Genomic DNA, 51210 nt, shown 5'->3' on the forward strand with positions numbered 1-51210 from the left:
AACATTGTTCTCTTAATTGAATTTTAAACCTAAATCAATGTTTTCATGTAGAAACAACCTGACGCTCATCGGTGGATAACTGTTGGTGAATAATCGGTGAATAACTGTTTTCCTTCTTTACAGTCCAGAGACTGTATTTCTTTAGTTTTCACTTCAATTGTTTACTACAAAACACACATCATAATAGATTTTTTGGTTATAATAGATGTGTGACATTTGACTTGGATTATGACTTATGATTTCATGACTGTAGGTTTAAAAATACTTCTTAAGACAATCTGTGTACCTTGATGGTGAACTCATTTTATCGAAATATAGAAAAGGGGAATGTTTAACTTCTTTCTACTGGTAGGGACATTCCAGAAAGTCTCTGCAGTTTCATGCCAAAAAAAAACTATTTCTGGGGTTTTCACTACTACCAAAACTCAGGATAGTGCATGTTTCACTCTGAGGACAAAACAAGGGTTAAGTATTCTCTGAAATAATTTTTTTTTATTTTTTTTATTGATCTCGCTGGTAGTTCAATTCAACATTCAATATTCCCTGAAGAACTGCACTTCATATTCATTCTTTTATGAGTGAAAAGCATGGAAAAAGGATAAAGTTATATCCTGAATGCACTTCTAACCAGTCTAACGTGGGACACACCCTCAAACTCCGCCTATGTAGTTTTTTTTCATTTAACTTTTTCATTTGTTATTTTCTTCTGGGAGTAATCCTGTGGGGGGATTTTTTTTTACGTGAGTGAGGTGTGTGCGTGGCGGTGGGGACTGCGAACCTGGAACCATGAGGAGAGGAATGGTGGTGGCGGTTGGGGAAAACCTGAGTGGGAGGAGAAGGAAACCTGAAACCTGGAGTGGAGCCATGAGCCCCGGGCTGGGCAGGAGGCGAGCGGGGGCGGAGCCCCGGCCGAGTGAGGGACGTGCACTGAGTAACGCTGTCAAGCGCGAGTGCGCTCTGTCCTGCTCAGTCCACAGTGGGATAACTGGTGCTGTGCTGTGGGCGTGGGTGCGTGTGTGTGTCTGTGTGTGGTCGTGGGTGCGTGCGTGTATTTGGCATCTCCAATTAGCCTACCTGCATAGTCTTTGGACTGTGGAAAGAAACCGGAGTACCCAGAGGAAACCCACACAGACATGGAGAGGACATGCAACTCCACAGAGAAAGGCCCAAGCCGAGATTCGATTACTTTTTATTACTTCATTCAAATACAAAACCAAGTTCATGAGACTAATAATTTTACACAGAACCAATGTAAAAATAAAGGTGTTTGTGGGGTAAAAAAATAAGCAAGAACATACAGGGGTGGACAAAATTAAGTGAAACTTCGACATCAACAACTGCCATGTTCTTTTTTTTTTGGCAAAAGCACCAACCCGTTTTTCACCTAATTATGGCGTGCTGTTTTTGACTGTTATACATTTGTTTCTTTTATATTATGCACTGTCAAAAAAGCTAAAATACTGAAAATTTAAAGGCAGGTTTTAAGGTTTTATAATAATTGTTGTTCAATAGCATAAATTGACCACAAAGTTTAAAAATCTAAATTCTGCTCAAAACTAAAACATTTAGTGAAATAAATTGGCTTGAAATTTTTAGTATTCTGTACTTTTTACAGTGTGGCTTGCCCTGCTGATGAATATGCTAATTCATCAATTAATCTTAATTGATTATTAATCATATTATTATCAAATATTCTGGAGTGGAGTGAGCACAGAACCACAATGAGGGACATTGGAAACATGACGTTTTAGAGGGTTAATTAACTAGGTTGTGTTGTATTTTTACTAATATTGATGTGTAAAACTATATTCATTTTATTCGTTTCAGTGAACCACAACAGTAGAATAATGGACAAATCTGAAAATATTGGGAGTAATATGGGGTTGTGTTTTAATTCATACACTCACTGGGTTGGACCCCATTTTGCCTTCAGAACTGCTTTAAGAATAACTGCATAGATTCAACAAGGTGCTAGAAACATTCCTCAGAGATTTTGGTCCATATTAACATGATAGCATCACGCAGTTGCTGCAGATTTGTCGGCTGCACATCCATGATGCAAATCTCCCGTTCCATCACATCCCGAAGGTGCTCTATTGGATTAAGATCTGGTGACTGTGGAGGCCATTTGAGTACAGTGAACTCACTGTCATGTTCAAGAAACCAGTTTGAGATGATTTGAGCTTTGTGACATGTCATCCTGCTGGAAGTAGCCATTAGAAGATGGGTACACTGTGGTCATAAAGGGATGGACATGGTCAGCAACAATACTCAGGTAGGCTGTGGCGCTTAAACGATGCTCAATTGGTACTAAGGGGCCAAGAAAATATCCCCCACACCATTACACCTCCACCACCAGCCTGAACCATTGATACAAGGCAGGATGGATCCATGCATTCATGTTGTTTACGCCAAATTCTGACACTACCATCTGAATGTTGCAGCAGAACTCATCAGACCAGGCAATGTTTTTCCAATATTCTATTGTCCAATTTTGGTGAGCCCGTGCCAGTTGTAGCCTCAGTTTCCTGTTCTTAGCTGACAGGAATAGCACCCGGTGTGGTCTTCTGCTGCTGTAGCCCATCTGCTTCAGGGTTCGACGTGTTGTGCATTCAGAGATGCTCTTCTGCATACCTCGGTTGTAACAAGTGGTTATTTGAGTTACTGTTGCCTTTCTATCAGCTCGAACCAGTCTGGTCATTCTCCACTGACCTCTGCCATCAACAAGACATTTTCGCCCAGAGAACTGCCGCTCACTAGATATTTTCTCTTTTTCGGACCATTCTCTGTAAATCCTAGAGATGGTTGTGTGTGAAAATCCCAGTAAATCAGCAGTTTATGAAATACTCAAACCAGCCCATCTGTCACCAACAACCATGCCACGTTCAAAGTCACTTAAGTCACCTTTCTTCCCCGTTCTGATGCTTGGTTTGAACTTCAGCAGATTGTCTTGACCATGTCTACATGCCTAAATGCATTGAGTTGCTGCCACGTGATTGGCTGATTAGATATTTGTGTTATCAAGCAGTTGAATAGGTGTACCTAATAAAGTATATATTTTTTATTGCTATTGCCTTATAGAAAAAGTAATTCATGTAAAATCAATTAAATTGTGTAAATCAATTATTTAATTATGGTTGATTATTCTAATAAATGTCGTATAATAACTGACATTCAATGAAAGGGAATGAGAGACCAATGGCAAGTGTGCAGGTGAGGCAACTGAAGGCTCAGATGTAAATCCTACAGCATGGACCTGACAGGGTGAATTTATTCTTCACTGCATCAGTAAAGTAAAATCTGAAGAGCACAGGAGACTGATGCAATCAATCTGAATAGAGCTCACGATACGCAAACATTTCAAGCTTGTACACTGCCTTATCCACCCAGGAATTAAAGAAATCAGATATAAAAGAATTTGATTAAACAAGAAGAATCTGCTTTATGTATAAACATTATATGAAATGATTTGTCCTATTAGCTAGATCAAAACAAAACCCAATTAATGAATTCATAATAATGATTATTATTATTATTATTATTATTATTATTATTATTATTATTAACAATAATAATAATAATAATCATAATAATAATAAATTGATTTCTTCCATAGTATTCTTTAGGTATGATGGAATTTGGTCCTTTGCAAAGTAAAATTCTTAGTTCAAAACTTTTGATCAATATCAATTTATATTAATAAACAAAAATTGTCTCCTGTACAGCATGAAAGATATAAGGTAAAAGCAATGCAGGTAAGTCACAATACAGTGTTGCTCAAGCACCAGATTTGTACCCCTTTTCCAGAACAAAATCAAGCAATGAAGTTTCAGGAAATCAAGCAGTAACTGTTACCTCTGCATGAATGTCTGCTCTCTTCTGACAGACTACTAAAACATCCCCCTTAGCACTTCCTCTGGTCTGTCCCAAATCAGTATTCATGCATACTGAGGCTGATTACATTAACCAAATGATCACTTATATTTGAGTGTATGTCTGCCTCCCATTTGTTTCTGGTAGGCCATCAACCACCTCACCTTCATCAATTCACATCTCCAGCAAGTCTACCCCAGAGTACCCAAATCAGCAACCAGGCATGCTGAGGCACATTAGAAACAACAAAAGGTCTTTTCAAGTACAACATCTCTACTTTGTTCATTTTTAAAACAAATACCTTCACTGGTTTTACATCACTTTCACAGAGATTTTCACTGGGCATATTTGCAGGGGTCCATCATTGTTATCTTTTCTCGAATGTGGAGAGAAGTATGGGAACACTCTCTCAGTAAATGTGTCTTTAAAAGTGTAAATGTGGGACATATCACTGGAGTCGAAGAAGGACACCATCCCCGTGTCATAGTCCAGCTGCACTCTGATGCTCTGGGGCTTCCTCTTCAGTGTGAGGGCAGCAGCTCCAAATGCACAGTACTCATCACCATCCCTCAGCACTAAGATCCAGAATCCTCTCTTTGGGCTGCATGTTATACTTCCCTTCCTACTGATGGACTCTTTCACCACTCCTATAGCCCACCTAGGTTTATTCCCCACCTTCACCTCCCAGCTGTGTGTCCCTGAGGTAAACCCCTCAGATCCCAGCACACACACATAGAGTTTAAACCTCTCTGGGTTGTCAGGATATTTCTGCTCTGTACCTGTGTGTCTCACAGCGGTCAGATCATCAGAGAGAGAGAGAGTGGCACGTACAGTATTGGGGTCCAGCACCACAGGAGCTGAAATATCAAGAAGAAAGATATTTAAAAGGCTGTGAGAAGAGGCACATTTCAAATACTCTATTCAGATTATGTCACATACATGGGAAACTGTATATCATTGTTTTGATTTTGAATACACGGTAGTCATAGTGATTTATGCTTTAAAAACAAAATCTGCTTGCATCATGAAATTAAATAAATGAACACATATCATAGCAAATTCAATGCAATACAATAAATCAGAGTAAAACTCAGATAATGCATTTCAGGAAAAAGGGTACAGCAAGAAGTACATAAAATATCACTTTTGGACCATCACCACTAGAATATGCTAATGTGTATAAATACCTGGGGTTTGCCCTGGGATGAATTTATGACCTACGTCCCTAGTGACTTTGGCTGGAAGAGCGTTAGGCTCAGTGATTAATAAATTGAAAGTGTGCAAAGATCTTGGCTATTCAACATATTCACAACTTTATGATGCCTGTGTCTCTCCTGTACTGAATTGTGCTGCTGGCATATGGGGCTTTAAAGAATCCAAACACGCCAATTCTATTCAGAACAGATCCATACGTTTTCTTGGGGTACATAAATTTGCTCCAGTTCTAGCTATTCAGGGTGAAATTACACAACACCCCACGGACAAAAGAACTTGATGCATTTTTTGAGGAAGTTGATTTACAATATATTTACAGAAATAACTTACGGTGTAATATTAACATGATTAAATATACGCTTTTATTAAACTTTGAAGAAAAGTGGTCTAATAATATATTGCTAAAACCAAAATTAAGGACATATATTCATGTTAAGCAAAACTATGGCCCTGAACCATACATTATGGCAGAAGCCAAAGGTCCCTGGTTGCCCAGTTACGAACCGGTATCCTTCCTCTGGCTATTGAGGTAGGCAGATCTAATGATGCAGTTGAAGAAAAAAGACTATGTCTGTTATGTGATCTGGGTGAAATTTAAAATGAATCCCATTTCATGCTGTACTGTATATGATGATCTAAGAGCACCAATTTTCCATGAAATGTCTAAACGAAATCCTGAAGTGTTTTGGGGGGGTAGAGATGATGAAAAATTGCTATTTAAGTTTGACGTTTTTAAAATGGCTAACTTTATATCAAACACCTGGAAAAGAAGGCAGGATGTATTGTTTGTTTAGTCTCTAATGAGGTGTTATTATTTATATAATGACTATGTATATGAAAAAGAAGATAAGAAGGTTTGGTAATGGAGTCTATACTGTTTTGTACAGGGCATATGTATCAGATATGTGTTTGTTGCATTTTAATAGGTTTATGATTTACTCTGGATCTGTTATATGCAAAATGTTGGTGTCATATAAGCCAATGCGGGCTGGGCATTGGTGTGATGCATGACACAATAATAAAATTCACTCATGCACGTAATTCAAACAGCTGATAGTTCCTGATATGAATTAGGCCTTATAGGGAGGGGCTTGAAGGGAGAGCTGAGGGGAGGGGTGGGAGGGGGTTGAATGTTATTTTTTATTTTAATCTAGTGTTATGTCCCCTGCCTCTGCTGGTCTGGGTGGTGCAGGAGGAGGTAGTTGCCTGATTGCCTAATTGCTTGATTGCCTCCACCTGCCGGTGGCCAACATAAGCCCTGCAGTATGAGGCAGGGGAGTTATTTCTTTGAGATCTTCTTTGGGGTTTCTTTTGTGCTGTTTGTGTTTGTAGTTTTTGTGAAGATCGTTTTGTTTGAACTTTGTGGGTTTTCCTTTGTTTTAGTTTGTTGGTTATTCTAATAAATGTCTGGGTTGGTGTTTTTATATTAGTTTCTGGATTGTTTTTTGGTACACTGGACTTGTTTGTTGCGGCCCTTCGAGCCGGTCGTAACACTAGTTATTTTCTCCAAACGTACAAACTGCAGTTTTAATTAGGTTTTAAGTAGTCTACTAATTCTGTGCTTGTTTTCTGATATTAAAATGAGAGCAGCGTAGTGCAGCCCCAGAATCTTCCTAAACTTGACAGGAACTGAGACTGGATGTTTATCTTTCACACCATACAGCTCGGTTTTTTGAGTTTTATCTCTTCATTAGATGTTCACAAATAATGTGATTTTAACTTTTGCCCCAGATACTCACTGTACTGCACCACCTCCAGCATCTTCTCCCAGACTCTGAACTTCAGGTTGCCCAGGTGTTTGGCCACATCTATCAGTGCCCCTGACAGCAGCTCTGGATCCTGCAGTGTGCACTGGGCTCTATAATGACAAGCAGGAGTCACTCAAGATTTAAATGGTAAATGGACTGCATTTATATAGCGCTTTTATCCAAGGCACTTTACAATTGATGCTTCTCATTCACCAATTCACTCACACGCCAACGGTGAAAGGCTGCCATGAAAGGTACCAATCAGCTTGTTGGGAGCAATTAGGGGATAGGTGCCTTGCTCAGGGACACGTCGACACACCCAGGGCGGGGGATCGAACTGGCAACCCTCTGACTGCCAGACAACCGCTCTTACCTCCTGAGCTATGTCGCCCCAGATTTAGGGTTTGAAGAGACTTAAACTGACATTAGAAAATAGGTCAGACTCTACATACCTTTCCTTGATGTTCTTGTAGCTCTGAAAAACACATAACAGCACAATTGTAATAAGATGTAGACATGTATAAACATACTCAGTAGAGAACATCATGAGAGACAGGGTATAATAAGTGAAAAACAAGAGCAATGCAAATAAAAGTTATTTCATTTAAACAGTAAGCACATATGAATGAAGGTACAGTAATGTACAGGTAACTGTCAAAATAAAGGAAACGCTTGAACAAATGAAGGATGCAAAGAATATTGAAAGCAGGAGCTTCCACACAGGTGTGACTCCTGAGATAATTAAGCAATGAACATCCCAGCATTCTCACGGTTGTGTATAAAAATGCTGGGCAGGTTTTGTTGATCATTAATTTGGCTACCATGTGGCTGGAAGATTTCTCAGCAACTCACAAATGAGTGAACATCTAGAGAGTGAACAGGCAGTTTCATCCCTCTGTCTTGAACTTTGTAGCAGTTGCCTGCATGTAGTGTACAGGGTCATTGCTATTATAGCGCACACAATGGTGAAAAACAACTATGTGGGGAAAATGAGGCCTCCTGTAAATTATACAGGACATGCCCTACTCTGCAGTGGTGGTGTTTTCTATTGACTTTCTGGTGACACCAATTTTACACAAAATTCAAAAATATAAAAAAGAATGTGATGACATTTTAAAATGAGCAGATGCATCTCTTTGAATACCTGTACCCTGAGTTTGACACACTCTCAGTACTCTACTGCTGCATTGATGCAGAATAAGGGAACACGGCCAAATATTGCAAAAAACCACAAACCAGCATACTGAATTACAAAAAATTAAGCTCCTACCTGTAAAAAGGAGGTGTCTTCTGTGTCCATTGCCTTCTCTATAGCTGTGATTTTGTCTGTAAGAGTGGAGATGTGTCCTGTGATGTTTTCTATCTTCTCCTTCATGATCCGACTCTTCTGCTGCTCTTCCTCCCCCTGAGCAGCTAGTCTGGCCTCCTCTTCCTCTCGCAGGAACTGGTGGAGCTTCTCAAACTCTGCCTTTATCTGCCTCTTTGTGTGCTGGGCCTGACTCTGCAATTAAAACACACTATTTTAAACTTGAATAGTGTAACTATGTTTCATTTCTTGGCAGCTAGTGTGTTCGGTATACCTGTCAAAAAGAACATAAACCAAAAACAATTCTTTTGTATTTTTGTGTACCTAAACAGTATTCGTAATTGCTTTCCTTACCTTGATGTGTTCAGCTGTTTTCTTACATTCTTGTTCAACCTCAGTAAACCTCTTCAGTTTTTCTTTAATAAGATTAAGTGCAGGCTTGAGTTCCTCCTGGAGTTAAATGAATCAGTTATCACTTCCAGAAAGACACAAATGGCACAGTAATATCCCTGCTGCAATATAAGTGAAAGTCAGTACAGCTTATTAAGAACATGGGAAAAGTAGTCAGGAAAATAGCCCTGCTACAAATTAAGTAAAGATTAGTGAAACATACTTATAACACAGCATAAAATGTTATGTGATGCATTTTCAAAAAAATTAAACCAGTCAAATTTTACAGCATATAGGATTAAAAAATAACTTTTACTGGGTTGTAATTTCATATTTTATAGTAGACTGTAAGAAATCTTAAAGCACTTGTAAAATTGATTTGACTTATTGGTACGAATAAGTTACGCATATGTATAGCTCTTGTCTCCACCAGTCATTGTGGATTTCTTTACTTCCTGGTTGTTGCTCAGTTCTCTCCCCAAGCAAATAATGGAGTATTTCACAGCAGCTTTATTAGGTCGTGACCTTTATTATATTAAAGGTCATGTGTGATATCTCTATTTGTCCTGTCAGTACTTCTAATTTGACACATCATTCCTACATATTTCTAAAATGGCTCTGTGTATTTCAGAGTTCATGTTTGGAGCCATATTCTCTCTAAAAGGCCCCCAAGCACAACTGTCAATCAAGATTAACCATGCTTGCATTTCATTCATAAAGCCCTACACTGAAAGTCTAATATACATGATGTTTTAATGGTTGTAAACACACTTTCAGATACAGTGCTGCTACTTCCTGCTTTTGACTGATTAGCAGGTTTGTTCCTGTTGCTGCCTTTGTGAGTGGAAGTGGAGGCCAGACTGACTGTATTTACAAAACCTCATACCACAGCCGTCCATCAGATCCGAATGTTATACACAGAGATATTTTACACATATTTGACTGTGTCTTGAAAATATAAAATACATTATATTCAAAATGGAATACCTTCAGCTCCAGTACAGCCTCTCCCACTGGACAGACGGGGTGGTTTCTGTGTTTTTTTGATGTCTGACAGACGAGACAGAGAGGCTCTTTGTCATGTTCACAGAAGAATAGAAGTTTCTCCCCATGAAGACTGCACCGAGCATCACTCTTGTGCGTAGTTTCTCTCTCAGTCTTCTGGTTTAAGTAGGACTCCACAATATTTCTTAAAGCCAAGTTTATAGGAGGATCATCCATAGAGGCCTTTCTCCTGCAGATGGGACACTCTCGAGAGCTCTTCTCTTCCCAGTACTGCTTCAGACACACTCCACAGAAGCTGTGGCTACATTTCAGGACAACAGGCTCTTTAAAAATATCACAACATACAGAGCAACACAGATCGTCCTCAGGAATCAAAGCTTTAGCCTCCATTTTACAGACTCCGTCTCTCAGTCTGATATTTTCACTTTCATTTTTTCTGAAACTACAACAGAACACACCTCATGTCGTTCAAAACTGGAACAAACTGGCTGATCAGGCTTGTTGTCTTCAGTCTTCTTGAACTCTCTCAAATACAGAGATGATAATGTGCCTGAACCGGCTACTCTGGGGGATTTACAAGGTGCAGCCAGTAGTGTCCCCCTGGATTAAATAAAAATGCCCAGGCAAATTTAATTTATACAGCACATTCATTCAGGGACATTTATTTTGCTTGTTTCAAGACATTGAAACAAGAATGCATAATCTGCACTCTCTAAAAGCCCTTACTGGACAAATAGACAACACATTCCCAATAAAAGCATGTTGAGGCTAAGGAGACATTAAAATGAAAAGGAATTAAATTAGATAATTGTACATTTTCAAGATATTTTTGCAATAATTATCATTAAATGAATACAGACTATTTAAAACCCCAACATTATAAAAAAGCAATAGATAAATATGAATAATTTAGTGCAAGATGATTGACAACAGGACTGTTCTGAGCTTCTAAAGCAAGCAAGATTTGGGGCAGGTCTCAGGCCATCTGGGAGTTTATTCCAGCAGCGTGGGGCATGATGTCTAAAACCAGCTTCCTCAATTTATTTTTTTTCAGCTTGGGGACACTACGCAGACCAGGCCCAGATGACCAGAGAGGCCTGAATGGTTCATAGCTTAAAAACACTTTTGCTTTACAGACAAGCAGAAGGATTTTAAAATCTATTCTGTGGTTCACCAATGTAGTGACCTAAGGACTGGTGTAATGTGTTCTGCTGTCGTAGTCTTCATCAGAAGAATGAAGCCAATCCACATGACATACTGGCCCTTTCAGGTACCTATATTATTTTTGGATGGAGGCACTGATGATTTGTTAATATTTATAATCTCACTTGTAAAGACAGCAAATTAATTACATTTTGCAGTAGGGGTGGGCTCGGGGGCGATTGATGCAGGGGGGTTTACTGGTCTGTCAACCGTGTAAAACAATATCTCATAAAAAACACGTTTTCAACGTACAAAAATGCCAAGTTACTCACACATACAAGACATACACGGTCTATAACTCATTCATTCAGACTGCCAAAATCCAGGCCTACCATTAAAAGTATTGATATCCAAATGATGCCAATTTACAGTGCTACAAACAATAGGCTATAGGCTATCTTGCCTCACCAAAATTAAATAAGATGTATTCCAAAGCAATGCTACCCAATATTTCCTCAATTCTTTCAAGTCACTTGGCCCTGTGTTTTGTAATCTTCCCATTTCACATTCCATGCACACTTTGTGTCAGATCAAAGTGTTGAATATTTCGAATTGCCTCATGGAACACATTGAAATTCATGTAGAAAACTGCTGGTCAGTAACTACAGAAAGCATATTTATCCGGACAACATATGGTTACACTTGATTCTGAACTGAATTTCAGTAAATGTACAAGTGATTGTATATTTTCTACGTACAATACATTCTGCATGTAATAGCCTATACATATTGTACATACATACATAGAGAACTTCTTCATCCCCATGGGGACATTTCCCTCGTAGCATGTTACATTCACATTTACGAACAGACATTTATACCAAGAAACATAATTCACGCAACAGAAAGGCTGGCCAGCGAAATACATACATACCAATACAAATTGGACATATAGATGCCTATTCAATCAATCTTGACTTTGAGAAAGCCATCCACACATATCATTTGGCCTGTCCATGTACTGCATGCTTATACACACAGGGCCAAATGACTTCAGGAAATATTGGGTAGCACTGCTTTGGAATACATCTTATTTAATTTCGGTGAGGCAAGATAGCCTATATTGTTTGTAGTACCGTAACTTGGCGTCATTTGGATATCAATACTTTTAATGGCAGGCCTGGATTTTGGCAGTCTGAATGAATGAGTTATAGACGGTGTAGGCTATGTCTTGTATGTGTGAGTAACTTGGCATTTTTGTACGTTGAAAACGTGTTTTTTATGAGATTTGATTATACAGTAGCATATATGACATTCATGAAAAATAAGCTGTCAAAATATATTTTCTGAAAGATGGCCAAAACAAGTTTGACCTCCCTATCATTGTTATAATGAGAAGAGAGGAGTAGGCTGCAATTAGCGTGAATTGACATGAAGCTAATGAGCTTAAAGCTAGGAAAATACACTGTCAGCTTCCCTTAATAAACATAATAATGTTATGACAGGAACTTCAGAAAAGCAAATAACATTACATAGGATCCATTAAAAATGTACAAAGATGGTAAACTAAACCGATAGCCCGTATGTGTTTGTGACCGGGAGTAAAATAGCCAACTTCACACGAGTGGGAAAAGTTACTCTACTTTACATAAATAAATAAGCTGCTGGACACCACTCAACCCCCACCGACACTGGACAAACATTACCCAATCAATTTGGGGTGTACAGGACATTGATAATCCCGTTAACTGGGAGGGATAACATGCATCAATCTGATCAGAGCGTATCATGTATTTAGCTTACCAGGGCAACACAAAAACAACCAAAGTTCACCATTCGGCATTCCGGCGTGGGATGTTGGCGTCCCGCAGCAGTTGATTCTCCCCCTGCTCTGTCACCTACTCGTACGAGGCACTTTCATCAGCTCGACACTGCCTACCACACAGGTGCCACCAATGACCCAATACGGAGGTACACTTATTGAATAATACCACCTATTCAATAATTCAATTAACGCTACTGGGATTCACGAGCGGGATGCTCCTGCAGATGGAATTACTATCCTTTATACATTGTTACCTCTGTGTGTCTGCCTCTCGTTTGGTTCTGGTAGGTCATAAACCAGCTCCCTTTGGTCAATTCAATGTGCAGCAGTTCTGCCCCAGATCAAGTCAATAACCTGACATGCTGAGGCAGATTAGAAATAACCTAAATCCCTTTGTGCAACATCTCTACTTTGTTCATTAAAAAAAAAACATGTTCACTGGGCCAGCGTCACTGTTACAGAAACTTTCACTTGGCATATATGGAGGGGTTCTTCATTCCTACCGTCTTTGTTTAAACCGGGAGAGAAGTATGGAAACACTCTCTCAGTAAATGTGTCTTTACAACAGTAAATGAGTGACATGCCACTGGGGTTGAAGAAGGACACCTCCCTCCCATCATAGTCCAGCTGCACTCTGATGCTCTGGGGCTTTTTCCTCAGTGTGAGGTCAGAAGCTCCAGATGCACTATAAGCATCACCATTCCTCAGCATTAAGACCCAGAATCACCCAGAATTAATGTAACATTAGGCCTGGGGTATATTTGTGATGTCTGCCCTATATCAATACATTACATACTTCTCCTGAAACAGGGAGTTTATTGAACAGCAAAAACGGATCAGTGTGTTACAAACAAAAGTACAGCGGCCAGTAGGGTGGGAGGGGAGAACATGCATTCATACTAAACAGTACCAGTCTGACCAAACAAACAGAACCATCACTAGGCAGCAGAACTTCAGAATGCTGCAATTAGAACACTGAGTGTCACAACATTCAATATTGGTCAGATTGCAGGGCAGAGCAGGTGACCTTTCAACTGCAGTGTGCTGCAGTCATTCACTTTCTTTGTTTACTGAAACATCATGCAACCCTTTTGAAATGTATCACATAATTAATTTTACATGGAAATGTTTGCCAGAACCCACAAAAATGTGTACACATACATGTATACAAACAAAGGCACACACTTAAATACAACAGCCCATAGGAGGTACAAAAGGGGAGTAGCAGGGAGACCCCATTAACTATAATATAATGCACAGTGGTGTCTAAGGGTGTGGGTGTGTGTGTGTGTGTGTGTGTGTGTGTGTGTATATTTACTGCGCATGCAAATCTGCATGTTCATGAGCATGCTTGTGTATGTGTACACGTATGGCATATTTTTAATGCATGCATGTGAGGGGTGCATACTTACATGTGCGTATGTGTCTGTATGTGTACCCATGTGAGCATACATGCGTATCTGAATGTGCATGTCCGTGCTTAAGTCAGTGTTGGAGCAGCATGTACCTTCTCTGTCACCATTTGAATCAAGAAACACGTCAGGCAAGAAATATATGCTACCCGCTCATGACCTTTGTCAGTAGTGAGGAAAACTTCATGAAGTCATAAGCCAAATGAAGTTATATCATCAAGAACATTCATGAAAAAGGGCTATACAATGACTGAAACCTTATATATACATATAATATTATCTTTAAGAGGAAATTCATGAGTCTGGATGTTTTAAAAATGCAGATAAATGCAGACTGAAATAATTGCTGTTATTCTACTTCTTTTTTTTAATTAACCACAGATATAAAAAGGAGTTCTTTTTGAAAATCTTTTTTATGGTCACTGGAATGAATGACGTGCTAAGCAAATTAATTAATAACAAATGGCTGGCGCCGCACTTACTGCATGAAGGAAAAATCATGATGTAAAAGTGGTAGACTGGCGCCATCTGCTGGATAAAGTGCAGTGGTCATTTTTCACTCTCCTCCGGGAAAGTGTAGCTGTTGTAGGTGGTACTGAAATCACAGGGTCCTGTGATTTACTATTTGAGGGTAATTCAACAATGCACTGGCTTGCGTTATTTCATTTTCTATGGTTGTGGACATAGGTCTGAACTCCCCCAGACGGAGTGTAGCACAGTGGGTAAGGAACTGGGCTTGTAACCGAAAGGTCGCAGGTTCGATTCCCGGGTAAGGACACTGCCGTTGTACCCTTGAGCAAGGTACTTAACCGAAATTGCTTCAGTATATATCCAGCTGTATTAATGGATACAATGTAAAAATGCTATGTAAAAGTTGTGTAAGTCGCTCTGGATAAGAGTGTCTGCTAAATGCCTGTAATGTAATGTAATGTCTGCAACCAAACAATTTGTACAATAAGAAACATTTATTCCAAATAAGAAACAGCTACATATCAATGGAGATGCATTTCATTAAAAAGTCCAGAGACTATCTGAACAGGCTGGCACGCAGCTATTTTAATGCTGGTGGACTGTAAACACTATAGGGACAGGGTTGTTAGATTTTACTGAATAGCCTACTAAACTTTGCAGAGTCTGCACAAGCCAGTTCAACTGAAGACAGCACTAAATCTAGGCTGCATGCTATCAATCTGGAGTTTCTGTAAACACACTTACACCATTACAGAGCAAGTAATTACATAATTACAGTCCCAAGGGTTGTGCTGTTTTGTAGTATGGACAGGCCATGATGAGATAAGGACCAACCACAAATTAAAGCTGTAAGTTTGTTTCACTACCACTTATCAGTCTCACAATGTGCCACTAGATGGTGATATTTAACAGCTGTTAATTAGGCAGACAAGCAGTGTTGACTGGGGTTGGTTCCAGAAAGCAGGTTCAGCAAGTTATCCGGATCTATTAAATCAAAATGTAAGAAAATCCTGAATTATCGGGTCCCAATACGAGGATCAGAGAAAGCCTGAGTCAGATGCTATGGTAACGTATGCTCTGAAACTAACCTGCCACCTGACAGGTTAACTTGAGCTAAACCCAACCTACCCCATATCATTTGGTGAGACAAATTCAGGAGACCAGTCACTTTGCAGGTGTCCGTGATAAACTGTACTAAATAAAAATAAAATCCCATAATATAATAGTGAAAAGACAAGCATTAATGCTGTCAATGAAAAAAAAACAGTTTGAAATCCTTATGGGATGGCCATTAAATATCGAGTTATCGTTATTCTACATGACTTTGACAATGTTTTGAAAAAGAAAATAAAATATAAATTTGACATTTTACCGAAACTGTTTCTACCGTTTTTTTTTTGTTTTGTTTTTTTTACGGTGTGGCGTGTCCTTTCTTGGACAACCCAGTGGATAAGGGATATGGGAATCATTTGCCAGGGTTTACATCTTGAAGGGATTAAACCACAATTAGATATATTAGCTCATTCAGAAGAACTGCATATTGTCATAAATGCTATAGTTTTTCAAGACAGTGTATCATTAACAGATTACACACTCACAACTCGCTCGGGTCATGGGAGTCTGTGCCAACCGCTACACTACTTCTGTGTGCTGAGAGCAACAAGCACCGATTAGGAAGGGGGAGGACATACTGTGGGTGGGGTCTAATGGAAGCCACGGTTATAGGCACTATGACTGTGGGGCAGGGCTGAGACATACATTTAGCTGAGAGAGACTCTTCCCATATTTCAGTGCTAATTTATACACTGAGCAAATCCTGGAGCTTTTCAGATCTTTCCAGTGAGGGTGTCTATGTCTATTACAGTGATGTCATCCCAGTGTATGTGTCTCTGACAGTGATGTCATCTAAGTAAAGTGATGTACTGAACATTTCAAGGCAAGTTTTTCTGAACTAATTGATGTTCACTAGCATAAATTGACCACAAAATTAAAAAAAAATCTAAATTATGCTCAAAACTAAAAAAATAGTGAAACAAATTGGCTTGAAATTATGATTATTCTGTACTTTTTAACAGTATGGGTTGCCCTGCTGATGAATAAGTTAAAGAATCAATTAATCATAATTGACCATTAATCATATTATTATCAAATATTCTGGAGTGGAGTGAGCAGAACCACAATAAGGGACATTGGAAACATGAGGTTTTAGAGGGTTAATTAACTAGGTTGTATTGTATTTTTACTAATATTGATATGTAAAACTACATTCATTTTATTCATGTTTCAGTGAACCACAACAGTAGAATAATTGACAAATTTGAAAATATTGGGAAAATATGGGATTGTGTTTGAATATATATTTTTTTATTGTTATTGCCTTGTAGAAAAAGTCATTCATGTAAAATCATTTAAATTGTGTAAATCAATTATTTAATTATGGGTGATTATTCTTATAACTGTCGTATAATAACTATCATTCAAGGAAAGGGAATGAGAAACCAATGGCAGGTGTGCAGGTGAGGCTACTGAAGGCTCAGATGTAAATCCTACAGCATGGAGCTGACAGGGTGAATTTATTCTTCACTGCATCTGTAAAGTAAAGTCTGAAAAGTGTACAGGAGACTGATGCAATCAATCTGAATAGAGCTCACGATATGTAAACTTTTCAAGCTTGTACACTGCCTTATCCACCCAGGATTTAAATAAATCAGATATAAAATAATTTGATTAAACCAGACGAATGCATCTGCATTTTTTACAATTGTTTTAAAATTAAATGTTTTAAAATTTTATTTTACATATGTTTTTATGATACCAGGACTGATTGTACACCAACTTGTTTTTTCAACTGCAATGGAAAATAAAAACGAATAAAAAGAGCACATTTGCTTTATGTATAAACATTAATTGAAATGATTTGTCCTATGAGCTAGATGAAAACAAAACCCAAATAATTAATTATATTATTATTATTATTATTATTATTATTATTATTAATAATAATAATAATAATAATAATAATAATAATAATAAAAATAATAATAATAAATTGATTTCTTCTATAGTATTTTTTAGGTATGATGGAATTTGATCCTTTGCAAAGTAAAATTATTAGTTCAAAAGTTTAGATCAATACCAATTAATATTAATAAACAAAAATTGTCTCCTGCACAGCATGAAAGATATGAGGTAAAAGCAATGCAGGTAAGTCACAATAAAGTGTGGTTCAAGCACCAGCTTTTTACCCCTTTTCCAGGACAAAATCTAGCAATGAAGTTGCAGGAAATCAAGCAGTAACTGTTACCTCTGCATGCATGTCTGCTCTCTTCTGACAGACTATTAAAACACCCCCCTTTGCACTTCCTCTGGTCTGTCCCAAATCAGTATTCCTGCATACTGAGGCTTATTACATTAACCAAATGATCACTGTTATCTGAGTGTATGTCTGCCTCACATTTATTTCTGGTAGGCCATCAACCACCTCACCTTGATCAATTCACATCTCCAGCAAGTCTACCCCAGAGTACCCAAATCAGCATCCAGGCATGCTGAGACACATTAGAAACAACAAAGGTTATGTCCAAGTACAACATCTCTACTTTGTTCTTTTTTAAAAACAAATACCTTCACTGGTTTGACATTACTTTTACAGAGATTTTCACTGGACATATCTGCAGGGGTCCTTCATCCTTATCTTCTTTCAAACCGGGACCAAAGTACGGAAACACTCTCTCAGTAAATGTGTCTTTAAAAGTGTAAATGAGTGACATGTCACTGGAGTCGAAGAAGGACATCTCCCCCCTGGCATAGTCCAGCTGCACTCTGATGCTCTGGGGCTTCCTCTTCATTGTGAGGCCAGCAGGTCCAGATGCATAGTACTCATTACCATGCCTCAGCCTTAAGACCCAGAATCCTTTCTTTGGGCTGTATGTTATTTTTCCCATCCTACTGATGGACTCTTTCACCACTCCTATAGCCCACCTAGGTTTATTCCCAACCTTCACCTCCCAGCTGTGTGTCCCTGAGGTAAACCCCTCAGATCCCAGCACATGCACACTGGGTTTAAACCTCTCTGGATTGTCAGGACATTTCTGCTCTGTACCTGTGTATCTCACAGTGGTCAGGTCATCAGAGAGAGAGACACAGGGGGCTGCAGTGTTGGGGTCCAGCACCACAGGAGCTGAAATATGAAAAAGAAAGATATTTAAAAGGCTGTGAGAAGAGGCACATTTCAAATACTCTATTCAGATTATGTCACATACATGGGAAACTGTATATCATTGTTTTGATTTCGAATACACGGTAGTAATAGATTTATGCTTTAAAAACAAAATCTGTTTGCATCATGAAATTAAATAAATGAGCACATATCATAGCAAATTCAATGCAATACAATAAATCAGAGTAAAACCCAGATAATGCATTTCAGGAAAAAGGGTACAGCAAGAAGTATACAAAATATCACTTTTGGACCATCGCCACTAGAATATGCTAATGTGTATAAATACCTGGGGTTTGCCCTGGATGAATTTATGACCTACGAGGTGGGAATAAAATCCCCAGTGACTTTGGCTGGGAGAGCGTTAGGCTCAGTGATTAATGAATTGAAAGTGTGCAAAGATCTTGGCTGTTCAACATATTCACAACTTTATGATGCCTGTGTCTCTCCTGTACTGAATTATGCTGCTGGCATATGGGGCTTTAAAGAATCCAAAAACGCCAATTCTATTCAGAACAGATCCATACAATGTTTTCTTGGGGTACATAAATTTGCTCCAGTTCTAGCTATTCAGGGTGAAATTACACAACACCCCATGGACAAAAGAACTTGATGCATTTTTTGAGGAAGTTGATTTACAATATATTTACAGAAATAACTTACGGTGTAATATTAACATGATTAAATATAAGCTTTTATCAAACTTTGAAGAAAATTGGTTTAATAATATATTGCTAAAACCAAAATTAAGGACATATATTCATGTTAAGCAAAACGATGGCCCTGAACCATACGTTATGGCATACCTAACCAGAAGCCAAAGGTCCCTGGTTGCCCAGTTACGAACCGGTATCCTTCCTCTGGCTATTGAGGTAGGCAGATCTAATGATGTAGTTGAAGAAAAAAGACTATGTCTGTTATGTGATCTGGGTGAAACTGAAAATGAATCCCACTTTATGCTGTACTGTACATATTATGATGATCTAAGAGCACCAATTTTCCATGAAATGTCTAAACAAAATCCTGAAGTGTTTTGGGGGGGTGGGGATGATGAATAAATTGCTATTTAAGTTTGACGTTTTTAAAATGGCTAACTTTGTATCAAACACCTGGAAAAGAAGGCAAGATGTATTGTTTGTTTAATCTCTAATGAGGTGTTATTATTTATGTAATGACTATGTATATGTTGCAAAAACCTGAAAAAGAAGATAAGAAGGTTTGGTTATGGAGTCTATACTGTTTTGTACAGGGCATATGTATCAGATATGTGTTTGTTGCATTTTAATAGGTTTATGATTTACTCTGGATCTGTTATATGCAAAATGTTGGTGTCATATAAGCCAATGTGGGCTGGGCATCGGTGTGATGCATGACACAATAATAAAATTCATTCATTCATTCATGCACGTAATTCACACAGCTAATAGTTCCTGATATGAATTAGGCCTTATAGGGAAGGGCTTGAAGGGAGAGCTGAGGGGAGGGGTGGGAGGGGGTTGCATGTTTTTTTTTTTTAATCTAGTGTTGCGTTCCCTGCCTCTGCTGGTCTGGGTGGTGCAGGAGGAGGTAGTTGCCTGATTGCTTAATTGCTTGATTGCCTCCACCTGCCGGTGGCCAACATAAGCCCTGCAGTATGAGGCAGGGGAGTTCTTTCTTTGAGATCTTCATTGGGGTTTCTTTGGTGTGTGGTGTGTGGTGTGTGGTGTGTGGTGTGTGGTGTGTGGTGTGTGGTGTGTGGTGTGTGGTGTGTGGTGTGTGGTGTGTGGTGTGTGGTGTGTGGTGTGTGGTGTGTGGTGTGTGGTGTGTGTAGAGTTATTTTCTTTGAGAGATCTTCTTTCAGGTTTCTTTGGTGTGTGGTTTGATTTGTGGTTTTGGGTTTGTAGTTTTTGTGAAGATCGTTTTGTTTGAACTTTGTGGGTTTTCCTGTTGTTTTAGTTTGTGATTAGTTTGTTGGTTATTCTAATAAATGTCTGGGTTTGTGTTTTTAGATTAGTTTCTGGATTGTTTTTTGGTACACTGGACTTGTTTGTTGCGGTCCTTCGGGCCGGTTATAACACTAGTTATTTTCTCCAAACTTACAAACTGCAGTTTTAATTAAGTTTTAAATAGTCTACTAATTCTGTGCTTGCTTGTTTTCTGATATTAAATTGAGAGTGCTGCAGTGCAGCCCCAGAATCTTCCTAAACTTGACGGGAACTGAGACTGGATGATTCTGTACTGTTCATCTTTCACACCATACAGCTCAGTTTTTGAGTTTGTTTTCATTAAATGTTCACACATAATGTGATTTCAACTTTTGCCCCAGATACTCACTGTACTGCACCATCTCCTGCATCTTCTCCCAGACTCTGAACTTCAGGTTGCCCAGGTGTTTGGCCACATCTATCAGTGCCCCTGAGAGCAGCTCTGGATCCTGCAGTGTGCACTGGGCTCTGTAATGACAAGCAGGAGTCACTCAAGATTTAAATGGTAAATGGACTGTATTTATATATCGCTTTTATCCAAAGCGCTTTACAATTGATGCCTCTCATTCACCCATTCACACACACACACACACACACACACACACACGCCAACGGTGAAAGGCTGCCATGAAAGGTACCAATCAGCTCGTTGGGAGCAATTGGGGGTTAGGTGTCTTGCTCAGGGACACATCGACGCACCCAGGGCGGGGGATCAAACTGGCAACCCTCCGACTGCCAGACAACCGCTCTTACCTCCTGAGTTATGTCGCCCCAGGTTTAGGGTTTGAAGAGACTTAAACAGACACTAGAAAAAAGGGCAGAGTCTGCATACCTTTCCTTGATGTTCTTGTAGCTCTGTAAAACACATAACAGCACAATTGTGATAAGATGTATACATGTATAAACATACTCAGTAGAGACCGTTATGAGAGACATGTTATAATAAGTGGAAAAACAAGAGCCATGCAAATAAGTGATGTAATTTTAACAGTAAGCAAATACGAATGAAGGTACTGTAATGTACAGGTAACTGTTAAAATAAAGGAAACTCTTGAATAAATGAAGGATGCAAAGAATATTGAAAGCAGGAGCTTCCACACAGGTGTGACTCCTGAGATAATTAAGCAATGAACATCCCAGCATTCTCACGGTTGTGTATAAATATGCTGGGCAGGTTTTGTTGATCATTAATTTTGCTACCATGTGGCTGGAAGATTTCTCAGCAACTCCGAATCAAATGACTGCAAATCTAGAGAGTGAACAGGCAGTTTCATCCGTCTTGAACTTTGTAGCAGTTACCTGCATGTAGTGTACAGTGTCATTGCTATTATAGAGGACACAATGGTGAAAGACAATTATGTGGGGAAAATGAGGCCTTCTGTAAATTATACAGGACATGTCCTACTCTGCAGTGGTGATGTTTTCTATTGACTTTCAGGCGACACCAATTTTTCACAAAATTCAAAAATATAAAAAAAAAAATGTGTGATGACATTTTAAAATGAGCAGATGCATCTCTATGAACACCTGCACCCTGAGTCTGAGACACTGTCACAGTAGGCTACTGCTGCATTGGTGCAGACTAAGGGAACACAGCCAAATATTGTAAATAACCACAAACCAGCATACTGAATTACAGTAAATCCAACTCTTACCTGTAAAAAGGAGGTGTCTTCAGTGTCCATTGCCTTCTGTATAGCTGTGATTTTGTCTGTAAGAGTGGAGATTTGTCCTGTGATGTTTTCTATCTTCTCATTCATGATCCGACTCTTCTGCTCATCTTCCTCCCTCAGAGCAGCTAGTCTGGCCTCCTCTTCCTCTCGCAGGAACTGGTGGAGCTTCTCAAACTCTGCCTTTATCTGCCTCTCTGTGTGCTGGACCTGACTCTGCAATTCAAACACACTATTTTAAACTTGAATAGTGTAACTATGTTTTGTTATGTAAGTGTGGCAGCCAGTGTGTTCGTTATGCCTGTCAAAATGAACATAAACCAAAAACAATTATTTTATATTTTGTACCTAAACAGCATTCATAATTGCTTTCCTTACCTTGATGTGTTCAGCTGTTTTCTTACATTCTTGTTCAACCTCAGTAAACCTCTTCAGTTTTTCTTTAATAATATTAAGTGCAGGCTTGAGTTCCTCCTGGAGTTAAATTAATCAGTTATCACTTCCAGAAAGACACAAATGGCACAGTAATATCCCTGCTGCAATACAAATGAAAGTCAGTACAGCTTATTACGAACATGGGAAAAGTAGTCAGGAAAATAGCCCTGCTACAAATGAAAGATGTTTCACTATACTTATAACACAGCATAAAATGTTATGTGATGCATTTTCAAAAAAATTAAACCAGTCAAACTGTACAGCATATAGGATTAAAAAATAAATTTTGCTGGGTTGTAATTTCATATTTTATAGTAGACTGTAAGAAATGTTAAAGCACTTATAAAATTGATTTGACTTATTGGTATAAGAATTTTTTGTGCAAATGTCTAGCTGTTGTCTCCACCAGTCATTGTGGATTTCTGTACCTCCTGGTTGTTGCTCAGTTCTCTCCCCAAGCAAATAACAGAATATTTAACAGAAATGTTATTAGGTTGTGACCTTTATTATATTAAATGTCATGTGTGATATCTCTATTTGTCCTGTCAGTACTTCTAATTTGACATATCATTGCTATATATTTCTGAAATGTCTCTGCGTATTTCAGTGTTCATGTTTGGAGCCACATTCTCTATAAAAGGCCCCCAATCAAGATTAACCATGCTTGCATTTTAGTCATAAAGCCCTACGCTGAAAGTCTAAAATATGTGATGTTTTAATGGTTGTAAACACACTTTCAGATACAGTGATGCCTCTTCCTGCTTTTGCCTGATCAGCAGGTTTGTTCCTGTTGCTGCCTTTGCGAGTGGAAGTGGAGGCCAGACTGACTGTATTTACAAGACCTCATACCACAGCCATCTGTCAGAACTGAATGTTTTACACAGAGATATTTTACTCATGTTTGATTGTGTCTTGAAAAATATTAAATGACCATTAATTCAAAATGGAATTTCAGCTCAGGTACAGCCTCTCCCACTGACAGACTGGGTGGTTCTGTGTTTTTTGATGTCTGACAGACGAGGCAGAGAGCTCTTTGTCATGTTGCAGTAGAAAATAGATTTCTGCACATGAGACTGCAGTGACGCTGCACTGCGAGTTTCTCCTAAACTCTAGTCTGCTTAATAGACTCCACAGAAAGTTTCTAATGCCAAGTTTACAGGAGGATCCTCCATAGAGGCCTTTCTCCTGCAGATGGGACACCCTCGAAAGCTCTTCTCTTCCCAGTACTGCTTCAAACACACTCCACAGAAGCTGTGGCTGCATTTCAGGAGAACAGGCTCTTTAAAAATATCACAACATACAGAGCAACAGAGCTCGTCCTCAGGAATCAAAGCTTTAGCCTCCATTTTACAGACGCCGTCTCTCAGTCTGATAGTTTCACTTTCACTTTTGCTGAAACTACAACAGAACACACCCCATGTTGTTCAAAACTGGAACAAACTGCCTGATCAGCCTTATTGTCTTCAGTCTTCTTGCCCATATACTGAGATGATAATGTGCCTGAACTGACGGCTCTTGAGGGATTTACAAGGTGCAGACAGTAGTGCCCCCCTGGATTAAATAAAAATGCCTGGGCAAATTTTATTTATATAACACATTCATTCGGGAACATTTAATTTGCTTGTTTCAAGACATTTGAAAGGAGGGAGTAGGCTAGTTAGATTGAATGAACATGAAGCTAATGAGCTTAAAACTGGGAAAATACACAGTCAACTTTGCTTAATAAACATCTTAACGTTATGACAGGAGCCTCAGAAAGCAAATAACATCACAGGGGATCCATTAAAAAATGTACAATGTTGGAAACTGAACGGCTAGCTGCCATTAACCCGTATGTGTTTGTCACCGGAGGTAAAATAGCCACCTTCACTCTAGTGGGGAAAGTTTATCTACTTTTACAACAATCAAAAAGAACAAAATACTGGAAAATCACAGTTTAAATCACATTGTAATCTTGATCACATATACGTGTACTTACTAACTGGAATGAGCGGGAAATCAAAGAGATGGACAAATGCTAGCTAGGCCATTTTTCTCTCTCACTTCTACTGGCCTGAAAAGGCGAGAGCTGGCCAGCATGCTTACCTGTCTCACAAGGAGGAAATGCCTCCTTGCCCTCTAGTGGTGAAAGCTGGAATAAACTATTTTTAACAGCATTAATTCAACGCAGTATAGGCTGACATTAAAGGCGGAAAAATGGTTCTTAAACAGGAAAATACATATTTGATATCATAAATGTGACCACGCATTTGTGTGTCACAATGGTCAGCTGCGACTATATGGCCATGTATTTGGGGGAGTGAAGGCTTACATAAAAGGTGTGCACCAATCATCTTTCTTTTCCATTCTGCCCTCTACCAGCTGACCATCATTAGGTCATAATGTGGGGCTCTAATTAGATTTATGAACCTGCTTTAAGCAGAGCTGTAAGGTTTTGGGACATTTTTTAAAACAATGCACCATGGAAGTGATATTCCGGATGCTGAAGCCCTGTTCCAGCAGCTGCAACAGAAGACCTCTTCTGCAGAGCTATTCTTTGTGTCTTCAGAAGAAGTGGAGAAGATGGCACAACATATTGCTGAGGGACCCCCTCTTGCAGCGATTAAAGGCACCATGAGGATGCACCAGGTGGTCAGTGTTGTCCCAGGCAGTGTTAAATACAGGGACATCAGCTGCCTTTGTAAAATGATGGATGGAGTCCTCGACTGCCCATGCTATGAGCTCCAAGAGTTCACTTTTTCTGCCAATGAAATTCAAAAAGCCCACAGTTGCCACACCACTGAAATATCTGCCCCTTCTACAGTCCGGCCTGAGGTAATTGACACAGAGCACATTGGCCAGTGGTGTGTTGTCAACTACGATGCAGATCCTTATCCAGGCATCATCCTTGAAGTGCAAGAGCATAATGTCAAGGTTAAATTTATGTGCAGAAATGGCATCAACAAATTCTTCTGGCCCAGCCCAAGAGAAGATGTCAGCTGGTATAGAGATGAACACATTGTTTGCCTTATCCCAGAGCCAGTCCCTGTCAACAAGAGATCTGTTCAGATAGTGCTGGATGTTCTAGTCTATTTGGAGGTGCGAAACCCCACTAACCCGTCTTCTCTGTTCTGAATTGAAGACAGCCTTGCCATATCCTTATATAATTTAGAGAAGGGGAGAAGAGAGGAGAGGAGAGGAGGGGAGCGGAATTGAAATGAGAGGAGAGGAAGGGAGAGCAGAGGAGGGGAAAGGACAGGAGGGGAGAGGAGAGGAGGAGAGGGGAAAGGAGAGGAGGAAGGGAAATGAAATGAGAGGAGGAGAGGAGAGAAGAGGAGGGGAAATGAAAAGAGAGGAGAGGAGAGGAAAGGAGGGGGAATTAAATGAGAGGAGAGGAAGGGAAAGGAGAGGAGACTGTTTCATTCAATTATATCACTTGTTCCATCACTGTTATTACACAGTCTCACAGGTGTTATATAAGTCTGTTCAGACAACATTGTTTTTTTTGATGGAATATGATCTTAATGGAAAGTATCTCACTTGAAATGTTGACATGATCTGTTTTTGTACTGTTTTGAAACCATCATTGTTCAATTTTCATGTTTACTCTACAAAGACTTCTTAATTTTTTACTAAGTATGACATGGTCACACCTTAGAAATTCATACAGAGCTCTATATTACTGTATTCTTGTAATATGTTTTTATTAAATGAGCATTGATAACTAAATATTTCAAATTCAGTCATTCATTAAATGTAGACACATTCAAATTTTATTTAAAAAAAATGCTGTTTTATGACTAAATAAAGATTTGATAATGTGATAACACCAGTGACAAAATGACAAAAGTCTTGCATTTTAAAATAAAATATATTTAAATATATTTGGAATTAAGCTCTTTATCTTGTAAATCTGTTAATAGAAGATATTGAAAGACACATTAAAGTACTTTGCTTTTGGGATTAATGAAACTGATTTTTAAATTTTTATCCACCCCAAATGCCACTCCAACTGGATAATGACCCTATTGTACATTGTACATAAGAACATTGTTCTCTTAATTGAATTTTAAACCCTAAATCAATGTTTTTCATGTAGAAACAACCTGACGCTCATCGATGGATAACTGTTGGTGAATAATCGGTGAATAACTGTTTTCCTTCTTTACAGTCCAGAGACTGTATTTCTTTAGTTTTCACTTCAATTGTTTACTACAAAACACACATCATAATAGATTTTTTGGTTATAATAGATGTGTGACATTTGACTTGGATTATGACTTATGATTTCATGACTGTAGGTTTAAAAATACTTCTTAAGACAATCTGTGTACCTTGATGGTGAACTCATTTTATCGAAATATAGAAAAGGGGAATGTTTAACTTCTTTCTACTGGTAGGGACATTCCAGAAAGTCTCTGCAGTTTCATGCCAAAAAAAAACTATTTCTGTGGTTTTCACTACTACCAAAACTCAGGATAGTGCATGTTTCACTCTGAGGACAAAACAAGGGTTAAGTATTCTCTGAAATAATTTTTTTAAATTTTTTTTATTGATCTCGCTGGTAGTTCAATTCAACATTCAATATTCCCTGAAGAACTGCATTTCATATTCATTCTTTTATGAGTGAAAACCATGGAAAAAGGATAAAGTTATATCCTGAATGCACTTCTAACCAGTCTAACGTGGGACACACCCTCAAACTCCGCCTATGTAGTTTTTTTTCATTTAACTTTTTCATTTGTTATTTTCTTCTGGGAGTAATCCTGTGGGGGATTTCTTTTTACGTGAGTGAGGTGTGTGCGTGGCGGTGGGGACTGCGAACCTGGAACCATGAGGAGAGGAATGGTGGTGGCTGTTGGGGAAAACCTGAGTGGGAGGAGAAGGAAACCTGAAACCTGGAGTGGAGCCATGAGCCCCGGGCTAGGCAGGAGGCGAGCGGGGGCGGAGCCCCGCCCGAGTGAGGGACGTGGACTGAGTAACGCTGTCAAGCGCGAGTGCGCTCTGTCCTGCTCAGTCCACAGTGGGATAACTGGTGCTGTGCTGTGGGCGTGGGTGTGTGTGTGTGTCTGTGTGTGGTCGTGGGTGCGTGCGTGTATTTGGCATCTCCAATTAGCCTACCTGCATAGTCTTTGGACTGTGGAAAGAAACCGGAGTACCCAGAGGAAATCCACGCAGACATGGAGAGGACATGCAACTCCACAGAGAAAGGCCCAAGCCGAGATTCGATTACTTTTTATTACTTCATTCAAATACAAAACCATGTTTATGAGACTAATCATTTTACACAGAACCAATGTAAAAATAAAGGTGTTTGTGGGGTAAAAAAATAAGCAAGAACATACAGGGGTGGACAAAATTAAGTGAAACTTCGACATCAACAACTGCCATGTTCTTTTTTTTTTGGCAAAAGCACCAACCTGTTTTTCACCTAATTATGGCGTGCTGTTTTTGACTGTTATACATTTGTTTCTTTTATATTATGCACTGTCAAAAAAGCTAAAATACTGAAAATTTAAAGGCAGGTTTTAAGGTTTTATAATAATTGTTGTTCAATAGCATAAATTGACCATAAAGTTTAAAAATCTAAATTCTGCTCAAAACTAAAACATTTAGTGAAATAAATTGGCTTGAAATTTTTAGTATTCTGTACTTTTTACAGTGTGGCTTGCCCTGCTGATGAATATGTTAATTCATCAATTAATCTTAATTGATTCTTAATCATATTATTATCAAATATTCTGGAGTGGAGTGAGCACAGAACCACAATGAGGGACATTGGAAACATGAGGTTTTAGAGGGTTAATTAACTAGGTTGTGTTGTATTTTTACTAATATTGATGTGTAAAACTATATTCATTTTATTCGTTTCAGTGAACCACAACAGTAGAATAATGGACAAATCTGAAAATATAGGGAGTAATATGGGGTTCTGTTTGAATACGTACACTCACTGGGTTGGACCCCATTTTGCCTTCAGAACTGCTTTAATTCTCGTGGCATAGATTCAACAAGGCGCTGGAAACATTCCTCAGAGATTTTGGTCCATATTAACATGATAGCATCACGCAGTTGCTGCAGATTTGTCGGCTGCACATCCACGATGCCAATCTCCCGTTCCACCACATCCCAAAGGTGCTCTATTGGATTAAGATCTGGTGACTGTGGAGGCCATGTGAGTACAGTGAACTCATTGTCATGTTCAAAAAACCAGATTGAGATGATTTGAGCTTTGTGACATGGCACGTTATCCTGCTGGAAGTACCCATTTAAACATGGGTATGCTGTGGTCATAAAGGGATGGACATGGTCAGCAACAATACTCAGGTAGGCTGTGGCGTCCCCATTCTAATGCTTGGTTTGAACTTGAACAGATTGCCTTGACCATGTCTACATGCCTAAATGCATTGAGTTGCTGCCACGTGATTGGCTGATTAGATACTTGTGTTAGCGTGCAGTTGAATAGGTGTACCAAATAAAGTGTATTTTTTATTGTTATTGCCTTATAGAAAAAGTTATTCATGTAAATTCAATTAAATTGTGTAAATCAGTTATTTAATTATGGTTGATTATTCTAATAACTGTTGTATAATAGCTGTCATTCAAGAAAAGGGAATGAGAAACCAATGGCAGTTGTGCAGAGGAGGTTACTGATGGCTCAGATGTAAATCCTACAGCATGGAGCTGACAGGGTGAATTTATTCTTCACTGCATCTGTAAAGTAAAATCTGGAGAGCACAGGAAACTGATGCAATCAATCTGACTAGAGCTCACGATACGCAAACATTTCAAGCTTGTACACTCCCTTATCCACCCAGGAATTAAATAAATCAGTTATAAAAGAATTTGATAAAACCAGAAGAATCTGTATCTGAATCTATAATTTATGTATAAACATTATATGAAATGATTTGTCCTATTAGCTAGATCAAAACAAAACCCAATAAATGAATGAATTAATTATAATAATAATAATAATAATAATAATAATAATAATAATAATAAATGTATTTATTCTATAGTATTCTTTAGGTATGATGGAATTTGGTCCTTTGCAAAGTAAATTATTAGTTCAAAAGTTTAGATCAATACCAATTTACATTAATAAACAAAAATTGTCTCCTGTACAGCATGAAAGATATGAGGTAAAAGCATTGCAGGTAAGACACAATACAGTATTGTTCAAGCACCAGATTTGTACCCCTTTTCCAGAACAAAATCTAGCAATGAAGTTGCAGGAAATCAAGCAGTTCAACTGTTCAACTGTTACCTCTGTATGCATGTCTGCTCTCTTCTGACAGACTATTAAACATCCCCCTTTGCACTTCCTCTGGTCTGTCCCAAATCAGTATTCATGCATACTGAGGCTGATTACATTAACCAAATGATCACTTGTATTTGAGTGTATGTCTGCCTCCCATTTTGTTTTGGTAGGCCATCAACCACCTCATCTTCATCAATTCACATCTCCAGCAAGTCTACCCCAGAGTACCCAAATCAGCAACCAGGCATGCTGAGGCACATTAGAAACAACGAAAGTTCTTTCCAAGAACAACATCTCTACTTTGTTCTTTTTTTTAAAACAAATACCTTCACTGGTTTTACATCACTTTCACAGAGATTTTCACTGGGCATATTTGCAGGGGTCCTTCATTCTTATCCTTTTTCAAACAGGGAGAGAAGAATGGGAACACTCTCTCAGTAAATGTGTCTTTAAAAGTGTAGATGAGTGACATGTCACTGGAGTCGAAGAAGGACACCTCCCCCCTGTCATAGTCCAGCTGCACTCTGATGCTCTGGGGCTTCCTCTTCAGTGTGAGGCCAGGAGCTCCAGATGCACTGTACTTATCACCATTCCTCAGCATTAAGACCCAGAATCCACTCTCTGGGCTGTATGTTATACTTCCCTTCCTAGTGATGGACTCTTTTGCCACTCCTATATCCCAGCCTAATTTATTCCCAACCTTCACCTCCCAGCTGTGTGTCCCTGAGGTAAACCCCTCAGATCCCAGCACACACACATAGAATATAAACCTCTCTGGGTTGTCAGGACATTTCTGCCCTGTACCTGAGTCACTCACAGTGGTCAGATCATCAGAGAGAGAGAGAGTGGCACGTACAGTATTGGGGTCCAGCACCACAGGAGCTGAAATATCAAGAAGAAAGATATTTAAAAGGCTGTGAGAAGAGGCACATTTCAAATACTCTATTCAGATTATGTCACATACATGGGAAACTGTATATCATTGTTTTGATTTCGAATGCACGGTAGTCATAGTGATTTATGCTTTAAAAACAAAATCGGTTTGCATCATGAAATTAAATAAATGAACACATATCATTATCATAGCAAATTCAATGCAATACAATAAATCAGAGTAAAACCCAGATAATGCATTTCAGGAAAAAGGGTACAGCAAGAAGTATACAAAATATCACTTTTGGACCATCACCACTAGAATATGCTAATGTGTATAAATACCTGGGGTTTGCCCTGGATGCATTTATGACCTACGAGGTGGGGATAAAATCCCTAGTGACTTTGGCTGGGAGAGCGTTAGGCTCAGTGATTAATAAATTGAAAAAAAAGATCTTGGCTATTCAACATATTCACAACTTTATGATGCCTGTGTCTCTCCTGTACTGAATTATGCTGCTGGCATATGGGGCTTTAAAGAATCCAAAAACGCCAATTCTATTCAGAACAGATACATACAATGTTTTCTTGGGGTACATACATTTGCTCCAGTTCTAGCTATTCAGGGTGACATTACACAACACCCCATGGATGAAAGAACTTGATGCATTTTTTGAGGAAGTTTATTTACAATATATTTACAGAAATCCCTTACGGTGTAATATAACATGATTAAATATTAGCTTTTATCAAACTTTGAAGAAAAGTGGTCTAATAATATATTGCTAAAACCAAAATTAAGGACATATATTCATGTTAAGCAAAACTGTGGCCCTGAACCATACGTTATGGCATACCTAACCAGAAGCCAAAGGTCCCTGGTTGCCCAGTTACGAACTGGTATCCTTCCTCTGGCTATTGAGGTAGGCAGATCTAATGATGTAGTTGAAGAAAAAAGACTATGTCTGTTATGTGATCTGGGTGAAATTGAAAATGAATCCCACTTTATGCTGTACTGTACAAATTATGATGATCTAAGAGCACCAATTTTCCATGAAATGTCTAAACAAAATCCTGAAGTGTTTTGGGGGGGTGGGGATGATGAAAAATTGCTATTTAAGTTTGACATTTTTAAAATGGCTAACTTTGTATCAAACACCTGGAAAAGAAGGCAATATGGACTGTTTGTTCAGTCTCTAATGAGGTGTTATTATTTATGTAATGACTATGTATGTTGCAAAAACCTGAAAAAGAAGATAAGAAGGTTTGCTTATGGAGTCTATACTGTTTTGAACAGGGCTGTTACGGTTGCTCTCAAGCCCCCGCAAACATAAGCGATGCCGACATCAAGGTTTCCCAAAATAACCAATAACTTTATTTAAATACATATAAGGAATACTAAAATAGCGGCAAAACACCAGATAAAATCAAGACCCGGCCGTGGTCGAGAGGTGAGGAGAAAAAACTCCCATCTCCTGAGAAGCCGACTCCAGGCTTCTTAAAAGGGCACCGCCACAGGTGCTCACAATTAACGTTAACAAGACACACGCGTGTCCAAACGGCCAGCGCCCCCACCTGAGGCGGAGGGACGTAACAGATATGTAATAGATATGTGTTTGTTGCATTTTAATAGGTTTATGATTTACTCTGGATCTGTTATATGTAAAATGTTGGTGTCATATAAGCCAATGTGGGCTGGGTATCGGTGTGATGATAAAATTCATTCATGCACGTAATTCACACAGCTAATAGTTCCTGATATGAATTAGGCCTTATAGGGAGGGGCTTGAAGGGAGAGCTGAGGGGAGGGTTGGGAGGGGGTTGAATGTTTTTTTTTTTTTAATCTAGTGTTACGTCCCCTGCCTCTGCTGGTCTGGGTGGTGCAGGAGGAGGTAGTTTCTTGATTGCCTAATTGCTTGATTGCCTCCACCTGCCAGTGGCCAACATAAGCCCTGCAGTATGAGGCAGGGGAGTTCTTTCTTTGAGATCTTCTTTGGGGTTTCTTTTGTGTGTGGTTTGATTTGTGGTTTTGGGTTTGTAGTTTTTGTGAAGATTGTTTTGTTTGAACTTTGTGGGTTTTCCTTTGTTTTAGTTTGTGATTAGTTTGTTGGTTATTCTAATAAATGTCTGAGTTTGTGTTTTTAGATTAGTTTCTGGATTGTTTTTTGGTACATTGGACGTTTGTTGCGGCCATTCAAGCCAGCCGTAACACTAGTTATTTTCTCCAAACATACAAACTGCAGTTTTAATTAAGTTTTAAATGGTCTACTAATTCTGTGCTTGCTTGTTTTCTGATATTAAATTGAGAGCAGTGTAGTGCAGCCCCAGAATCTTCCTAAACCTGACGGGAACTGAGACTGGATGATTCTGTAATGTTTATCTTTCACACCATACAGCTCGGTTTTTGAGTTTGATGTTTTCATTAAATGTTCAGAAATAATGTGATTTCAACTTTTGCCCCAGATACTCACTGTACTGCACCACCATCTGCATATTCTCCCAGACTCTGAACTTCAGGTTGCCCAGGTGTTTGGCCACATCTATCAGAGCCCCTGAGAGCATCTCTGGATCCTGCAGTGTGCACTGGGCTCTGTAATGACAAGCAGGAGTCACTCAAGATTTAAATGGTAGATGGACTGCATTTGGGGGTTAGGTGTCTTGCTCAGGGACACGTCGACACACCCAGGGTTGGGGATCAAACTGGCAACCCTCCGACTGCCAGACAACCGCTCTTACCTCCTGAGTTATGTCGCCCTAGACTTAAAGAGATTTGAATCAAAGAGGTTTGAAGAGACTTAAACAGACACTAGAAAAAAGGGCAGAGTCTGCATACCTTTCCCTGATGTTCTTGTAGTTCTGAAAAACACATAACAGCACAATTGTGATAAGATGTATACATGTATAAACATACTCAGTAGAGAACATCATGAGACAAGTTATAAGTGAAAAACAAGAGCCATGCAAATAAAAGTTACGTAATTTTAACAGTAAACACATATGAATGAAGGTACTGTAATGTACAGGTAACTGTCAAAATAAAGGAAACGCTTGAATAAATGAAGGATGCAAAGAATATTGAAAGCAGGAGCTTCCACGCAGGTGTGACTCCTGAGATAATTAAGCAATGAACATCCCAGCATTCTCACGGTTGTGCATAAAAATGCTGGGCAGGGTTTGTTGATCATTAATTTGGCTACCATGTGGCTGGAAGATTTCTCAGCAACTCCGAATGACTGCAAATCTAGAGAGTGAACAGGCAGTTTCATCCGTCTTGAACTTCGTAGCAGTTACTTGCATGTAGTGTGCAGTGTCATTGCTATTATAGAGATCACAATGGTGAAAGACAATTATGTGAGGAAAATGAGGCCTTCTGTAAATTATACAGGACATGTCCTACTCTGCAGTGCTGATGTTTTCTATTGACTTTCTGGTGACACCAACAAAATTCAAAAATAAAAAAAATAAAAAAAAACTGATGACATTTAAAATGAGCATATGCATTTCTTTGAACACCTGCACCGTGAGTTTGACACTGTCACAGTAGGCTACTGCTGCATTGATGCAGAATAAGGGAACACGGCCAAATATTGTGAATAACCCACAGACCCATACTGCATTACAATAAATCAAGCTCCTACCTGTAAAATGGAGGTGTCTTCAGTGTCCATGGCCTTCTCTATAGCTGTGATTTTGTCTGTAAGAGTGGAGATGTGTCCTGTGATGTTTTCTATCTTCTCCTTCATTATCTGACTCTTATGCTCCTCTTCCTCCATCAGAGCAGCTAGTCTGGCCTCCTCTTCCTCTCGCAGGAACTGGTGGAGCTTCTCAAACTCTGCCTTTATCTGCCTCTCTGTGTGCTGGGCCTGACTCTGGAATTCAAACACACTATTTTAAACTTGAATAGTGTAACTATGTTTTCTTATTTAAGTGTGGCAGCCAGGGCGGTTTAGGGATTTGGAGGCCCCAGGCAAAGACCAATGTGAGGCTCTTGTCAATTTTGCTTAACGCAATCATAGCTAGTGAACAAAAACTATTTGGAGGCAGCTCTTTTCAGTTAACAAAGCCACAGAACTAAAGGACAGACCCTAATGAGAATTCTAAATGAAGAACTTCAAATGACCTTCAGTCAGTTAGAAGAAGACAATATGGCAAGAAGAAGATAAGTATATAATCTTTAATTTTTTCAAGACAAAAAAAGGTAAAGCATTTGAACATTCACTATTCTCTAGGGGTAAAAGTCCCGGTCCGAGCGGGTGTCTGGTTTGTGGTGGGCTGCTGCTGTCTGTCTGCGTCGCCTCTGACACTTTCCTCCCACACTGTAGCTGGTTCACCGCAACCAGCAGAGACAGTAACGCTAGATGTTCTAGTAGGTGCGGTGAGTGCACAACAGGCTGAGGCAGCACTAATGCTGCTAACGTTAGCTAGCTCAGCTTCTTCAACTAACGTTACACCTGTTCTAACGTCAGCTAGAGTGAGAGCACCTATTATCAACCAACTTTGTTTGACAGACAGGAAAACGTAAACGTAAGAGGTGGTCCAGCGCTAGATTTTGGTTGCTAAGGGACGTGTATCGACCACCCCATATAAATGAATGGAACTTGACACAAGTTTGCTAGCGTACTGTATAAGTGTCCTGTCTTGCGTATTTGAGGTTAATATGAGAAAGGGTGGTCGCTATCAGCATGTCTAAGAATCCATATATATTCACTGTTGTAACCCAAGTCGCAGGATGCAAAATAACCGTTAGGAAAGCAGTTTGAAATTATGAAGCAAAGTCTGCGCCATTGGATTTAATGAGTCGCGATGAGAATTCCAAGCGTGCTGCTTGTCTTAAAGTTGATATAGTAAATAATGCTGTATTACTATATCAAAATCTAACTAAATGTATATGTATGAAGTTAGTTTTTACATTTAGACAATTTATTATGTGTATTTTACAGGACGTACATTTAAATAGGTAACAATGTCCAGTTCGTTCTAATAAATACGAAGTAAATACACTAGCGGTTAGGGTGGTCGATAATAGGTGCTCTCACTCTACTTGTTGCTCCTCTGTCGTGGAGTCTCTGGCTGTTTTACTAAAGAATTTTGTCAGTTTAGGCAAACTTTCCTTAAACTGGGCATCTTCCTTCTTCCCCTTTCTCTTCTCAAATTCACTGTGAAAACTCTTTGTGGTAACAAAGATCATGACTCTCTGTCTCTGATGGCAACTCGAATTTCTACGTCATTGATTAGACGCAAATGCAGGAAGGTCAAGGTGGAATAGTCCATTAAGTGTGAAATGTGGGTGATAATAAATATTGGCAAATATAGATATTTAATTGGATAGGCCCACATTTACATGCAGACAGATTTATTTGTATCTATTACAGATTATTATTTGTTTGGAGTGACAAGAAAAAAAAAAGTTTTATGAATTTAAAAACATAAAGGAAACAAATTCACGAGGCCCCTTTGGCGGACGAGGCCCCAACCAATTTCCTACTTATGACCTATGGAAAAACCGCCTATGGTGGCAGCCAGTGTGATTGTTATGCCTGTATTGCTTTTGTATTTTTGTGTACTTAGCAAGTATTAATTGCTTTCCTTACCCTGATATGTTCTGCTGTTTCCTTACATTCTTGTTCAACCTCAGTAAACCTCTTCAGTTTTTCTTTAATAAGATTAAGTGCAGGCTTGAGTTCCTCCTGGAGTTAAATGAATCAGTTATCACTTACAGAAAGACACAAATGGCACAGTGATAACCCTGCTGCAATACAAGTGAAGGTCACAACAGCTTGTTAGAACATGGGGAAAGTAGTCAGGAAAATAGACCTGCTATAAATTAAGTAAAGATTAGTGAAACATACAGTACTTATAACACAGCATAACATTTTATGTGATGCATTTTCAAAACAATTAAACCAGTCAAATTTTACAGCATATAAGATTAAAAAATAACTTTTGCTGGGTTGTAATTTAATATACTTTATAGTAGACTGTAAGAAATGTTAATGCGCTTATAAAATTGATTTGACTTATTGGTACAATTATTTTTTGCACATATGTATAGCTCTTGTCTCCACCAGTCATTGTGGATTTCTTTACTTCTGGTTGTTGCTCAGTTCTCTCCCCAAGCAAATAACAGAGTATTTCACAGCAATTTTATTAGATTGTTTCCTTTATTATATTAAAGTTCATGTGTGATATCTACATTTGTCCTGTCAGTACTTCTAATTTGACATATCATTGATATATATTTCTAAAATGGCTCTGCGTATTTCAGTGTTCATGTTTGGAGCCATATTCTCTGTAAAAGGCCCCAAGCACAACTGTCAATCAAGATTAACCATGCTTGCATTTTATTCATAAAGCCCTACACTGAAAGTTTAATATACATGATGTTTTAATGGTTGTAAACATTTTCAGATACAGTGCTTCCTGCTTTTGCCGGATCAGCAGGTTTGTTCCTGTTGCTGCCTTTGCGAGTGGAAGTGGAGGCCAGACTGACTGTATTTACAGTATAAGACCTCATACCACCCCCGTCCGTCAGAACTGATATTTTACTCATATTTGATTGTGTCTTGAAAACATGAAATACATTATATTCAAATAGAATACCTTCAGTTCCAGTACGGCCTCTTCCACTGGACAGACTGGGTGGTTTCTGTGTTTTTTGAAGTCTGACAGACAACACAAAGAGGCTCTTTGTCATGTTCACAGAAGAATAGAAATTTCTCCCCATGAAGACTACAGCGGCGTCACTCTTGTCTGTAGTTTCTCTCTCAGTCTTCTGCTTTAAGTAGGACTCCACAATGATTCTTAAGGCCAGGTTTATAGGAGGTTCCTCACAGAGACATTTCTCTTGCAGATGGGACACTCTGAGAGCTCTTCCCTGCCCAGTACTGCTTCAGACACACTCTACAAAAGCTGTGGCTGCATTTCAGGACAACAGGCTCTTTAAAAATATCACAACATACAGAGCAACAGAGCTCGTCCTCAGGAATCAAAGCTTTAGCCTCCATTTTACAGACTCCGTCCCTCTGTCTGATATTTTCACTTTTAGATTTGCTGAACTTTGGACAGAACACACCCCATATCGTTCAAAATTGGAACAAACTGGCTGATCAGGCTTGTTGTCGTCAGTCTTCTTGCCCAAATACACAGATGATAATGTGCCTGAACTGACTGCTCTGGAGGGATTTACAGGATGCAGCCAGTAGTGTACAAGTCAAAATGCCCAGGCCAATTTTATTTATATAGCACATTCATACATGAACATATAATTTGCTTGTTTCAAGACATTTGAAAGGGGGAGTAGGCTAGTCAGATTATATGAACATGAAGCTAATGAGCTTAAAACTGGGAAAATACATTGTCAACTTGCTTAATACACATCTTAACGTTATGACATGAGCCTTAGATAGCAAATAACATCACAGGGGATCCATTAAAAATGTACAAAGTTGGTAAACTGAACTGCTAGCTGCCATTAACCCGTAGGCCTATGTGTTTGTGACCGGAGGTAAAATAGCCACCTTCACAAGTGGGGAAAGTTTATCTACTTTTACAACAATAAAAAGAACAGAATACTGGAAAATCACACTGAAATTATCTTGAACACATGTACGTGTACTTACTAACTGGAATGAGCAGGAATCAGAGAGATGGACAAATGCTAGCTGGGCCATTTTTTCTCTCGCTTCTACTGGCCTGAAAGGCAAGAGCTGGCCAGCACGCCTACCCGTCTGACAAGGAGAAAATGCCTCCTTGCCCTCTAGTGGTGAAAGCTGGAATAAACTATTTTTTAACAGCATGAATTCAACGCAGTATAGGCTGACATTAAAGGCGGAAAAAATGGTTCTTAAACAGGAATATACATATTTGATATCATAATGTGACACACATTTGTGTGAGTCACAATGGTCAACTGCAACTATATGGCCGTGTGTTTGGGGAGTGAAGGCTTACATAAAGGTGTGCACCAGTCATATTTATTTTCCATTCTGCTTTCTCCCAGCTGATCATCATTAAATCATAATTTAGGGCTCTAATTAGATTTATGAACCTGCTTTAAGCAGAGCTGAAAGGTTTTGAACATTTTTAGGACAATTATAGGTGATGTAAGCACCAGTCTTTAAAAATCCAACAAAACAAGTTCAAAGAAAATGAGTTTTCCCAAAATGATCCTAAATGGAACTATCCAGCAGCCATATTCTTGGTGTGTCTTTATGAATATAGATTAATGGTTTCAATGCAGCTCCTGGCTGTTTCTGTACATGGTGTCAGTTTGGGAATTCAAGCCTTTATTAGGCTACATGACATTAGCAATGTTAAACTGATTCACATCTAGATTGACATATATGTTAACATTTAGAGCATGTGGTTAAAGTGCAGACTCTCAGCTTTTTGAAAGGCCATTATTGCTCATTTGGTTTCACCATGTAGAAATTACAGCACTTTTATAGATTTCAGGGCACCATAATGTTTTGGGACAAACGCTTTCACTGGTGTTTCTGATTATTCCCGGGGTGTTCATTTGCTATCGTAGCACAAGCATAAGAGAGCTTTAAGTATCCAGTCTTAATTCTAGGCTTTTGATTGCCCTTGGGGTTTCTTATTGGTGGCTGTCAACACGAGGACCAGAGTTGTGCCGATGAAAATCAAGAAAGCCACTATGAGTATAAGAAGACAAATGCCAAACATTACACAAAATGAATTGTCTGGAACACCATTAAGAAGAAGGAGACCACTAGTGAGCTCCGTAATTGTAACGGACATGGTAGGCCAAGGATGACCTCTACAGTTGATGACTGAAGAATTCTCACTACAATGAAGAAAAACCCTGTCTGACTAATCAGAAACAAGCTCAGTACGTGGTGATGCCTATGGGTCACAAACTTCAAGCAGTTATATATGCAAATGATATCTGACAAGTACAAAACAGGACTACTTTAATTTACTTAACATTAAAATGTCTCAAACATTATGGTGCCCTGAAATGGGGGAGACTGAATATGAATAAATAGTGCTGTAATTTCTACATGGTGAAAGCAAAGTGTATTAAATAAATAAATACCCTTAAATAAAAGCTGAAAATGCACCTTAACCACTTTTTGTTTGATTATAAATCTCAAATTGTGGATTACAAGCAAATATAAAAAATGTTATGCCTTTGTCCCAAACATTATGGTGCTCACTATATGCATACTCTAATGTAAAAACTCTAATGTAAAGCACAAAATCAAAAATTTCCATGTAGAAACAACCTATCAATCATCAATATAGCCAGAACCCACATTAATGTGTGCAGATACATGCATACAAACAAAGCACACACTTAAATACAGCAGCCCATAGGAGGTACAAAAGGGGACCAGCAGAAAGACCCCTTTAACTATAATAGAATGTACTGTTTTGTCTAAGTGTGTGTGTGCCTGTGTGTATTTACATCTCCATGTATATATGCATGCAAATCTGCATGTTCATGAGCATGTTTGTGTATGTGTGCATGTATGCTATTATAATTGTGCATGCATCTGTGCGTGGGCACATGCTTGTGCATGCTTGCATGTGTGTATGTGTCTCTGTATGTGCACTCATGTGGGTGTACATGTGTATCTGCATGTGCATGTCTGCGCATATGCATTCAGTTACCTACATGTATTTGTGTGTTTGTGTGCGTGTGCGCTCGGGAAGCAAGAGCAGAGAAAGAAAGATCAGTTTTGGAGAAGCATGTGTCTGTACCCAGCTTCTCTATCATGATCTCAATCAAGACACACCCAGACAAGAAATAGCTGCTACTTGCCCATGGCCTTCATCTGTAGAGAGGAGAACTTTAAAATGCGGATAAATGCAGACTAAAATTATTTCAATTATTCAATTTGAAAAAAAAATAACCACAGATATCAAAAGGTGAAATTATAAAAAATAATAATAATAATTGTCACTGGAATGAATGATGGGCTAAGCAAAACAAAATTACAATAAATGCCTGGAAGACAACTCACTTAAAAAGGAAAAATGGTACAGTGGTGCAAATATGGTAGGGTGGCTTCACCTGCTGGATAAAGTGATAATTTCTTGCTGTCCACCAGGCGAGCATGGTTGTTGTAGGTAAGAACTTAAATCTCAGGGTCCTATATGTTACCCTTCGTGGGTAATTGAACAATAAACTGGCTTGAATTATTTTATTTTTCATGGTTTTGGACATAGTAGGCAACCAAGCAATATGTACAATAAGAAACATTTATTCCAAATAAAAAACAGCTGCATATCAATGGAGATGCTATTTTATTCCCCAAAGAATAACTGAAGAGGCTGGAATGCAGCTATTTTAGTGCTGGTGGAGTGTACACACTAAAGGGACAGCAGAGTCCACACAAGTCAGTTTCATTAAATCTAGACTGCATGCTATCAACCCGAAGTTTCAGTAAACACACTTGATCCATCACAGAGCCAGTCCCAAAGGTTACACTGTTCTGTAGTATGGACAGGCCATGATCAGTAAGCAGATGAGATATAGACCAGCCACATGTTAAAGCGGTAAGTTTTATTATCACGTTTCAATCTCCCATCATGCCACTAGATGGCGAGATTTAAAAGCAGTTTCAGTAAAGGCACACAAGCAGTGCTGTCTGGGGTCTGCTCAGAAAGCGAGATCCTCAAGTTATCCAGATCTATTAAATCAAAATGTAGGAAAATCCTGAATTATCAGTTCCCAATACGAGGATCAGAGAAAGCCGGAGTCAGATGCTATGGTAACGTATGCTCTGAAACTAACCTGCCACCTGACAGGTTAACTTGAGCTAAACCCAGCCTACCCCATATCGTTTGGTGAGATAGTTCAGTAAACAGGTCAATTTGCAGGTGACCTTGTTGCACTGTAAAAAATAAATATAAAATCCCATAATAAAACGGTGAAAAGACAAACATTAATGTTACCAGTGAAAAACAATTGAATGTAGGAAAAAGTAGTTTTAAATGGATTGCCATGAAATATCAAGTTATCGTCTTGATCCTAAATCACTTTGATAGTGTCTTGAAAAAGAAAATAGTGTAAATTTTACCACAACAGTTTCCACCATTTTTAAATTATTATTTTTTAAATTGAAGTGTGGGGTGGCCTTTCTTGGAAAACATATACTTGAATATATTTGAATATGTTTGAATATATACTTTTTATTGTTATTGGCCTTGTAGAAAAAGTCATTTTGTAAAAATCAATTAAATTGTGTAAATCAGTTATTCAATTATTGTTGATTATTCTAATAACCATCCTAATTTATCTATCATTCAAAGAAAGGAATGAGAGACCAATGGCAGGTGTGCAGGTGAGGTTACTGAAGGCTCAGATGTAAACCTACAGCATGGAGCTGACAGGGTGAATTTATTCTTTACAGCATCTACAAAGTAAAATCTGAAAAGTGTACAGGAGACTGATGCAAGCAGTCTGACTAGAGCTCAGCATAAGCATACATTTCATGCTTGTACACTGCCTTATCCACCCAGGAATGAAATCAATCAGATATAAAATAATTTGATTTAGCCAGGAGAGTGCATCTGCATATTTTTTTTAAATTAGTTTTAAATTTTATTTTACATGTGTTTCTTTGATACAGGACTGATTGTACGCCAACTTGTTTTTCGACTGCAACGGGAAAATGAAAAATCTGATTAAAAAGAGCACATCTGCTTTAGTATGAACATAATATGAAATCTTAGTTTAGTCCGATGATCTAGAGCAAAACAAAACCCAAAACATTCAAAATTAATTCAGATTTATTCTTCTTCCTTCTTCTTCTCTTCTTCTTATTATTATTATTATATAATAATATGAATTTCCTCTATAGTATACTTTAGGTATGATGGAATGTGGTCCTTTGTAAAGTAAAATTATTAGTTCAAAAGATTAGATGAACACCAATTTATATTATAAACAAAAATTGTCTCTGTACAACATGAAAGAACAAGGTAAAAGCAATGCACGTCAGTTACAATACGAGTGGTTCAAGCATCGACTTTGTACCCTTTTCCAAAACAAAATCTAGCAATGAAGTTGCAGGTGATCAACGCTAACTGTTAACTCTGTATGCATGTCTGCTCTCTTCTTACAGACTATTAAACACTCCCTTTGCAATTCCTTCAGTCTGTGGCAAATCAGTATTCATGGATACTGAGGCTGATTACATTAACCAATGATCACTGTTATCTGAGTGTATGTCTGCCTCCATTTAGATCTGGTAGGCAATCAACCACCTCACTTGATCAATTCACATCTCCAGCAAGTCTACCCCATTGTACCCAAGTCAGCAACAGGCATGCTGAGACACATTAGAAACAAAAAAGTTCTTTCCAAGTACAACATCTCTACTTTGTTCTTATTTTAAAACAAACACCTTCACTGGTTTAAAGTCACTTTCACAGAGATTTTCACCAGGCATATTGCAGGGTCCTTCATTCTTATCTTTTTCAAATAGGGAGAGAAGTACGAAACACTCTCTCAGTAAATGTGTCTTTAAAAGTGTAAATGACTGACATGTCACTGGAGTCGAAGAAGGACACCTCCCCTGTCATAGGTCCAGCTGCACTCTGATGCTCTGGGGCTTTATCCTCATTGTGAGATCAGCAGCTCCAGATGCACGGTACTATTACCATTCCTCAGCATTAAGACCCAAAATCCTCTCTTTGGGTCACATGTTATATTTCCTTCCTACTGATGGACTCTTTCACCACTCCTATAGTCCAAGCAGATTTATTCCAACCTTCACCTCCCAGCTGTGTGTCCCTGAGGTAAACCCTCAGATCCCAGCACATCCACACAGGGTTAAACCTCTCCGGGTTGTCAGGATATTTTGTTCTCTACCTGTGTGTCCATGTGGTCAGATCATCAGAGAGGAGAGAGAGTGACACGTGCAGTATTGGGGTCCAGCACCACAGGAGCTGAAATATCAAGAAGAAAGATATTTAAAAGGCTGTGAGAAGAGGCACATTTCAAATACTCTATTCAGATTAGGTCACATACATGGGAAATTGTATATCATTGTTTCGATTTCAAATCACAGTAGTCATAGGATTTATGCTTTAAATATGAAACCTGTTTGATCATGGAATTAAATAAATGAACACATAACATACAAATTCAATGCAATACAATAAATTAGAGTAAAACCAGATAATGCATTTTAGGAAAAAGGGTACAGCAAAAGTACACAAAATATCACTTTTGGACCATCACCACTAGAATATGCATATGTGTATAAATACCTGGGGTTTGCCCTGGATGAATTTATGACCTCACGAGGTGGGATAAATCCCTAGCGACTTGGCTGGAGGAGCGTTAGGCTCAGTGATTAATAATTGAAAGTGTGCAAAGATATTGGCTATTCAACATATTCACAACTTTATGATGCCTGTGTTTCCCTGTACTGAATTATGCTGCTGGCATATGGGGCTCTAAAGAATCAAAAACGTCAATTCTATTCAGAACAGATCCATACAATGTTTTCTTTGGGGTACATAAATTTGCTCCAGTTCTAGCTATTCTGGGTGAAATTACACAACACTCCATGGACAAAAGAACTTGATGCATTTTTTTGAGGAAGTTGATTTACAAATATATTTACAGAAATAACTTACGGTGTAATATTAACATGATTAAATATAGCTTTTATCAAACTTTGAAGAAAGTGGTCTAATAATATATTACTAAAACCAAAATTAAGGACATATATTCATGTTAAGCAAAACTATGGCCCTGAACCATACGTTATGGCATACCCTAACCAGAAGCTGGGGATGATGAAAATTGCTATTTAAGTCTGACATTTTTAAAATGGTAACTTTGTATCAAACACCTGGAAAAGAAGGCAAGATTGATTGTTTGTTTAGTCTCTAATGAGGTGTTATTATCTATGTAATGACTATGTATATGTTGCAAAAACCTGAAAAAGAAGATAAGAAAGTTTGGTAATGGAGTCTATACTGTTTTGTACGGGCATATGTATCAGATATGTGTTTGTTGCATTTTAATAGGTTTATGATTTAACATGCAAAATGTTGGTGTCATATAAGCCAATGTGAGCTGGGCATCGGTGATGGATGACACGATAAATTAATTCATGCACGTAATTCACACAGCTAATAGTTCCTGATATGAATTAGGCCTTATATGGGAGGGGCTTTAAAAGGGGGAGCTGAGGGGAGGTGGGAGGTTGAATGTTTTTGTTTGTTTTTTAATCTAGTGTTACATCACCGCCCTGCTGGTCTGGGTGGTGCAGGGTGAGGTAGTTGCCCGATTGCCTAATTGCTTGATTGCCTCCACCTGCCGGTGGCAACATAAGCCTGCAGTATGAGGCAGGGAGTTATTTCTTTTAGATCTTCTGTGTGGTGTGGTGGTGTGGTGTGGTGTGGTGTGGTGTGGTGTGGTGTGGTGTGGTGTGTGTAGAGTAGAGAGAGTAGAGTAGAGTAGAGTAGAGTAGAGTAGAGTAGAGTGAGTAGAGTAGAGTTCTCTTCTTTGAGAGATCTTCTTTGGGTTTCTTTGTTGTGGTTTGATTTGTGGTTTTGGGTTTGTAGTTTTTGTGAAGATTGCTTTGTTTGAGCTTTGTGGGTTTTCCTTTGTTTTAGTTTTTGATTATTTGTTGGTTATTCTAATAAATGTCTGGGTTTGTGATTTAGATTAGTTCTGGATTGTTTTTTGGTACATTGGACTTGTTTATTGCGGCCCTTGCCCGGGCCCTAACACTAGTTATTTTTCTCCAAACTTACAAACTGCAGTATTAATTGTTTTAAATAGTCTACTAATTCTGTGCTTGCTTGTTTTCTGATATTAAATTGAGAGCAGTGTGAGTGCAGCCCCAGAATCTTCCCAAACTTGACAGGAACTGAGACTGGATATTCTGTACTGTTTATCATTCACACCATACAGCTCGTTTTCATTAAATGTTCACAAATAATGATTTCAACTTTTGCCCTTTACTCACTGTACTGACCATCTCCAGCATCTTCCCCAGACTCTGAACTTCGGGTTGCCCAGGTGTTTGGCCACATTATCAGTGCCCCTGAGAGCAGCTCTGGATCCTGCAGTGTGCACGGGGCCTGTAATGACAAGCAGGAGTCACTCAAGATTTAAATGGTAAGTGGATTGCATTTATATAGCACTTTTATCAAGGCGCTTTACAATTGATGCCTCTCATTCACCCATTCACACACACACTCACAAGCCAACGGTGAAAGGCTGCCATGAAAGGTACCAATCAGCTCGTTGGGAGCAATGGGGTTAGTGACTTGCTCAGGGACACGTTGACACACCCAGGGCAGGGGATCAAACTGGCAACCCTCTGACTGCCAGACAACCGCTCTTACCTCCTGAGTTATGTTTTAGTCTCTTCAAGCCCAGATTTGGGGCTTGAAGATACTTAACAGAGACTAAGACCCTAGACAAAAGGGCAGAGTCTGCATACCTTCCTGATGTTCTTGTAGCTCTGAAAACACATAACACACAATTGTAATAAGATGATACATGTATAAACATACTCAGTAGAGACCATTATGGAGACATGTTATAATAAGTGAAAAACAAGAGCCATGCAATAAAAGTTACGTAATTTTAACAGTAAACACATATGAATGAAGGTACTGTAATGTACAGGTAACTGTCAAAATAAAGGAAATGCTTGAATAAATGAAGAATGCAAAGAATATTGAAAGCAGGAACTTCCACAGGTGTGACTCTGAGATACTTAAGAATGAACATCCAGCATTCTGCAGTTGTGTATAAAAATGCTGGCAGGTTTTGTTGACCATTCATTTGGCTACATGTGCTGGAAGATTTTGGCAACTCCTGAATCAAATGACTGCAAATCTAGAGAGTGAGCAGGCAGTTTCATCCATCTTGAACTTTTCAGCAGTTGCCTGCATGTAGTGTACAGTGTCATTGCTATTTTAGAGGACACAATGGTGAAAGACAATTATGTGGGGAAAATGAGGCCTTCTGTAAATTATACAGGACATGTCCTACTCTGCAGTCGTGATGTTTTCTATTGACTTTCTGGTGACATCAATTTTTCACAAAATTCAAAAATATTTAAAAAAAAAATATGTGATGACATTTTAAAATGAGCAGATGCATCTCTATGAACACCTGCACACTGAGTTTGACACTGTCACAGTAGGCTACCGCTGCATTGGTGCAGAATCAGGAAACGAGGCCAATATTGTGAAAAACCACAAACCAGCATACTGAATTACAGAAAATCAAGCTCTTACCTGTAAAAGGAGGTGTCTTCATTGTCCATGGCCTTCTCTATAGCTGCGATTTTGTCTGTAAGAGTGGATATGTGCCCTGTGATGTTTTCATCTTCTCTTCATTATCTGACTTTTCTGCTCCTTTCCCCCTAGAGCAGCTAGTCTGGCCTCCTCTTCCTCTTGCAGGAACTGGTGGAGCTTCTCAAACTCTGCCTTTATCTGCCTCTCTGTGCTGGCCTGACTTGCAATTCAAACACACTATTTTAAACTTGAATAGTGTAACTATTTTTTATTATTTAAGTGTGGCAGCCAGTGTGTTTGTTATGCCTGTCAAAAAGAACATTAAACAAAACAATTATTTCATATTTTTGTGTACCTAAACGTATTTGTAATTTATTTCCACCTTGATGTGTTCAGCTGTTTTCTTACATTCTTGTTCAACCTCAGTAAACCCCTTCAGTTTTTCTTTAATAGATTAAGTCAGGCTTGAGTTCCTCCTGGAGTTAAAATGAATCAGTTATCACTTCAGAAAGACAAATGGCACAGTAATCCCTCCTGAAATACAAGTGAAAGTCAGTACAGCTTATTAAGAACATTGCAAAAGTAGTCAGGACAGCAGCCCTCCTACAAATTAAATAAAGATTAGTGAAACAGTATTCTAACACAGCATAACATTTTTTGTGATCATTTTCAAACAATTAAACCAGTCAAATTTTATAGAATATAGGATTAAAAAAACTTTAAGTTGTAATTTCTTTTCTTTTTTTTCTTTTTTTTATAGTAGACTAGAAATATTAAAGCACTTCTAAAATGTATTTGACTTATTGGTACTATTTTTGCGCATATGTATAGCTCGTCCTCCACCAGTCATTTGTATTTTACTTTCCCGGTTGTTCCTCAGTTCTCTCCTGCAAATAATGATACCTGCAAGTTTTAGTGACCTTATTATATTAAAGTCATGTGATATCTCTTTGTCCTGTCAGTACTTAATTGCGATATTGCTATATATTTCTAAATGTCTCGTGTATTTCACTGTTCATGTCTGGGCCTTATTCTCTGTAAAGGCCCAAGCAAAATGTAATCAAGATTAACACGCTTGCATTATATTCATAAAGCCCTACACTGAAGTCATATACATGATGTTCTAATGGTTGTAAACGAGACTTTAAGATACAGTGCTGCCTCTTCACCTGAATGTATTTACATGACTACAAGCTGTGTGACAGAACTGAATGTTTTAGAGACATTTTACTCATGTTTCATTGTGTCTTGAGTACATGAAATAGACTTAAAATAGAATACCTTCAGATCCAGTGCTGCCTGTTCCACTGGACAGACCGAGTGGTTTCTGTGTTTTTTTGAAGTCTGACAGACGAGACAGAGAGGCTCTTTATCATGTTCGCAGAATAGTAGAAGTTTCTCGCCATGGAGACTGCAGTGAGTGTCACTCATGTCTGTAATTTGAGTCTCAGTCTTCTGCTTGAAGTAGAACTCCACAGTGCTTCCTAAAGCCAGGTTTACCGGAGGAGAATCCACAGAGGCCTTTCTCCTGCAGATGGGACTTTCTCGAGAGCCCTTTCAAGTACTGCTTCAGATACACTCTACAGAACCTGTGGCTGCATTTCAGGACAACCGGCTCTTTAAAAATTACAACACACACAGCAACGAAGCTCATCCTCAGGACTGAAATTGAACTTCAACTGAAATTTTACAGACTCTCAGTCTGATATTTTCACTTTCATTTTTGCTTAAGTTAGGACAGAACACACCCTATGTACTTCAAAATTGGGACAGACCTGTTGATCAGGCTTGCTGTTTTAGTCTGTGAGGTCATTCTGACAGTGTTATGCTCTCTCACTTATAAGATGATAACATGCTGAACTGGCTGGTCAGAAGGGATTTACAGAGTGCAGTAGTGCACCACTGGACCTGATGGCTAATTTTATTTATATAGCACATTTCAAACACAAAAATACAATGTGCTTCAAAAAAAAAGAAGTTATTAAGCCAATTTAACAAAGAATAACTTTGTTAAATTTGGTCCGAAAGGTTCAACTGAACCTCAAGACAACAACAAAGGTACTGGTGAAGGAGTTGTAAGCGTCAGGTACCAAAGTATCTACACTCTCCATTAAGAGAATCGTACATTGCCATGGCCTGAAAGGCTGCCGCGCAAGGAAGAAACCCCTACTCCAAGACTGGCATAAAAAAGCCAGAATGAAGTTTGCAGGTGATCACCAGGATAGACTAGCCTTGGTGAATGTTCGCTGGTCAGATGAAACACAAATTGAACTATTTTGCCATAATGATCAGCGCTATGTATGGAGGGAAAAGGGTGAGGCTTTTAATCTGAAGAACACCATCCCAACTGTGAAGCATGGGGTGGCAGCATCATGTTTTGGGGGTGTTTTGCTGGAAAAGGGACTGCTGCACTTCAGAAAATAGATGACATCATGAGGAAGGAGAATTACCTAGAAATACTGAGGCAACACCTCAAGACTTTAGCTAGAAAGTTAAAATTTGGATGCAACTGGCTTCCAGCAGGACAATGATCCAAAGCATACCTCCAAAGTTATAACAAAATGGCTTAAGGACAACAAAGGGAAAGTATTGGAGGGGTCATCACAAAGCCCTGACCTGAATCCCATAAAAAATTTGTGGACTGAACTGATAAAGCGTGTCCGAGCAAGGAGGCCCACCAACCTGACAGAGTTACACCGGTTCTGTCAGGAGGAATGGGCAAAAATTCTGGCAAAGTATTGTGAGAAGCTTGTGGAAGACTAGCCCAAGCGTTTGATTCAAGTTAAGCAATTAAAAGGCAATGGCACCAAATACTAACAAAGTGTACGTAAACATTTTACCCTCTGAAAATCTGATATAGTACATACAAGCTGAAATAAATATGTCTCTTAGCAACTATTTTGAAATTACCTCTTATGGAAATAAAGTAGATTCCAGAATTGACTTAACACAGAAAATGTATGGTAACATGAAATGTGTGGAGTGAGAAATTTGAATGTTTGAATGTCTTTAGACTAGGCATATGTAAACGTTTGGCCTCAACTGTAGCTCCCCTTCTCTTGTTTTCCATTTAAGTGAAATTCACATGAACAGCAAAGGTGCAAACTATTTATATTTAAGTGATTTTGCGCACATGCATTTCATGGGTGAATAGGCCCCTAGATGACTGCGCAGCTGATGCAGACAGAGTGCAGCCATCTGATTTGCCAGCTGCTGCTACTGAGCGATGAGTTATGCGGGATTCCCTGTCAAATGAAGCCCTCCCTCTCAGAAAAAGAGTGCCCAATTATGTGCTCCCAAAGGACATGGCAGTGGCATAGTTGCAATACAGTCCAGACAATAGGAAGCATCACAGTACTAAACAAGCCTATGCGTGAGTGTATGTTAACAGGTCCACATATGTGTGGAAATATGCATGTGCATGACCATGTTTGCATATGCGTGCATGTACGGCAACATTTGTGCACCTGTGTTTTGTGTGTGGTCACATACTGGTGCATGCTTGCATGTGTCCCTGTGTATACCCATGTGGATGCACATGTGTATCTGTGTGTTCATGTCTGCTCATGTATGTATGCATTCAGTTACCTACATGTATTTGTGTGTTTGTATGTGTGCGTGTGCACTTGTGGAGGAAGATTAGAGTAAGAAAAAGGTAGAAAGATCAGTGTTCGAGCAGCATGTGTCTGTCCACACCTCCGTCATCAAGACACACCCCAGAATACAAATATTTGTTACTTGCCCATAACCAAGGAAACTTCCTCATGCAGTCATAAACCAAATGAAGTTATAAGCTCAAGTACATTCATAAAATGGGTTATACAAAGAAACCTTATTTATGCAGCTTTATCTTTAAGGAAAAATGGTGAGTTTAGTTCTTTTAAAAACGCAGTTAAATTCAGCCTGAAATAATTGTAATAATTCTATTTGAAAAAAAATAATAATAATAAGCACAGACATCAATAATTCAAAGCTTTAAAATTATTTTGCAACGATCAGTGGAATGAATGACATGCTAAGCAACAACAATAAATAAATGAAGGACAATGCACTCAGGGAAATTTGTAATGCAAAAGTGCTACAATGGCGCCATCTACTGGATATAATGTATGGATGTGCACGCTCCTACAGGCAAGGGTAGCTGCTGTACGTGGTACTGAAATCACAGGGTCC

The 51210-nt window shown here is 38.8% G+C and overlaps 2 protein-coding genes across 3 annotated transcripts; both read right to left on the bottom strand.

Moving 5' to 3' along the window:
- Positions 1–1172: 1172 nt before the first annotated feature.
- On the bottom strand, positions 1173–24792 carry LOC135246937 (E3 ubiquitin-protein ligase TRIM35-like). The gene is made up of 7 exons (XM_064320207.1): positions 24655–24792; positions 9520–10137; positions 8497–8592; positions 8107–8337; positions 7289–7311; positions 6828–6946; positions 1173–4730 (listed from the first exon to the last, which is right to left on the bottom strand). Exons 2-7 carry the CDS (start codon positions 9925–9927, stop codon positions 4186–4188), a joined length of 1422 nt encoding a protein of 473 aa, XP_064176277.1. The 5' UTR covers positions 9928–10137; positions 24655–24792; the 3' UTR covers positions 1173–4185.
- Positions 16731–48678, bottom strand: LOC135246938 (zinc-binding protein A33-like). Of its 2 annotated transcripts, none has more exons than XM_064320208.1 (6): positions 48319–48678; positions 36384–36479; positions 34431–34661; positions 21404–21426; positions 20921–21039; positions 16731–18568 (listed from the first exon to the last, which is right to left on the bottom strand). In XM_064320208.1, exons 1-6 carry the CDS (start codon positions 48466–48468, stop codon positions 18015–18017), a joined length of 1173 nt encoding a protein of 390 aa, XP_064176278.1. In that variant the 5' UTR covers positions 48469–48678; the 3' UTR covers positions 16731–18014. The 2 variants fall into 2 exon arrangements, with proteins under 2 accessions (XP_064176278.1, XP_064176279.1); XM_064320209.1 differs by lacking the exons at positions 16731–18568; positions 20921–21039; positions 21404–21426 and adding exons at positions 29649–30801; positions 33264–33382; positions 33626–33648 and having other exon boundaries at positions 48319–48676.
- Positions 48679–51210: the final 2532 nt, after the last annotated feature.

Source organism: Anguilla rostrata, unplaced genomic scaffold (genome assembly GCF_018555375.3).
Source record: "Anguilla rostrata isolate EN2019 unplaced genomic scaffold, ASM1855537v3 scaf0981, whole genome shotgun sequence".
NCBI lineage: Eukaryota > Metazoa > Chordata > Actinopteri > Anguilliformes > Anguillidae > Anguilla > Anguilla rostrata.

Coding starts and splice junctions, on each gene's coding strand:
- LOC135246937 (XM_064320207.1), bottom strand. CDS start 9,927: ATGGAGGCTAAAGCTTTGATTCCTGAGGACGATCTGTGTTGCTCTGTA. Junction 7,312..8,106: donor AAGACACCTCCTTTTTACAG/GTAGGAGCTTAA, acceptor TGTGTTTTTCAG/AGCTACAAGAACATCAAGGA. Junction 4,731..6,827: donor GCTGGAGGTGGTGCAGTACA/GTGAGTATCTGG, acceptor TTGATATTTCAG/CTCCTGTGGTGCTGGACCCC.
- LOC135246938 (XM_064320208.1), bottom strand. CDS start 48,468: ATGAGTGACACTCACTGCAGTCTCCATGGCGAGAAACTTCTACTATTC. Junction 36,480..48,318: donor AGGCAGCACTGGATCTGAAG/GTATTCTATTTT, acceptor ATTTAACTCCAG/GAGGAACTCAAGCCTGCACT. Junction 21,040..21,403: donor TACAAGAACATCAAGGAAAG/GTATGCAGACTC, acceptor TTGTCATTACAG/AGCCCAGTGCACACTGCAGG.